The 72,089-nt window shown below is 38.4% G+C and overlaps 1 protein-coding gene and 1 pseudogene across 7 annotated transcripts; one reads left to right on the forward strand and one right to left on the reverse strand.

Moving 5' to 3' along the window:
* Positions 1–3,532: 3,532 nt before the first annotated feature.
* Positions 3,533–36,944, reverse strand: LOC118803390 (NLR family CARD domain-containing protein 3-like). Of its 7 annotated transcripts, XM_036563885.1 has the most exons (11): positions 36,760–36,944; positions 26,716–26,889; positions 24,835–24,895; positions 23,680–23,796; positions 19,740–19,856; positions 16,146–16,262; positions 12,835–12,951; positions 9,419–9,473; positions 7,521–7,722; positions 4,672–6,430; positions 3,533–3,946 (listed from the first exon to the last, which is right to left on the reverse strand). In XM_036563885.1, the coding sequence occupies exons 1-11, from the start codon at positions 36,770–36,772 to the stop codon at positions 3,811–3,813; spliced, it is 2,868 nt and encodes a 955-aa protein (XP_036419778.1). In that variant the 5' UTR covers positions 36,773–36,944; the 3' UTR covers positions 3,533–3,810. The 7 variants fall into 7 exon arrangements, with proteins under 7 accessions (XP_036419778.1, XP_036419782.1, XP_036419780.1 ...); XM_036563889.1 differs by lacking the exon at positions 12,835–12,951 and having other exon boundaries at positions 3,542–3,946; positions 36,760–36,943; XM_036563887.1 differs by lacking the exon at positions 19,740–19,856 and having other exon boundaries at positions 3,543–3,946; positions 36,760–36,943.
* A 105-nt stretch (positions 36,945–37,049) lies between these two features.
* Positions 37,050–39,376, forward strand: LOC118803391 (annotated as a pseudogene).
* The last annotated feature ends 32,713 nt before the right edge of the window (positions 39,377–72,089 follow it).

A 72,089-nucleotide genomic window follows, 5' to 3' on the forward strand; every position in this document is an offset into this window, starting at 1 on the left:
AGCGCCTGATATTCAGCAGCATGGAGGTCAGTGTAAACATAACGTTACCAGTTCGCCACATTGGTATTTATCAAAGAAGATAAAGTCAGTTAACTTAAACAGTTCTCACTGCCCTAAACTGCCTCATGAGACAGACTGACACAAAATGACTCCGACTCCTCTGACTCCTGATGTAACTGTTACAGCTCCATCATATTCACTAACCTGCCGTTCTCTGAGTTCTGTAAGCAGCTCTGCATGTCTGTCAGAAAGATGTGCTGAGTGGGAGGTGTCGGCTCCTTTGGTCTGGACATGTTTAAAGCCTCTTCTGCAGACCGGTGTTGATGTGTCCATGTTGCCCTGACTGTCAGCTGTGTATGCAAAATAATTCCATATTTCGCTTCGTGCTTTTTCTACAAGCCGAGGACGGTCTGCGAAATCGCTGGTATTAGCAGCCATGCTACGCGTTCTCTTCTGACTCTGAGGTGAGCGCTGGAGGGCTGCGCGCGCACACTGCCCCCTGTGGCACTCGTTGGAAATACCGCTCTTATTTTAAAACACGCTCATTCATTTAGTACCGGTACTAAATAAATGGGGTATTGTACCGTTTTTAATGACGAAGTATCGCGATACTTTTCAAGTATCTGTATACCGTGCAGCACTACTGTGTGTGTCTACCTGCGTAATCCTACACTGATTAATGGAGGAGCTGCTGCAAGCGACACTCAGCAGTGCAGTTTTGTCTAAAACACCATTTTGTTGAGTTTATAAGAGTTTTAAGCTCTTCATGCTCTTATTTAGTTTTTCTCAGGGGCAGCACTGATTGTGCTTCACTGTGTTTGGGTTTATCTCTGTATCCACAGTACAGCTAAACTCATCTCCTGAGTGAACATCATACCGGTATTTACTGTTATAACAGTGTACAGCCCACCCCAGACCACCGTTATATTCCAGGTTATTGAGCGTTTCTCGCGCTAACTAGGGATGTTTTGACTTTACCGCTTACAACCGTGTGCATGTGACGTCACTGGAGCTGAGAGTGCATCTGCCTGAGAGTGCAGGTCTGCAGTCGGACTCTATTGGTCAGCTGTGCTGTGTGTAAAGCCGACTTTAGCTGGCTATGGGAGCTCATCCTCTGTGTTGGAGCATCTGAAGAGGAAACACATCGACTCACTACATAAAACAGCTCATCTGGGTAAGATAGCTGTGCTAGTGGGGTAGTTAGCTAATGTTAATGTTAAAGCCGTCTTATTTCATGTTCTGAGCTGAGCTGAACATCTTCTGTTGTGAAATGCATGTTCTCTGGAACTGTTAAAGGGGTTGGAGTGAAGAAGAAATGATTCACAGCGACCCTGTTTACTTTCAAAATAACGTTTACAGTTTTAAACACTGCATCTCTGTCTAAACGTCGAGGCCACAGATGAGTTCAAATTAGGAGAACATAGGAAAACATTTATAAACAGTTGGAAACAGTTTTCGGTTTTCCTGGAGTTCTCCGCTGTCGTTTGCTGCTACTTGTAAACCGTTTCTGGCGGAAGTTCTCTGAGAACATACAGGGCAGCTGGACGAAACTAAAACAGTGTTTCTTTAATCAAGTAAATAAAAAATAACTTTAAATGTTATATTTTAACAGTGCAGTCTGTGATCTGTGATCTGTGCTCTGCTGTTTTTCTACACTTTGCTTTACTAAATTTTACAGTCACAGATCTTCAGTGAAACGGAGGAAAGTCAGTGTCTCTCCGAGCTCCTGTGAGAGTCTCGCTCTCCTCTGAGAGCAGAAACTCCCCGCTGCAGAGAAGACGCGCTGTGATGGAGCGGATGGGAAAGTGGAGAACGTTTTGAAATCTGAACGATTTTGTGTAAACACTTCATTTCAGTGGTCACCCTTTGTCCAGCTACCCTGTGTGTTCACGGAGAACTACCTCCTTAAACTGTTAGCGAGTGGAGCCAAACGTCCACGGAAAACAGAAAACTGTTCTCAAACGCTCTCTTGTGTTCGGTGAACTTGACCGCACCAGTGGCCTCGGCGTTCAGACACTGATGCAGTGTTTAAAAGTGTGAGCGTTATCTGGAAACTGAACAGGGAGCTGTGAATTATAGTTACTTGCTCCTCTGTTCCAACTCCATTAACGATACCAGAGAACCTGCATTTCTAATAGATAATGTTACAGCTCAGCTCAGAACATGAAGGAGGATGGAGTTTAACATTAGCATTAGCTAACTAGCTCACTAGCACAACTGTCCCAAACCACACACTTCTGTACTTCATACACTACACTAATGAGGACACTTATAATGGTATATGTGCCGTTTTTACACACTATCTAGTGAGCTAGTGTGCGGTTTGGGACGGGGCGTCTTACCGAGATGAATCTTCTTCATCCAGTGAGCCGCCGTGTTTCCTCTTCAGAGGCTCCAACATGGAGGATGAGCTCTCAGTCCAGCTAAGCTCGGCTTTACAAACAGCACAACTGACAACCTTTTATTTCTAAGTTTTGCTCCCACACTTTTGAGGATTTTGTTCTTGAGGCTCCCATCGTGCTGTTGTTAAGTCTCCAGTGAGCGGTGATGTCAAAACGTTTCTAGTGAGCGCGACAAATACGCGTAATGACGTCACCAACTAATCGACTACTAAATTAGCTGCCAACTAATGTGGTCGTCGATTTTAGTCGACTAGGTTGAATAATCGTTGCACTCCTAATCCTCGTCTATCCAAATTGGCAAAAATCTTACATTTTCAGTTTCATCTTCAAATGACTCATTACAAATATCAAGACCACTGATTTTTTAATCAATCAAAATCCAGCACATTTTTCTTTTTTATTAAAACATCAAACAAAATTCATATTAGTGTTGGTGAAACTGCCAACAACCAAGATGCAAAATACAGGGGGGTCCTGGGGGATTCTAGACCCCCCCAGTTGGACCCCAAGAATGTCTCAAAATCAAAATTCAGGTGGTTCACTGACAACAACCTTATGATGTTAAACTGTCTGTTTGGGAAAAACAGAAGCTCAAACACAAATTCAGTAAAAGGTCATTGTTTTGCTGCTTCACTCAGGAAATGATGAGATTCTGTCTTTGATATTCTTAACTAGCTAGTGATGCAGCACTGCTCTGCCTCAGGCAGGCGCTGTTGCAAACTGGTTCACTCAGTTGATCCTTCATAGCCTATTAAATTTAACTATGCCCAGAATACCACTGAACAACTTTATAATGTGCTACAGCCTTTTTACAAATCTAAGAAACTGACCAAGAGACTGATAGAAAGAGTGAATTGTGACTCATTTCTAAAACCAAAGACAGAAGAGAAGATGTGTGAGATCTCAGTGAATGTGTGGAAGAGCAGATTACTAAACTAGAAAAGAGCATTTCCAAAAGAAGAATTATTAAACCAAACATTGTTCCCATTAAAGCTCACATCAATGCCTTTATGGTGAATGAGTTAGCAGCCAGCCAATGTTGGAGTCGCCAGACAACATGCAACCCCCCAAACACCAGGGGTCATTTCATACACTGCCAACAACTATACAATATCATCTTTTAAGGACAATTATTAATCTAAACCCCACACAGCACTAAAAAGTCTGTTTTTATTCTGTACAATTAACACTGAAGAAATACACCATTTAGAGAAATTGTAAATGGAGAAAAACTGCAGGTACAGAATAAAAGACCAGAGATCTTTTTTCAGGATTTGGGCCCCTTAGTTCCAGTGAGGGGTAATAATAATGCTACAAAAACATACAAATTAATTTTAGACAATTCTGTGCTTCTTTATGGCAGCAGTTTGAGCCTCTGTGCACAAAGCAAACTCTATAAAGACCTGCCTTAGTGAGTTTGGTGTGAAGGAACTCCTGTGGCCTGCACAGAGCTCTGAGGAAGTGAGGAAGCCTCTGCTTTGGTTCCTTGGTGAGCAGGAAACGTGTTAAATCCACTCTTCAAAGGCTGTTTTAAAAGCATTAATCTAAAAAGTATAAAATTTAAAAAAATAATATTTTTGAGAGTCACAAGTTTCCTAAATATTTTCAGGTACAGTAGAACAGTTTGTACAGAAAAGTGCTTTAAGATTATAGGAAACATTCAAAAGCCAAACAGTCACACAGTAAAATACCATAACATTTCATCACATTTGGCTGAATGTTTAATACTTTTAAATCAAACCTCTGAAAGGTGGACTTTAACACGTTTCCTGCTCACCAAGGAACCAACGCAGGGTCTTCCTCCCTTCCCCAATCTGCTACAATACTGTACCACCTTCTGCCTCCAATATTCTACCATATTCAATATACCACCTTTCATTCTGTCCTCTCTTCTCTGATTGAGGTTTTAAAATAGTCAATCAAGAAATATTAATAGTGTTATTTCTAAAAACTGAATGTTTTTATTTGGTGGGTATCCAAATCTTAAAACTTTAAAAAGGTAACTGTGTCCTGAATGTTGCCTGTTCAAAATGTAACTTGGACTGAACTCAGACACCTCATTTCTTTCTACTTGAACACTTTTACATCCCAACCCTGCACATTGTAGTGATTTCCTGCACTAACACATCCACTGTAACTCAGTAAGGGCTTGTTAATCAGGACAGGGGTTTTCTGGATTACACTCCACTAAAATCATGGAATTCTTTATGACTAAAATCACTCTTCAAATAAACAGTACAGTAAAATGTGTATTAATGAAAATACTCACTCAGCTTTTCTGGATGCTGTAATGACTGGCAGAAGCCTCAGAAGACATTCCTCTGATGGGTCATATTTGTTCAGGTCAAACTCATCCAGCTCTTCCTCTGAGTTCAACAACACAAACACCAGAGCTGACCACTGAGCAGGAGAGAGGGTGACTCTAGATAGACAGCGATGGTTTCCACTGTTCAGGTATGTCTGGACTTCCTGCACTAGAGAGTGGTCATTCAGTTCATTCAGACAGTGGAACAGATTGATGTATTTCTCTGGAGAGAGATTCTCCCTGAGCTTCTCCTTGATGTACTTAACTGTTTCCTCTCTGCAGTTAGAAGTGCTTCCTGTATGTGTCAGTAGACCTCGTAAGAGAGTCTGATTAGACTCCAGTGAGAGACCCAGAAGGAAACGGAGAAAAAGGTCCAGGTGTCCATTCTCACTCTGTAAAGCTCTGTCCACTGCACTCTTGAGAAAATCAGTCATTGTTGATTTTGAATGTGTTTGTTGTTTCAGCACATTTCTGTTCTGAGAAATAAAGGAGAAAAATGCAAACAAAGCAGCCAGAAACTCCTGAACACTCAGATGGACAAAGCTGAACACCTTCCCCAGGTGCAGCCCCAACTCCTCTCTGAAGATCTGAGTGCAGACTCCTGAGTACACTGACACTTCTCTCACATCAATGCCACACTCTCTCAGGTCTTCCTCATAGAAGATCAGGTTGCCTTTTTCCAGCTGTTGGAAAGCCAGTTTTCCCAGAGCCAGAATAATCTCTCTAGTCTGCCGAGGATCAGTGTCACATTTTCCATGGTACTTTTGGTCTTTGTGTTTGATCTGAAAGATCAGGAAGTGTGTGAACATTTGAGTCAGAGTCTTGGGGATCTCTCCACTCTCTGCTTCACCCAGCATCCTCTCCAGAACAGTGGCTGCAATCCAGCAGAAGACCGGTATGTGGCACATGATGTAGAGGCTTCTTGATGACTTCATATGTGTGATGACTCTGTTGGCCAGACTCTGGTCACTGACCCTCTTCCTGAAGTATTCCTCTTTCTGAGGGTCACTGAATCCTCGTACCTCTGTTACCTGGTCAACACACTCAGGAGGGATCTGATTGGCTGCTGCTGGTCGAGAGGTGATCCAGAGAAGAGCAGAGGGAAGCAGATTCCCTTTGATGAGGTTTGTTAGCAGCACATCCACTGAGGCTGACTGTGTTACATCAGACAAGCTCTCATTGTTCTGGAAATCTAGAGGAAGTCGACTTTCATCCAGACCATCAAAGATGAACAAGACTTTGTACTGATAATAATCTGTTGGTTTTAACTTTTTTATGTCTGTGAAAAAGAGACAAAGAAGATCAACTAGACTGAGTTTTCTACTCTTCACTGAATTCAGCTCCCTAAAAGGAAGTGGAAATATGAAGAGGATGTCCTGATTTGCTTTTCCTTCAGCCCAGTCCAGAATGAACTTCTGCACTGAGACTGTTTTTCCAATTCCAGCAACTCCATTAGTCAGTACAGTTCTGACGGCTGTGTCTTTAAAGAGGTCACTGCAGTTGATGGGTCTCTCCTGGGTTGCTGGTCTCCTGGACGCTGTCTCAATCTGTCTCACCTCATGTTCATTATTGATCTCTCCACTCCCCCCTTCTGTGATGTAGAGCTCTGTGTAGATCTGATTCAGAAGTGTTGAGCCTCCATGATATGAGATTCCTTCATTAATTCTCTGGAATTTTTTTTTCAATGTAGATTTGAACTTTTGATGACAAGCAGGAGCCAGTTCTGAAAAAAGATTATTACAATAAACAATAACAATAAACATGTTATTGTCTGACATCCTTACCACAAACACAATAACACACATTACCCTTCTATCAACACGGAGCACAATATTAAACTGAACTGTGCTCTGTGGTTCTCTTGTCTAGGAATCATCAGCAAAATTAAATAACCACAATTAATTTAGATAATAAAGGATCATCTTTTTGCTCTTTAGTCCTGAACAAATTCCTTCCAGATTGTTTATTTTTAACTGTCCAGAATTTCTATGCTCAGTTTACTTGTTACTGGTAAAAATAATTAACTTTATAATGGAAAAGAAATAATGGAATGAGCTCTGTATCAGGGAAACTGTGTCAGAACAGAGCGTTTATGTACAAAGGGGTGGAATGAGTGATTCTGAGGTTCTAGGCTAAAGACAGGAATGGGGCCCCCTGGTGGCACATTTGTAAACTAGTCGAGGCTCTGGGTGGTCCCGAGTGGCGTAGCCATCTACACTGCACAAAATGATGTCTTGGCAAGTGAAATCATCTTAAATCTGGTCAATATACCTAATTTCAATATCTAATTTTGAGATTGGGGTAAGAATATTATTAGAGTATTTAAAAAGCCCAAATCCTACATTTATCTTGTATTTTATTTTTTTAATTGTTTATCACTTATAATGTTTGTGTGGGCTTTGTTTCTATATACGGACTGTATGGACTGGAGAGTGAATGGTATGTTTTTGAATTTAACAAAATTTGCATAATACATAATACGTCTTTAAAAAGCAAGGATTTTTTTCCATTTTAACTTATTTCTAGACATTTTTACTTGTTATAAGTAATTTTATTAAGTAAAATTTTCTCATTATATTAGCAGATAATTTTACTTGTTTTAAGAAATATGCCTGACACAAATAAAATCATCTGTCAATACAGTGAGATAATTTCACTTAATAAAATTACTAAAATAATAAATAAATAAATTTAACACACACAATATATCTACTTTGTATTTTCATGGGGACCCTAAGCCTCATGCAAAGACCACCACTGTATATACAGGCTTTCCAGAGCTGCTCAGTGTTCCAGTGTGACAGAGTTCTTACTGGTTTGTAGTGTGCTGGCGAGGTCTGTCTGGTTCATGTTCCTCAGGACGTGCAGTGCGATCTGCAGTGTTCCTTCTCTGACACTCTGATCCACCTCATCCTCCACCTCCCTCTCAGAGCATGCTGGGAAATCTGGACTCAGTACCTTCTTGAACCTCTTCAGCTGATTCTTCACCAGAGAGATGACTTTGTGCTCCAGTTCCTGATTGGACATAAACATGAACAGAAAACGACTGACACACCACCATGTCATTGTTCAGTGGTTCTCATATCAGGACCACTGAGAAACTTTAAAACTGGTCTGCAGATATTTTTTATGTAATAAAACACTTGATAAATACAACAAACTGCTCAAAATCACATCAGTGAATCTCATAATCAGGACCACTGAGAAACGTTTAAGCTGGTCTTCAGATATTTACTGATATGCAAATGAACAATGATAAAACATTTAGTGTGGTGTGCACGACAAAACAATCTTCTATTAAATAAAGTGGAGCACTAAATATTACTAAATAAAGTTTAGCTTCATAAGGTTTTGCACACATGAAAAGCACCTGATACCCACTGTGAAATATGGTGTTTCATTGATACTTTGGGGCTGTTTTGCTGCTAGTGGTCCAGGGACTCAATTAAATACCAAGAAATTTTAGTCCAAAATCTGCCTGCCTCTGTTAGAAGGCTGAAACGTGGCCATGGATGGACCTTTCAGCAAGATAATGACCCCAAACACACATCAAAAATCCACCAAGAAATATCAGAGTTTTGCCCTTTCAGTGTCCAGATTTAAACCTAGTTGAAAACTTGTGGTGTGAATTGAAGAGGGCCGTCCACAAGCGAAATCTGAAGAATATTAAGGAACTGAATATGTTCTGCATGAAGGAGTGACCTGAGATCAACAAGTGTTTTCCACCTTTGATCAGCATTACAGAAAACAGCTCAGTGTTGTTACTCTTGCCAGAGAAAGGCAGGGAAAAATAAAAATATTTTACTTGCCCATTTCTTTATGCTCGAAATATCACTCACTGCATGTGTGGTTTATATAATCTATTGATTTTAGCTCATTTTCATGAAGGCTGCCCATGATTCTGGAGTTAATATAGGCTACATGTTGTTAACTGAATATTTCACAGCTATACACTTTATAATCCAATTCCCAATGTTTTTGGGAACATTGGGAATTGTTTTTTATTTTAATTGTTTATTATGGTAAGTAAAGCATAGTAGTATGGGACAATATGTATTTGGAAAAACAGACAAATGGTGCCTAACTGTGTTACATGGTCTCTAATATACATCTATAAGGATGTCAGAATTTTCCCCTTGTGATTTTGAGGAGTACAACTGGCAAATTATCACTTTAAAGACTTTCTTTGATGTCATATGCACAGATGAACAGAATCATTTGTGTCATACTGTGATATCATTTATGTTTATTATAGGGTTTATGAATGAAGGGACATTTATATAAAAGGAGGCCCTGAGTCGATACAGCATTCAACATGTGTGCTGATAAAAGAATTTTAAGCAGGTAGTGCCAATGTAGACATGCTGTTAGATCTTAGGTAGTTACCTGTTAGTAACATTAGTCTCTATAGACTCTTAACCAAATCATGCACACCACTGATTAAAGATGACCAGACAGTATCAATGGGTATCAGTATCAGATGTCAGAAGGAAAAAAGAATGATGTGATGTAACCCTGTAACAAATCTATCCTGAAACAGCACTCAGTCACACTGTGTGATGTGATGTTAGCTGTGTAGTTCTTCCTGTGGGGTAGTGGAGTGTGTGAGTAGTTAATACTACAGGCTGATTGGAGATTAATGTGAGATTCTCAGGAGAAAATATACACATTTTACCCACAATTATCTGCATATACATGTACAAACACACACCTGGAATACGGACTCCAGACGTGTCATGGTGATCTTTGCTCTCTCCTTTTGGGCTCTATGGAAAAGAAAAACAAAATTTAAATCTATATCATATTTATACAGCATGAACCACTAAACAGACCAACAGGTAAACCTACCATGATAAAATACATTAAAGCTGCATGAGTGAAAACTGAAGATATGCGAACCTCTACCAGTTAAACAGGTGAACTACAACATTGGAATGATCTTTAGTCTGTGAATCCACCTCCCATTCCCACCCATCAACACATAGCAAGCTGTAGAACCGACGGTGACCAGTGGAGTTCATCTAGAGTTTGTCAGCATTACTAAACACTGTCATGACTTCAATTTCTAGTGATAAGGTAGACAGTTTATTACCAGTATCTCCTTTCTATTTGGATACAGATGATAAAAGTATGGCTTTATGCTAACGTGGCTGAGAGGAGATCAAAATACTCGATACAGCCAACATGGAGCACATTGACTGTGGTCCTTTTCAAAGCCTTTTCACGTCTGGTTATGTCATTCGTGAGGAATTCGACTGGTCAATTTATACAGGATAAAGTCTCTGTGTAATTTCCCTAAATTACCCCAGATAGCCCAGATCAAAATGGACATAGCCTGGACTTTAACATCCATAAGGTCATAGTTAAACAGATCCAAATAAAAAATGGCAAAAATTAACATCCAGTTAATAGCAGTTAGAACAGCATTATACTAGTAAAATGAGCTCCAACAGGACAGAAATCACTCTACCTTGTGAAAGATACCTTCAGATATTTTATTTTCCTCCTTCTAATTAGCACAGCACAAATAAGCTGTTGATTACAGTCGTATTGTTTTGAACTTCAGAATGAAGGAACTGTGCCAAGTCAAGCTCCATTTTACCAGTTAGCCTCGTCTCCTTTTGCAAAAAAAAATAGTAGCTGATGACTATTACCAGGTTCTGTTAATACATTATCGTGATGTCAATACAAACAGACACTAATAATGATAATTAATTATTATTAATAATAAATAATTTAATTACATGTATTTAATAATTTGCACCAGAATTATTACTTAGCAAACTTGGAAAAACTGAAGACATTGCAGATTCATACTGGATTAAAATTATGGAATATGGACTCCAGACGTGTCATGGAGATCTTTGCTCTCTCCATTTGAACGCTATGGGAAAGATTTATATATATACATATATATATATATATATATATATATATATATACATACACATACACACAGCATGAACCACCAAACAGACCAACAGGTAAAAAAACTGTTTTCCATTAGTGGTCTGGATGTGTGTATAATGGAGATCGTTAGTTAAGGGAGTCACTGCCACCATTTCAGAGAACTATTATTCATATGAAATGTGTGTGGCAGACTAGATGATGGTGTATAGATATAGACTATGGAAATAATCTGTTTTAAGAGCTGATCATTTACTGAAAATGATGAAATTCTTAAGTACTTTCATTGTACCTGTTAGAAATGTTGTCAAAGTAACTAAATATATGAGATGTAATTGGGTTTATTCTGAATGTTATAGGGCTTGTTATGTTTTAAAAGGAGGTGTGGATTGAACAGTTAAGTAATAATCTCAATCTAATTCTCATGTTATGGAAAAGAAAACTCAAATGTTGACATTTAGAGAAAGAAATGACTTGAACTGTATTCAAAAAATCTCACTTTACTGTCAACAGAATAAACTGAAGAACATGTAAACGAGCCTCCGGACGTGGACGATTCTGAATAGATTCATTCAACGTCAAAAATTGATTTTCTAAATATTTAATTTATAAAGTAATGTTGACGGAACGTAAAAGGCGGAACTTGGAAGTGGGTAAGTGCAGCGCCCGGACAGTCTGTGGCGGCACATAACAAAAACATAACTGGATGAGCGAGAAATCCGACCGCCTCTCTCTGCGTTAAAACCAGGTTAGGCCAGGAGTCACAACTCAAATGATAAGAAGAGACATTTTGTCCTTTCAACAAAAATCAAACCACCTTGGGAGCCACAACATTTAATATCCAGTATGTCTCAGTATGTGTTAATGTCCAAGTATAGCTTAAAAATATAAACAAAAATGCGAACTTACTCTACTCTACTTTAAGCTTTAGCTATAGCCGCTTTTCTTCCATCTCCGCCAGAAAACTTTTCCTCAAAAGTTGAATAGTTTCTTGTAAAATGTCTCTCAGCTTTCCGCTGTTTTACGAGGCTGAAGTCGCTTCTTATTCTCCAGCTTCTTGCTGAACTTTCCCGTTCCACCTTAAATTCTGCCTGAGGCGCCGAATGTAAATACGGCACCATTTAAGGTGGAACGGGAAAATTAGAAAGAGAAGCGACTTCATCTTCGCCACTTTGTAGTGTTTGAGAGTCTCTCGTTGCAGATTTAATGTACCAGGAAACTGCGCTGCTTATAAATGCGAATAAGTCCATTCATCTCCCAATGTTCGTCCGTCTTTCTCTTTTCCTTTTTCTTTCGCTACTCGCCAGGCGAAACCTCGTTGCTATGTGACCTGCAGTCTTTCGCTCCCCTCCCCCCCCCATCATGAGACCAAAACCGAAGTTATGAACTCCCTAAAGACTATATAAAGTGCTGCGTGGTCATCCATTACCACTGGACCTTATTTCACCGTAACAGCGCATTTTATCGCAGATGAGTGGCAGCAGCGTCTCATGTGCTCCAAACAGCAGTGAATGAGAGTCTTCCATTTCACTTGCCACATCACTTCCATTTGTTTCATTAATAAAAGATATTGGACGTAAATTCATTATGGATCATTACAAATACTTTGCTTCAAAACTACCAAGTCCTCAGACAGTGAGAAAATAGAAATCATGTAGAGAAAAAAAAGATGCAGCGATAATCGTTTTATAATCGCATCGCAGCCTCTGAAACGTAATCGAATTGAATCATGAGGTGCCTAAAGATTCCCATCCCTACAGTGTATAGTAGAGTGACAGTGTGGCAAGTTAAAAAAATTGTACTTACTTAACGTAGAGTGATACTACTCTATGTTACTAGTACTAGTAATAACTATAGTTGTACATGATTTGTTGCTCAGTAGCTCATAAACAGAATAATTCATCTGTGGTAAAATCATAACTCTGGAGTCATTTGAGAATTCATGTGTAAAAAGTAGGAAAATGATGGTGAATCCATGATAAAGAGTATTAACAGACATAAAGCTCAGCTCTTCTCTTTAATAGAGAATCTACCAGTAGCTCTTATTATAGTGATCTGAGATCGACTGGCTATGCCTCGATCCAGACAGTAGGGGGCGATCACAGGCTTTTCCTTATTCTAGATGAAGCCATATATGGGAAAACTGCACTGGTGTTTACAGTGGTCTTTTACTCCCTCTATTCAGGGGGTAATAAATATTATCCATGATACTGTACTCACCTCAGTTCAGGTGAAGACTCTCCCTGTTTGAAGGTTATGGCTCTACCCATTGACTCATCACTCTTCATAGACACACAGCTGGGCTCAGGAGAGTCTGGTCTCTTACTGTGAAAGTGACTAAAACACATTCAACCATCTGTTAAGAGCTGTAGACTTTAATGCGTCTCCCACCATCACACAATGACTTCATCTCTTATTACACTCAGTAATTTCTCTAAACACTCTTTGGAGAAGGTAAAGTGTTCATTTTAGGCCTTGAAAGTCTTTAAAACTTTACTTTCTTCTTTGGTGCTTTTGACACAGTATTAATCAAAATAAGAGCTCAACCTTCAGAAAATGATATTTTCCCACATCAGGCTGTCAAATTAGATACTATATAAGCCATTTTACCCATTAATGAATGGGTAACAGGGCTGAACACAGAGATCATATTCCCCATTACGCTTATATTAATGCAGTAAAATCACATATAAAGTAAGTTGAAAAATTGTTTTAATCAAAATGTTTTCATTAAATTATTTGTTTTTAATCCATTTTCATTTCATTTTCATTTAAATTCATTAATGGATAAAAACTGGGTAACATGGTTGTGAATTTAGTCTAAAAAAAGGAGCACTCAGGAGTTGTTAGCTTGACAGGGGGCACATGCTGCATGCTAACTACTAATTACCATATAGTTCACATAAATGAAAAAATACATATTTTTTTCTAACAATAATTTTGGTAACAGTGTTGAATAGTCAAGCTTTACTGCAGCCAGATCAGCTTTTTGTGTGTAAATGGAGAAAACAGAATGAAAATACTGACTTGTTTGATGGTCTTTCTGCAGAAAACAAGGAGATGATGCAAATTCCTGTTTATATCATAATAAATGGAACGTCCCATTTTTTAATGTGGGGAACAGGTTTGGGTAACAGGGGTGCGCATAAAATGTGGGACACAGGTTAAAATGACTTTTTGTTAAAATAAAATAATAAAGGAAAAATATAGCCGCAAGCGGCAATGAGCGGGTCCAAGCACGCATAAGCACAAGAAGCTCTCGTGCACTTTGAGCCAAATAGGCCTAATCAGGCCTCATGCAGTTTGGGCCTTACAGGCATAGAGGCTGAAATGAGTTCATCAAAAGGCCTTCATTTGTCATGAACCATTTTACTTTCAACATATGTTTACATTTCTATGGACTGATCTACAAAGGTTTGTAGAACATGCAAAGGATTATCAGCACAGATGTCAAAAATACATGAGCAATGGTAAAATATCTGTCCCAGCTGTGTTTGCAAGGGGTTTTGTTTCTCCATGTTTAAGGCTTTGATAATCAGGCCATAATGAGACCCAGTGCACTCATAAGGGGCCCTTTTGGCACAAAGGAGCTCACTGAAAGTGGTTTAGAATTGGTCAAAAGGTCTCCATATGTTATGATAATTGATCAGGGAACTTGATCAAAGCTGTTCACTGAGTTATGTTCAGTTTGACCTTTTGACCTTAGTATAATAAGCTGTAATTGTTGAAGGAATAATTCAAAATACTACACAAGGAGTGAAATATTTGACCTAACATGTAATTACAAAGTTATTCAGGTCAGTGAACTGAATCAAATGGCACCATGTGTTTATCTGTAGACTTTGTAATAACACTGTAATAGCATCTTTAATGATTTTTGGGGTTTTTGACAGCTAAGGCGCCCTCTAAAGGTCATACCTGGACCAAGTTTTGCACACCCTGTCTGAGTCTCAATATATACAAGTACTCAAACTTTTGAGATGATAAAACCAAAGACTGATGAGTTATAGCAAATCAAGCTGGCTATGCCATGGCCGCAGTGATGTATCGATGGAGCAACACCAGGTCGAGTGAAAAAGTCAATATTTTTTTGACAATTATTTACCTAGAGAGGCCACAGAGTATTTCTAGACCAAAGAGTTAACGATTACAAAAAAACTATGCATTTTTATAATAAACATGCAATGGTAAAATTGTTTGGCATACTGTACTACATAAGATTCATACAGAGCTTGGGTCAAAAATAGTAATAATATGTTTATATCATGTAATAATATATGGTTTTTTATGAATAGCGCCCCGCAGTGGCCAAATCTGTTGAAACTGCTTGTTAGAAAGGGGCTACATGTAGACACCATTCAAGTTTCGTCATGATTGGTCAATGTTAAGCCTGTCAAAAGCCTGCTGAATGCTGATTGGCTGATGGCGGTCATAAATTTCAATGAATCAAATTATCCTTCAAGATTCACTTATAGTCTGTCTAGTAGATGCTACATGCCAAGTTTCAGCTCAATCGGATGCACGGATGCTGAGAAACAGTTAATTGGCAATTGCCCCGCCCCCTAATGACGTATGCCCACCAAAATTCATATGCTACCACAGAATCTGGTCCTAAATGTGCATGTCAAGTTTCAATGGTTAAGGCAGAAGCATTCTACACTTATAGAGTTTTAAATGAATTATGAGCTATTTCAGAAGGGTTCATTAGCATATGGCAGCTCAAAAGTTGAATGTGGCAGCTCAAAAGTTGAATGTGGCAGCTCAAAAGTTGAATAGTTTCTTGTAAAATGTCTCTCAGCTTTCCGCTGTTTTACGAGGCTGAAGTCGCTTCTTATTCTCCAGCTTCTTGCTGAACTTTCCCGTTCCACCTTAAATTCTGCCTGAGGCGCCGAATGTAAATACGGCACCATTTAAGGTGGAACGGGAAAATTAGAAAGAGAAGCGACTTCATCTTCGCCACTTTGTAGTGTTTGAGAGTCTCTCGTTGCAGATTTAATGTACCAGGAAACTGCGCTGCTTATAAATGCGAATAAGTCCATTCATCTCCCAATGTTCGTCCGTCTTTCTCTTTTCCTTTTTCTTTCGCTACTCGCCAGGCGAAACCTCGTTGCTATGTGACCTGCAGTCTTTCGCTCCCCATCATGAGACCAAAACCGAAGTTATGAAATGACATGATTTGTTGCTCAGTAGCTCATAAATAGAATAATTCATCTGTGGTAAAATCATAACTCTGGAGTCATTTGAGAATTCATGTGTAAAGAAAGTAGGAAAATGATGGTGAATCCATGATAAAGAGTATTAACAGACATAAAGCTTAGCTCTTCTCTTAAATAGAGAATCTACCAGTAGCTCTTATTATAGTGATCTGAGATCGACTGGCTATGCCTCGATCCAGACAGTAGGGGGCGATCACAGGCTTTTCCTCATTCTAGATAAAGCCATCTATGGGGAAACTGCACTGGTGTTTACAGTGGTCTTTTACTCCCTCTATTCAGGGTGGTAATAAATATTATCCATGATACTGTACTCACCTCAGTTCAGGTGAAGACTCTCCCTGTTTGAAGTATATGCCTCTACCCATTGACTGATCACTCTTCATAGACACACAGCTGGGCTCAGGAGAGTCTGGTCTCTTACTGTGAACCAGACTAAAACACATTCAACCATCTGTTAAGAGCTGTAGTCTTTAATGCGTCTCCCACCATCACACAATGACTTCATCTCTTATTACACTCAGTAATTTCTCTAAACACTCTTTGGAGAAGGTAAAGTGAAAGTTGATACCAAGTGACACACATGTATTACACACTTTCTGAGAACAGAGCTCATTTTAGGCCTTGAATCTCTTTAAAACTTTACTTTCTTCTTTGGTGTTTTTGACACAGTATTAATCAAAATAAGAGCTCAACCTTCAGAAAATGTTATTTTCCCACATCAGGCTGTCAAATTAGATACTATATAAGCCATTTTACCCATTAATGAATGGGTAACAGGGCTGAACACAGAGATCATATTCCCCATTACGCTTATATTAATGCAGTAAAATCACATATAAAGTAAGTTGAAAAATTGTTTTAATCAAAATGTTTTCATTAAATTATTTGTTTTTAATCCATTTTCATTTCATTTTCGTTTAAATTCATTAATGGATAAAAACTGGGTAACATGGTTGTGAATTTAGTCTAAAATAAGCAGCACTCAGGAGTTGTTAGCTTGACAGGGGGCACATGCTGCATGCTAACTACTAATTACCATATAGTTCACATAAATGAAAAAATACATATTTTTTTTCTAACAATAATTTTGGTAACAGTGTTGAATAGTCAAGCTTTACTGCAGCCAGATCAGCTTTTTGTGTGTAAATGGAGAAAACAGAATGAAAATACTGACTTGTTTGATGGTCTTTCTGCAGAAAACAAGGAGATGATGCAAATTCCTGTTTATATCATAATAAATGGAACGTCCCATTTTTTAATGTGGGGAACAGGTTTGGGTAACAGGGGTGCACATAAAATGTGGGACACAGGTTAAAATGACTTTTTGTTAAAATAAAATAATAAAGAAAAAATATAGCCGCAAGCGGCAATGAGCGGGTCCAAGCACGCATAAGCACAAGAAGCTCTCATGCACTTTGAGCCAAATAGGCCTAATCAGGCCTCATGCAGTTTGGGCCTGACAGGCATAGAGGCTGAAATGAGTTCATCAAAAGGCCTTCATTTGTCATGAACCATTTTACTTTCAACATATGTTTACATTTCTATGGACTGATCTACAAAGGTTTGTAGAACATGCAAAGGATTATCAACACAGATGTCAAAAATACATGAGCAATGGTAAAATATCTGTCCCAGCTGTGTTTGCAAGGGGTTTTGTTTCTCCATGTTTAAGGCTTTGATAATCAGGCCATAATGAGACCCAGTGCACTCATAAGGGGCCCTTTTGGCAGAGAGGAGCTCACTGAAAGTGGTTTAGAATTGGTCAAAAGGTCTCCACATGTTATGATAATTGATCAGGGAACTTGATCAAAGCTGTTCACTGAGTTATGTTCAGATTGACCTTTTGACCTTAGTATAATAAGCTGTAATTGTTGAAGGAATAATTCAAAATACTACACAAGGAGTGAAATATTTGACCTAACATGTAATTACAAAGTTATTCAGGTCAGTGAACTGAATCAAATGGCACCATGTGTTTATCTGTAGACTTTGTAATAACACTGTAATAGCATCTTTAATGATTTTTGGGGTTTTTGACAGCTAAGGCGCCCTCTAAAGGTCATACTTGGACCAAGTTTTGCACACCCTGTCTGAGTCTCAATATATACAAGTACTCAAACTTTTGAGATGATACAACCAAAGACTGATGAGTTATAGCAAATCAAGCTGGCTATGCCATGGCCGCAGTGATGTATTGATGGAGCAACACCAGGTCGAGTGAAAAAGTCAATATTTTTTTGACAATTATTTACCTAGAGAGGCCACAGAGTATTTCTAGACCAAAGAGTTAACGATTACAAAAAAACTATGCATTTTTATAATAAACATGCAATGGTAAAATTGTTTGGCATACTGTACTACATAAGATTCATACAGAGCTTGGGTCAAAAATAGTAATAATATGTTTATATCATGTAATAATATATGTTTTTTTATGAATAGCGCCCCCCAGTGGCCAAATCTGTTGAAACTGCTTGTTAGAAAGGGGCTACATGTAGACACCATGCAAGTTTCGTCATGATTGGTCAATGTTAAGCCTGTCAAAAGCCTGCTGAATGCTGATTGGCTGATGGCGGTCATACATTTCAATGAATCAAATTATCCTTCAAGATTCACTTATAGTCTGTCTAGTAGATGCTACATGCCAAGTTTCAGCTCAATCGGATGCACGGATGCTGAGAAACAGTTAATTGGCAATTGCCCCGCCCCCTAATGACGTATGCCCACCAAAATTCATATGCTACCACAGAATCTGGTCCTAAATGTGCACGTCAAGTTTCAATGGTTAAGGCAGAAGCATTCTCCACTTATAGAGTTTTAAATGAATTATGAGCTATTTCAGAAGGGTTCATTAGCATATGGCAGCTCAAAAGTTGAATGTGGCAGCTCAAAAGTTGAATGTGGCAGCTCAAAAGTTGAATGTGGCAGCTCAAAAGTTGAATGTGGCAGCTCAAAAGTTGAATGTGGCAGCTCAAAAGTTGAATGTGGCAGCTCAAAAGTTGAATAGTTTCTTGTAAAATGTCTCTCAGCTTTCCGCTGTTTTACGAGGCTGAAGTCGCTTCTTATTCTCCAGCTTCTTGCTGAACTTTCCCGTTCCACCTTAAATTCTGCCTGAGGCGCCGAATGTAAATACGGCACCATTTAAGGTGGAACGGGAAAATTAGAAAGAGAAGCGACTTCATCTTCGCCACTTTGTAGTGTTTGAGAGTCTCTCGTTGCAGATTTAATGTACCAGGAAACTGCGCTGCTTATAAATGCGAATAAGTCCATTCATCTCCCAATGTTCGTCCGTCTTTCTCTTTTCCTTTTTCTTTCGCTACTCGCCAGGCGAAACCTCGTTGCTATGTGACCTGCAGTCTTTCGCTCCCCATCATGAGACCAAAACCGAAGTTATGAAATCCCTAAAGACTATATAAAGTGCTGCGTGGTCATCCATTACCACTGGACCTTATTTCACCGTAACAGCGCATTTTATCACAGATGAGTGGCAGCAGCGTCTCATGTGCTCCAAACAGCAGTGAATGAGAGTCGTCCATTTCACTTGCCACATCACTTCCATTTGTTTCATTAATAAAAGATATTGGACGTAAATTCATTATGGATCATTACAAATACTTTGCTTCAAAACTACCAAGTCCTCAGACAGTGAGACAATAGAAATCATGTAGAGAAAAAAAAGATGCAGCGATAATCGTTTTATAATCGCATCGCAGCCTCTGAAACGTAATCGAATTGAATCATGAGGTGCCTAAAGATTCCCATCCCTAGAGTGTATAGTAGAGTGACAGTGTGGCAAGTTAAAAAAATGTACTTACTTAACGTAGAGTGATACTACTCTATGTTACTAGTACTAGTAATAACTATAGTGGTACATGATTTAATAAATATTATCCATGATACTGTACTCACCTCAGTTCAGGTGGAGACTCTCCCTGTTTGAAGGCTGTGGGTATGTCCATTGACGCGTCACTCTTCATAGACACACAGCTGGGCTCAGGAGAGTCTGGTCTCTTACTGTGAACCAGACTAAAACACATTCAACCATCTGTTAAGATCTGTAGTCTTTAATGCGTCTCCCTCCATCACACAATGACTTCATCTCTTATTACACTCAGTAATTTCTCTAAACACTCTTTGGAGAAGGTAAAGTGAAAGTTGATACTTTTTCCTTTTACGTTTGACCGACACTCGTCCAAGTGACACACATGTATTACACACTTTCTGAGAACAGAGTTCATTTTAGGCCTTGAATCTCTTTAAAACTTTACTTTCTTCTTTGGTGTTTTTGACACAGTATTAATCAAAGTAAGAGCTCAACCTTCAGAAAATGTTATTTTCCCACATCAGGCTGTCAAATTAGATACTATATAAGCCATTTTACCCATTAATGAATGGGTATCAGGGCTGAACACAGAGATCATATTCCCCATTACGCTTATATTAATGCAGTAAAATCACATATAAAGTAAGTTGAAAAATTGTTTTAATCAAAATGTTTTCATTAAATTATTTGTTTTTAATCCATTTTCATTTCATTTTCATTTAAATTCATTAATGGATAAAAACTGGGTAACATGGTTGTGAATTTAGTCTAAAAAAAGGAGCACTCAGGAGTTGTTAGCTTGACAGGGGGCACATGCTGCATGCTAACTACTAATTACCATATAGTTCACATAAATGAAAAAATACATATTTTTTTTCTAACAATAATTTTGGTAACAGTGTTGAATAGTCAAGCTTTACTGCAGCCAGATCAGCTTTTTGTGTGTAAATGGAGAAAACAGAATGAAAATACTGACTTGTTTGATGGTCTTTCTGCAGAAAACAAGGAGATGATGCAAATTCCTGTTTATATCATAATAAATGGAACGTCCCATTTTTTAACGTGGGGAACAGGTTTGGGTAACAGGGGTGCACATAAAATGTGGGACACAGGTTAAAATGACTTTTTGTTAAAATAAAATAATAAAGAAAAAATATAGCCGCAAGCGGCAATGAGCGGGTCCAAGCACGCATAAGCACAAGAAGCTCTCGTGCACTTTGAGCCAAATAGGCCTAATCAGGCCTCATGCAGTTTGGGCCTTACAGGCATAGAGGCTGAAATGAGTTCATCAAAAGGCCTTCATTTGTCATGAACCATTTTACTTTCAACATATGTTTACATTTCTATGGACTGATCTACAAAGGTTTGTAGAACATGCAAAGGATTATCAACACAGTTGTCAAAAATACATGAGCAATGGTAAAATATCTGTCACAGCTGTGTTTGCAAGGGGTTTTGTTTCTCCATGTTTAAGGCTTTGATAATCAGGCCATAATGAGACCCAGTGCACTCATAAGGGGCCCTTTTGGCACAAAGGAGCTCACTGAAAGTGGTTTAGAATTGGTCAAAAGGTCTCCACATGTTATGATAATTGATCAGGGAACTTGATCAAAGCTGTTCACTGAGTTATGTTCAGATTGACCTTTTGACCTTAGTATAATAGGCTGTAATTGTTGAAGGAATAATTCAAAATACTACACAAGGAGTGAAATATTTGACCTAACATGTAATTACAAAGTTATTCAGATCAGTGAACTGAATCAAATGGCACCATGTGTTTATCTGTAGACTTTGTAATAACACTGAAATAGCATCTTTAATGATTTTTGGGGTTTTTGACAGCTAAGGCGCCCTCTAAAGGTCATACTTGGACCAAGTTTTGCACACCCTGTCTGAGTCTCAATATATACAAGTACTCAAACTTTTGAGATGATACAACCAAAGACTGATGAGTTATAGCAAATCAAGCTGGCTATGCCATGGCCGCAGTGATGTATTGATGGAGCAACACCAGGTCGAGTGAAAAAGTCAATATTTTTTTGATAATTATTTACCTAGAGAGGCCACAGAGTATTTCTAGACCAAATTGGAGAAGTTTGGATCAAAACTCGGAGACTAGTTCGAAAAGCATGGTTTTCAAACAGCTAACGATTACAAAAAAACTATGCATTTTTATAATAAACATGCAATGGTAAAATTGTTTGGCATACTGTACTACATAAGATTCATACAGAGCTTGGGTCAAAAATAGTAATGATATGTTTATATCATGTAATAATATATGGTTTTTTATGAATAGCGCCCCCCAGTGGCCAAATCTGTTGAAACTTCACTGCTTGTTAGAAAGGGGCTACATGTAGACACCATGCAAGTTTCGTCATGATTGGTCAATGTTAAGCCTGTCAAAAGCCTGCTGAATGCTGATTGGCTGATGGCGGTCATACATTTCAATGAATTAAATTATCCTTCAAGATTCACTTATAGTCTGTCTAGTAGATGCTACATGCCAAGTTTCAGCTCAATCAGATGGACGGATGCTGAGAAACAGTTAATTGGCAATTGCCCCGCCCCCTAACGACGTATGCCCACCAAAATTGATATGCTACCACAGAATCTGGTCCTAAATGTGCATGTCAAGTTTCAAAGGTTAAGGCAGAAGCATTCTCCACTTATAGAGTTTTAAATGGATTATGAGCTATTTCAGAAGGGTTCATTAGCATATGGCAGCTCAAAAGCTGAACGTGGCAGCTCAAAAGTTGAATGTGGCAGCTCAAAAGTTGAATGTGGCAGCTCAAAAGTTGAATAGTTTCTTGTAAAATGTCTCTCAGCTTTCCGCTGTTTTACGAGGCTGAAGTCGCTTCTTATTCTCCAGCTTCTTGCTGAACTTTCCCGTTCCACCTTAAATTCTGCCTGAGGCGCCGAATGTAAATACGGCACCATTTAAGGTGGAACGGGAAAATTAGAAAGAGAAGCGACTTCATCTTCGCCACTTTTCAGTGTTTGAGAGTCTCTCGTTGCAGATTTAATGTACCAGGAAACTGCGCTGCTTATAAATGCGAATAAGTCCATTCATCTCCCAATGTTCGTCCGTCTTTCTCTTTTCCTTTTTCTTTCGCTACTCGCCAGGCGAAACCTCGTTGCTATGTGACCTGCAGTCTTTCGCCCAATCATGAGACCAAAACCGAAGTTATGAACTCCCTAAAGACTATATAAAGTGCTGCGTGGTCATCCATTACCACTGGACCTTATTTCACCGTAACAGCGCATTTTATCACAGATGAGTGGCAGCAGCGTCTCATGTGCTCCACACAGCAGTGAATGAGAGTCGTCCATTTCACTTGCCACATCACTTCCATTTGTTTCATTAATAAAAGATATTGGACGTAAATTCATTATGGATCATTACAAATACTTTGCTTTAAAACTACCAAGTCCTCAGACAGTGAGAAAATAGAAATCATGTAGAGAAAAAAAAGATGCAGCGATAATCGTTTTATAATCGCATCGCAGCCTCTGAAACGTAATCGAATCGAATCGTGAGGTGCCTAAAGATTCCCATCCCTAGAGTGTATAGTAGAGTGACAGTGTGGCAAGTTAAAAAAATGTACTTACTTAACGTAGAGTGATACTACTCTATGTTACTAGTACTAGTCATAACTATAGTTGTACATGATTTGTTGCTCAGTAGCTCATAAACAGAATAATTCATCTGTGGTAAAATCATAACTCTGGAGTCATTTGAGAATTCATGTGTAAGAAGTAGGAAAATGATGGTGAATCCATGATAAAGAGTATTAACAGACATAAAGCTTAGCTCTTCTCTTAAATAGAGAATCTACCAGTAGCTCTTATTATAGTGATCTGAGATCGACTGGCTATGCCTCGATCCAGACAGTAGGGGGCGATCACAGGCTTTTCCTCATTCTAGATAAAGCCATCTATGGGGAAACTGCACTGGTGTTTACAGTGGTCTTTTACTCCCTCTATTCAGGGGGTAATAAATATTCTCCATGATACTGTACTCACCTCAGTTCAGGTGAAGACTCTCCCTGTTTGAAGGTTATGGCTCTACCCATTGACTCATCACTCTTCATAGACACACAGCTGGGCTCAGGAGAGTCTGGTCTCTTACTCTGAATCAGACTAAAACACATTCAACCATCTGTTAAGAGCTGTAGTCTTTAATGCGTCTCCCACCATCACACAATGACTTCATCTCTTATTACACTCAGTAATTTCTCTAAACACTCTTTGGAGAAGGTAAAGTGAAAGTTGATACTTCTTCCTTTTACGTCATATTCCCCATTAATCTGATATTAATGCAGTAAAAGCACATATAAAGTAAGTTAATTAAAAATTAATTGAAATTTAAGGTGGAATGGGAAAATTCAAGGAATCTGGTGAATAGGAAGCCAACTTTAGCTTAGTCTAAATCACCATATCAGAAAATGCTACCAGCACTAAAACCACGGGTAAATTTCCCAGTTTGAATTTTCCCCACAGGGATCACAATTGTTTGTTGAGGAACGTTCTTAAACAGTTGGACCTCCACCCGTCCTTGAATCCTTGACAATTTTTGAGATGCGCTGCTGCCATCAAGTTCTAAATGAGTTAATGTTTTTCATGAAATGGTAAAATGTCTCACTTTCAACATCTGATGTGTGCTCCATGTTATATTGTGAATAAAAAATGGGTCTATGAGATTTGAAAATCATTGTATTCTGTTTTTATTTACATTTATTTACATTTTTCACTGCGTCCCAATTTTTTTGAAATTGAGGTTGTACTAAAACTGTAAAGTTCACAAGATAAAATATTAAATAACTCTTCTTTGAACTGTTTTCAATTAAATATGTATAAAACAAATCAGTACTTTTTGTTTTTCTTTTCATTTTACCTACTGTGCCAACGTTTTTTGGAACTGGGTTTGTAATACAGATTAGTGGTGCAGGAAACATGGAGCAGTTTGGTGAAGCAGTTAGCAGTAAGAAGTTAAGCTCAAGGGTAAAATGACAGTAGTCGCTATTATCAGTGAAATATCCTGACCAATTTCTCTGACCACTGAGATACTCTCTGTTTTCTCTATTCTCTATTCACTTTTCTAAGATTCACATCCAGGTGCAGGAGAGTCTCATAGTTTTGGTCAATGTAACAACATTCATGCTTCATGTAAAGTCTCACCTCTCAAGTTTCACTGTGTCATGTTCCCCAAGGAGGCTCATTTTGGAGGTCAACCTTCCTCCTAAAAATGAAAATATTAAACATTACCTTAGAATTATGTTACTTGAATCTTCAGCAGGAGCTACAGAAACACTAAACATATGAGAAAAGACTGTTTGGTTAATGTTTACACAAAGAAACAGTGCAGAATAAATACAGGTGTTACTCATAATAATGCATTTTGTTTTGTAAAACATAACCTATTAAGGTAAAACATAAAAGGAAAAACTTACTAAAAGCATGAGGAAGAACCACTTGTTGATGATACAAAAGCGAATTACTCCACACACAGTAGTCCAATATTCAGAAAGGGTTGTACTACCAGCTGTGCTGATGTGTGTTTCTAAGTGTTAAGTGGTTCCTGAGTTATGAAACCCCCCCAAAAAATGTCTGCTAAATGCATTTAGCCATTCAAGGGAGTTTAAACCAGTTAAAACTGTAGTTTAGAGTAATCAAGTAACTTGAAAACATTTGTGAAATGACTCAGATACATCGTTGGAAATAAACTGTACAGACAAAACTAAAACTAAACATGAAATTATATGAAGAGGTTTGAGTCTTGATCACAGATCACAGACTGATCACAGTTCGCTCCGCTAGTGCAGATTAAAAACTCTCTCTGTGAGTTTTTAATCTGCACTAGCGGAGCAAGGTTTACATGAAGCTACATGCATTTCATGGTTAGATGATTATATAGGACTTCCTAGCTTATCTGTTTGTAACAAAACAGCTTAGAATCTCTGAAAGTCTGTGGAGAGTTTGTTACAGATTAATTAGGTCTGTATTTTAAAAAAGTACTTGATTAAAAGTCAAATTCATGAGAAAATTACTCACTTAATAATGTATTTTTAGTGACAGTCCTACTGCTGTTTAGCTCCATGAACTTCTAGAGACTGTTACATATACAGCCGTCACACTGTATAGATTTATTAATACTGGAACATTTCTATCATTAAAATCATTAGCAACTACAGCAGTTTATCCATTTTTAATTGTCTTTACTGGTTTATATTCCTCTGGTGACCAGACTGATTACTTCACACAGTGATGAACTGACCAAATGAAAGTCTCTGATGATGTATTGTCTGTAAGATGAGGAGTAAATGTATTTTTCTAGATGCATATTTAAGTTTAATAAATAGCCGCCAGTTTATTCTATAAGAACAAAGTAAGAAGACAATAGTACACACAGTGTTTAGCTAAGATTAACTAGCTAGTCAGCTGCCTCCTCAGGCAGAAGCTGAGCTGTGAAAAGCTGAGATCTGGGGAGGTTCTGTGTTTAGCAGCTGATACTAACACAATTTCATTAAGCTCATTTGAAAATGAATGAAGATGACGGTTTGGATAAAGTCTGTTCCTGCTAAAATATGTGCTGCTGACGTCCTCCTCTTTCTGTCTCCACTAACCTGGATGTCTCTGTAGTGTTCTTGCAGCTGGGAGCTGCTCTGGTTTGCTATGTTTTTTGACTGGATTTCTGAACAGAGTCTTTTAAATTTAACCAGACTTTCTTCTGATATGCTCATCATTTATTTTGAGTCTGTGACAGAAAATAAGTACAATTATTTGATTTAATTTTACTCCAAAAAGTACTGTTACAGGGAAAAACGTACTCAAGTACAGTAACGACAATATGTAATTTGTTATTTTCAACTTCTGCTAATGCTGAAACTCACATCACTGATGATAAAATATGATATATTCTGCTGCTCTAGTCTATTGGCCCATGTTTTCTGATCCAGTTATAACCTACTCTGCTTAACACAGATCACTTTTTTTAAAATCACTTTTTAAATTATGAGGCTATTAAGCTTCATCAAATATCTGATGTTGTCATTTACTTACCACCTAAATGTCGATGCTTCAGTCTTCGTCCAAGATCTTCCATCTCATTGTCTGTGTCGGTGTATCCTCTACCCCCATTGGCTGCTCCCAGTTTTTCCATCTTTGCTATAAGTTGTCTCACATTGTTGCCTGATTGACTCTTTCCTGCACCTACAACTTTGAGGTCCTGCTGCCCTGAAAAAAATAAATGAAGATATTCAAACTCAGATTTTCACAACTCATCACAATTTCTTTTGGCAAGTCAATTAGGGCATCCAATTTGTTCACATCAGATTATTATCAGATCATTTTAAAACAATCGACTACAGACAGATTTATTTCAGCTTTAATTCACTACATCAGATTTCCACTGGGTCAAAAGTTTACATACACCAAGTAAAAACAGTCTGGCAGATTCCAGACATTGATGCAGTGACATTCAGAAGCCACTTGTCATAATTAGGAGTTAACTGGGTGAGCATCTGTGGCTGTACCTGTGGGCCTATCTTACCTTGCCTTTAATGCCATGGAAAAATCAAGAGGAGACCTCAGACCAAAACTGTGGACCTCCACAAGTCCAGTTTATTTTTATATGTTTATTTTACCCCCATGCACAGTGAAAAGGATGTTTAGAGAGACAAACATTTCTCTAATGATCACAGCATTTTGGATCACAAAGTCTCCAACAAAATTAAATGAAGCTGCCAACTGTATATCAAAAAACTTTTTGGAAGACGTGCCAGATGAAAGCTGTTCCTCTGATCAGATGATACAAAAAATAGAGCTTTCTGGAAACAAACACTCAAGATGTGTTTGGCGTGAAAAGAGAATGGTTATACAGAAAAGAACCTAATCCCCACTCTTAAGTGTGGTGGGGTATCTGTGATGTTTATGGGCTGTTTAACCTCTTAAGGCCCTATACAATTTATTAGATACATGGCATTTTAAGAGACTTAAATTCTAAAAGCTAAAAGTGGATCGTGGTTGGATCTTCCGGAACACGGCTGCATCCACACAAATGGTTCAACTACCACAGAATCAAGCTTTCATCATGTCCATCCCCGGCACCTGACCTAAACTGCACTGAAAACCTGGGAGGTGTTCTGAAGAGGAGAATTCAAAAGAGAGGACGTAGAACCCCAGAGGATCTGGAGAGATTGTGTGTTGAGCAGTGCTCTCAGATTCCTCGCACTGTGTTCTCCAATCTGAAAAAGCATTAGAACAGTAACTGTGACACCTGTTGTTCTGGAGAAAAATTTATAATTTTTGTCTTTGACAAAATTTACTTTAAATAAAGTCCTAAACAGGTCAGTGCGCATTCTTACTTTAATTAAAGGTTAGGTGTCTTTCATATTTTCAGCATGAGGCAATTAATCACAAAGACCTCATTTGTGAAAAGGGGCTGGATATTACAGCAAGACAATGATCCAAGACATACATCAAAATCAACCTTGAATTACTTCAAGAAATAAAAGTTTTTTTGTTTTTTTTTTCAATTTTTACCCGGTTTTCTCCCCAATTTAGTGGTCTCCAATTCCACCCGCTAGTTAGGACTCCCCCAATCACACGGTACTATCAACGCTAGGAGGGTGAAGGCTAACACAGGCTTCCTCCGAGACCTGTGAAGCTCCACCGCTTCTTTTCGAGCTGCCGCTCACACAACGTCACTGGACAGCCGAACGCGCTCGGAGGAAAGCGCCAACCGCCAGATCTGCTGCGTCAGCTAACGGACGCCTGCGCTGACTAGCATCGCGCTGAGTGAGTGATGGGGGGTGAGGGGGGCCATCCTACCCACCCAGAGAGAGCGAGGCCAATTGGGCTCTCTCGGACTCCCAGCTACGGATGGCTGTAGCATCACCAGGAATCGAACTCGTGATCTCCTGATGATAGGGCCAACGTTATGATAGGGTTTCTGATTAAGTTTACATACAAAGACTATAGATTATTTCTGAACTAGAAGTGTTCTGTAAAGACAAATGGAAAATATCCTAAATCACAAAGAGCAGAAAGACTGTTAGCTGGCTAAAAGAAATATTTGGAGGCTGTGATTTCAGCCAAAGGGGGTGTTACTATATATCAGAGGTGGTCACGTCCCAAGTCAGGACAGTTGAGTCTCAAATCAAGTCCTGATTCGGTACAGGCAAGTCTCAATTTGTGTCCCAACTCAGTACGTCAAGTGCTTAGTCCTTAACTTCGAGTTCTAAACAGGCCAGTGTGTATTCTTCAATAAATGTACTGAACTTTCAACACTGAACAACTGAAAACCAAAATTTATGGTAATATAGCCCATTTAATGACAGCATGTTAGTAGTGAATATTATGATTTTTTGTTTTTATCCTTCCAAAACTATTAATAAATGTTTACATGGATAACAGACACTAATGGTGAACACAAAGAGTGCAAAGAGTGAAATTGCGTTTCTCTCAGACCCCATGGTGTAGCGATAACATTAAATACACAGCAAACAGGAAAAGTGTGTCAAACTTTTGAATTTAACAATAAAAAACTTCATAGTTGGTGATGGTAGTTTTTGATTTGTGGGGCTCTGGGAGCAAGGGGGGTCTGGATTCATGAGGGGAGCATATTAGAGGTGCCAGTCTGCAGCTGCTGCACCATTTAAGGTGGAATGAAAAATTGAAATATGAGGCTAATGAATGAAAAGCCAAATTCATCTTCACTTGTGTTCTAAAATAAAATAAGCCAAGTAAGAGCACAGTAACAGATACAGTGCTGTAAAAAAGTATTTGCCCTCACCTGATTTCTTCTTTTTTGCTAATTTGTCATTTAAATGTTTCAAAACATTCAACTGATTTTAATATAAGACAAAGACAACGCGAGTAACACAAAATGCAGCTTTTAAATGATCATTCCATTTATTGAAGATGGGGATTTATTCAAAATCTGTATCACCCATGTGAAAAAGTAATTGCCCCCTAAACCCAATAACTGGTTGTGCCACGCTTGGCAGTAACAACTGCAATCAAACGATTGCGATAACTTGTGATGAGTCTTTTACATCATTGTAGAGGAATTCTGGCCAACTCTTCTTTGCAGAATTGTTCTAATTTGACTACATTGGAGGGTTTTTGAGCATGAACTGACCATTTAAGTTTTGAGATGGGATTCAGGTCAGCTCTTTGACTCGGCTACTCCAAAACCTTAATTTTATTTCTTTTGAGCCATTCAGAGCTGGACTTGCTTGTCTGTGTCAGATCATTGTCCTGCTGCAAAACACAACTGTGCTTGAACTTTAGGTCACAAACTTGACTGACATCCTCTATCAGGATTTATGGTTCCATCAGTTATGACGAGTCGTCCAGATCCTGCAGAAGCAAAGCAGCCCCAGGCCATCACACCACCACCAAAATGTTTTACTGTCAGTATGATTTTCTTATGGTGGAATGCAGTGTTAGCCTTACGCCAGATGTAATGGGACCTATGTCTTTCAAAAAGTTCCACCTTTGACTCATCAGTCCTCAGAATATTACATTAATATAAATTATTTTAATATATATGATTCATTCACCTTAACTGAGGCAAGTTAGGCCTGCAATTTAAATGTTTGTCTGGGCTCTTTTGTGACCTCCTGGATGAGTCGTCAATGTGGTCTTGGTTAAAATTTTGGCAGGCCGGCCACTCCTGGGTAGGTTCACCACTGTTCCAAGTTTTCTGGATTTGTGGATAATGGATCTCACTGTGGTTTGCTGGAGTCCCAGAGCCTTAGCAGTGGCTTTGTAACCCTTTCCAGACTGGTAGACTTCAATGACTTTCGCATCTGTATTTGAATCTCTTTAGAACACAGCATCATGTGCTGCTTTTCGAGACTTTCTAGCCTGCTTCACATTGCCAGACAGATTCTTTTTAAGTGAAGTTTAGATTCAACAGGACTGGCAGTAATCATGCCAGGGTGTGGCTAGTGAAACTGAACCCAATAGTCAATTGAATTTGGTTAACTAATTGATTTATTAGCCATGGGGGCAATTACTTTTTCACATAGGTCCAGGTAGGGCTAAACAGCATTTTTTTCTTCAATAAATGAATTTTGTGTTTGCATTTTGTGTTTACTTGGCTATCTTTATATCCAATATTAAAAGTAGTTTGATGATCTGAAATTGGGAAGGGGCAAATACTTTTTTCACAGCACTGTCTTTAGTGTACAGATGAAACGGCTACTGGTTTCATGGTAAACCAAGGTACATACTTCTTTTCAAATTAATTGAAATTTTGTCATTACTACTAAAGGAGAAAGTCTGAGAGCTGAGACTGATCACAGAATGTTCTGCTAGTACATTAATTACACATCTTTCTGTTTCATATCTGAGGCACACAGTTTTACTGCCTATTAGCTTAGCTCACATTAGCTAAATTAACTACCTAGCTAGCATGCAATCATAACAGAACATCAGCAGCAGCTTTAGGTTTAATAAAGCACTAACATGTGCTTATAATTCTGAAACAACACCGTAAAACAGACATTGTACAAGAAGACTGTACCTGCTTAGCTCAGACTAGTAAGCATAATCAGCTAACTGCGTGCCTACATTAATGTTGCAGTCTGAATAAAACCCTGAATCGGAATTAAAAGTCTTACATTAGTGGCTTGGGGGTCTCTCATGAGTCTGATTCACTCATCATACATCAGGAGATACAGCGAGTTACAATTAAAATAGGAACAGAATTATCATGAACTCCTAGTTCATTAATAATGAGTTACCATTGTTTCATTTTGTATTGCTCCTGATCATCATCAGCTCCTAATTAAAAACAGCAACACCCTAATCTTTGTGTAACAGACAGTAATTACATAATCACTTGGCAATATGTAGAACCAAGTGAATGTGAAGGCAGGACACATACACATTCAGATATTTCCGTGAGTCCTCTCTTCAACTTTTATACCCTGTTTGGGGACGATTGCTTCAAATGATGTTTCTGTAATGTACTTTGCATTTGGCTGTCTGGGAGCCATTTTGCCACCTGAAGCTCAATAAATGAAGAGGGCTTTTTCCTTCTTTCAAAAAGAACTCAACGGCTGAAGTCTTTTATTCAACTTTCTTTTATTTTTGACTGAACTTTATTTTATTTTGTGTTTATGATGAAAACAAGCAATGAGATTTATTAAAGAACTGAAATATAGTTATAGAACAGATTAGTTTAATTTTCCATATGTTGGGGCTCTGACCAAGCAGGTATCGCACTTAGTCCCGACAATACTTTCTACACTTAAAGAATATAGAATAATCTCAGTTATTAATCTCAGTGTTACTGAGCTCTGCTAAGGGCTAAGTGGACTGATAAATCAATGTGATGATCAGTTATTAACCTTAGTATTACTGAGCTCTGCTAAAGCCTGAGTAGACTGATAAATCAACGTGATCAGTTATTAATCTCAGTGTTACTGAGCTCTGCTAAAGCCTGAGTAGACTGATAAATCAACGTGATCAGTTATTAATCTCAGTGTTACTGAGCTCTGCTAAAGCCTGAGTAGACTGATAAATCAATGTGATGATCAGTTATTAATCTCAGTGTTACTGAGCTCTGCTAAAGCCTGAGTAGACTGATAAATCAATGTGATCAGTTATTAATCTCAGTGTTACTAATTTTTTTTTGAGGGATGACTGAACTGAACAGTCTTCTTAGTGGTAGACATGTTCACAAATCAATTGTACTTGTGTATGTGTTAACTAAGAATCACATAGATACACACTTTATAGTCAAATTTGCAAAATTTTGTAAATGGGTATGGTGAACTGTTTGCTTAGTCCATGAGACAGCAGTGGGGTTATGGGTGCAGCAGTGGAATCACTGGAGCAGCACTGGGATCATGGGAGCCACAGTGGGATTATAGGTGCAGCAGTGGGATCATGGAAGCAGCAGCGGGATTATAGGTGCAGCTGTGAAATCATGGAAGCAGCAGTGGGATTATGGGAGGAGCAGCAGGCTGAAGCAGGCAATGAGAGCTAAAATACTATTGAGAATTTTCTAACTTCATTTTAATAAGGGATATAAAATATTAACGGAAGAATTACACAGAGAAAATGACCAACTGTGAAATCAAAATTAGTAACTGTACAGTATCTCACAAAAGTGAGTACACCCCTCACATTTCTGCAAATATTTTTCACAGTGAACATGTCCGAATTGTGCCCAATTGTGTCATTGTCCCTCCCTGGTGTCATGTGACTCGTTAGAGTTACAAGGTTCCAGGTGTGAATGGGGAGCAGTGCTGTTAAATTTGGTGTTTTGGGTACAATTCACTCATACTGGCCACCGGATATTCAACATGGCACCTCATGGCAAAGAACTCTTTGAGGATGTGAGAAATAGAATTGTTGCTCTCCACAAAGATGGCCTGGGCTATAAGAAGATTGCTAACACCCTGAAACTGAGCTATAGCACAGTGGCCAAGGTCATACAGCGGTTTTCCAGGACAGGTTCCACTCGGAACAGGCCTCGCCAGGGTCGACCAAAGAAGTTGAGTCCACGTGTTCAGCGTCATATCCAGAGGTTGACTTCAAAACATAGACGTGTGAGTGCTGCCAGCATTGCTGCAGAGGTTGAAGAAGAGGGAGGTCAGCCTGTCAGTGCTCAGACCATTCACCGCACAATGCATCAACTCGGTCTGCATGGCCGTTATCCCAGAAGCTGACGCACAAGAAAGCCCGCAAATAGTTTGCTGAAGACAAGCAGTCCAAGAATATGGATTACTGGAACCATGTCCTGTGGTCTGACGAGACCGAGATGAACTTGTTTGGCTCAGATGGTGTCCAGCATGTGTGGTGGCGCCCTGGTGAGGAGTACCAAGACAACTCTCTCTTGCTTACGGTCAAGCCTGGTGCTGGAAGCATCAAGGTCTGGAGCTGCATGAGTGCTGCTGGGAGATGCGGTTCATTGAGGGAGACATGAATTCCAACATGTACTGTGACATTCTGAAGCAGAACATGATCCCCTCCCTTCGGAAACTGCGCCACATGGCAGTTTTCCAACTTGATAATGACCCCAAACACACCTCCAAGATGACAACTGCCTTGCTGAAGGTAAAGGTGATGGACTGGCCAAGTATGTCTCCAGACCTAAACCCAATTGAGCACCTGAGGGGCATCCTCAAGTGGAAGGAGGAGGAGCACAAGGTGTCTAACATCCACCAGCTCCATGAAGTCATCATGGAGGAATGGAAGAGGATTTTAGTAGCAACCTGTGCAGCTCTGGTGAATTCCATGCCCGAGAGGGTTAAGGCAGTGCTAGATAATAATGGTGGTCACACAAAATATTGACACTTTGAGCACAATTTGGACATGTTCACTGTGAGGTGAACTCACTTGTGTTGCCAGCTATTAAGACATTAATGGCTGTGTGTTGAGTTATTTTCAGAGGACAGTAAATCTATACTGCTATACAAGCTGTACACTGACTAAGTTATATCCAAGTTTCATTTCTATGGTGTTTTCCCATGAAAAGATATAATAAAATATTTGCAGAAATGTGAGGGGTGTACTCACTTTTGTGAGATACTGTGCCTTCTCTAATGTTGAATTATTCTTTTTTTCTGTCAAAACCTTACGCGGCTGAACATAAACAGTTTTTCATAGGGGTATGCCATATGGCAAAAATAGTACAGTAGTAATATATCACAATACTTCAAGACATTTTCACAACATATTACTAAACATACATATTACTAAAAACAACTTTCAGTTTTTCTGAGATTTGATGAGTTGTAACAGACAAAATAGAACCTGTAGTGCCACATATAAATATACAATAATAAAAAATAAATCTATAACTACAATAACTTTCAATGTTTTACAAATTACAGTGCACTAAACCCAATTAAACAGAACTAAATATCCTCACTTTATAATGAAACGTGTAGTTAGTCAATTCTCTCTAAGTACGACATCCTTGATATGCTCAGAAAAGCATAGGGTGACATAACTTATCATGATAATGATGAAATATCACCACATTGCCCACCCTGAGTTTTTCAGATTTTTATCTGGGTTGGGTAAGTCTGTTCATATTTTGTTTGTTTATAGTGACGTTGGGTTTTCTGCAGTGAACCCAAAACCCCAAAAAATCAAAGTAATCTCTGAAAGACTTGATCAGTAAGATCAACCAATAAGAATAAACACAAGAGCAGGACGTGGCTTTGGTGAGAAGGATCTACTTCTTGGGATTTTGAAAAAATGCATATTTTATACTTTTCAAGCATGGCTGGCTGTAATGTATGACAACACCCCACACATTTCTGGTTTACATCATATTAGAAGTTGTGCCAAAAGACACAGTCTGCAGAATTTACCACGTTCAGTAAAGCAGAATGATTATTAAACAGAGATTCAGTAGCTACATGGTCCAAACTTCCATTTACAGAAACACTTACAAAACTGAAAAAATAATAAATTAGTCAATCCTGAAATAACAAAATAGTTAGTAGACTAAAACTTAAATCTTATTCTAGTAAGAACACTGATCAGTCAACCAGAGGGTATCAGAGGGAGTAGCTCTGGCTTTAAAACAAAATGTTAATTTAATTTAAATATTCATCATTCATTTATTTAATTTATTATTCTTAAAATAATGTAAATCTTGTGCTATTCATCTAAAATAACAAACCTAATTCCAAAAACGTGAGGACAGCAGATAAAATGCAATTAAAACTAAGCTGTTATTTATAAAACACTGACGTATTTGAAAAAAAAATAAACAGTACAAAGGAAAGATGTTTTCCTTTATCGATTTCATTTCTTGTTTATGAAACTAATGCCTGCAATGTGTTCCAAAAAGACAGGACAGTCATGCATGGATATAACAGAACCACTTGGCCTGTGTCCCACTGAAAACATGTCTTATTAAGCTGAAAATGTGTCAGTGAAGGCCTGTTTGGTTGCACAGCTGAAGACTTCAGTGTAACAGAAGAAAGACAAAAAATTACATTTCAAACTGGATCAGTTTGTGTCTTCAGTCTCCAAACGTTTATTAAGTGCTTTTTAAAGGAAAGATGATGTCACACAGGGGTAAACATGCTACTGTGACAAATTTTAGGAGCTCACTGCAGGCATTAAATCTGGAATGATCATATATTTACAAAAAACAACGATGTTCATAAGATAAAATTTAAAGTATATTTTTGTATCATTTTCAATGTAATACACTGCTCTCTGTTTTTATAGGTATTTCACATATTTCCACACATATACTCTGCAATGCTTATTGTATCTCATCTTTAATTATTTTTTTAAATAAAGTAAAATTAATTTTTTTTTTAAATCAGAAAACAGGTTTTTGTAGATTCGGGTGGGCTTTCCCCCCAGTCTATGTAGATTCTCTGTTGCCCAAGTAGGATTAACCCGATTAACCCACACTAACCAACATGAAAGTTCAACAACACATGGTCAAACCATCGGGAAAGAGCCCTGGTCCGGTCCAATGCCCAAGTAATCCAGCCTACTTCATCATAACACTGGCTGTGTTTACATGCAAAGATTTTCGCCAATCTGACTGAATACATTACGATTACAGATTAAGACTGAGGTGTTTATGCTCACTATACTCAACAATCTCATTACAAGAAATCTGATCCAAATTACACATATGCGTGGAGAACCACTCAGTGTAGATTTTACCATGTGAACAAGCATCACGAGTTCAGTCAGAGTGAGATGAGCAACAGTGAGCAGTGCTTTTGTTTTTAATTACTTTAAAATGATGTCAGACTCAGGAAAACATCCTTCACATGTCCTTATTAAAGAAGACCGAGAGGAAGACGTCGTGTTCTGAGACACATAAGACGGACGTCCGTCCCACTGCCGTCTTCAGACCAGTTTCTGCTCCGCCATGTTGAACGTTATAAACTTTCACTATGACGTGACGCACAGATCAGAACGGACTTAAACTTTCCGATTGGGAATGTAATCAGATACAGGCTTTTACACAGATATTCTTCTTCTATTTAACAGATTATTTACAGGATTACACACATTATTCAATCGGATAGAAATTGTTTTCCGAATGACTAGACTGTTCTGACATGTATGTAAACGTGGGTACTGAAGGCTACTTACTGTCCGCCTCCATTTCTGTAGACTGCAGGGTTAAACCTGTAGATGGCGGTTCTATTCTGATGGACTCGTTCTCGTAGTTTCTCTCAGGAGAATCAGTCACGCGTTAAAACCACTTCATTACTAAGTACATGTAAAACAAACGTGTAGCTACATGAAGAAGGATCTCTGAGGAAGCCTCGACACACAGACTGCCAGACCAACCTGCTGAGACAGAGTCTGTACACAGACAAAAACGGAACTAAGAGAAAAGCGGAAACAGCCGCCATTACACAACTTCCTGTTCACCCGAAATGGCTGCAAACAGTGAAAACAGAGACTGAGTGATTTACAGATTTGTGTTCTTTACTCAGCCTTTATATCAACACACAGTTTCAGAACTTTACTTAGTCCATTAGATAAACACAGGAGAGCAGCCCAGCTTTACACCAGATCCACCAGATCCACCAGCAGCCCAGCTTTACACCAGATCCACCAGCAGCCCAGCTTTACACCAGATCCACCAGCAGCCCAGCTTTACACCAGATCCACCAGCAGCCCAGCTTTACACCAGATCCACCAGCAGCCCAGACTTACACCAGATCCACCAGCAGCCCAGCTTTACACCAGATCCACCAGCAGCTCAGCTTTACACCAGATCCACCAGCAGCCCAGACTTACACCAGATCCACCAGCAGCCCAGCTTTACACCAGATCCACCAGCAGCCCAGCTTTACACCAGATCCACCAGCAGCCCAGACTTACACCAGATCCACCAGCAGCCCAGACTTACACCAGATCCACCAGCAGCCCAGATTTACACCAGATCCACCAGCAGCCCAGCTTTACACCAGATCCACCAGCAGCCCAGCTTTACACCAGATCCACCAGCAGCCAAGCTGTACTTTCAATTTCAAATCTGTTCTTATTTACAACAAATTAAAACTTGAAGTTCACACTTTACAGATAAAGTAACCTGAACAACATTAACTTATGTTTTATCATCGTTTCCTTTGAGTTACTGTAATTTTGTAAGTCTATTGTTATGATGTCAAGTTTGTAACAGTAGAAGAACCTTTTCTGGTGTGATTTAAAAACCATTTTCAAAAAGTTTCTATATAGAACCACAAACAACACGTTCTCCATTAGTCTGAAGAGCCACTTCACCATGAAAAAAACACTGAGGCACGGTTCTCAACAGATTCACTGCTTTTACTAAAGAACCATCTTTTTAAGTGTGTATTGCTTTGTTTTCTTGCTGCAGCACATACAGCTGAGAAAGAGCAGGAGAGACCAGCAGCAGACATGAAGGTCCTAAATCTAAGTTTCCAGCTGGACAAATAAAGAAACATAACAAAAAATAACTGAATAATTAAAAACTAAAAATAATATTTGAGATGAATCCAAATCCAAAAGCTGTTTCTGGGACAGATATTAGTGAATATATCTGTGTATTCACTGTCAGACCTTTCAGTTGCTGTTGGAGGAGCCGTCACTAAGATGCAGCACACTAATATGAAGCCATAGCTAATATGCTCTGTGAGCTCCACTGGACCAAGTACAGTCCAAATGAAGTGACCTCTACAGTTCTGAGCATAAACAGACTTGATGTAGCAAAACACAAATCCAAAAGCCCCACATGACACCGTCTTATATTCCCCAACATCATAACCATCATACACACATATAGACCCACTGTTATATGGAAAAGTGTAGAAATAATACAATTATTATAAATAAAATCATTTCTGTTTGTATAATATTAATAAAATGTGATGATCTGGATTAAAGAAAGGTCCTAAATTAGTGTCCTTCCTTTACATCTCTGTGCTTTCTTTCTTAAGTCTCTGAACTAAGGATAGTGCTGGTGGGGAAGACTGGTGTGGGGAAGACTCTACTGGAAACACCATCTTGGGCCAGGAGGTCTTCCACGTGTCCAGTTCTGCCCAGTCAGTGACCAAAGACTGTATAAAGGCCAGAGCAGAGGCTGATGGCTGTAAAGTGTCTGTGGTCGACACTCCTGGTTTATTTGACACTGACCTGACAGAAACAGCAGTGATTAACAGACTGGTTGAATGTATCACTCTGTCCTGTCCTGGACCACACGTCTTCCTCCTGGTGCTCTCAGTGGGTCGCTTCACTCAGGAGGATCGACAGACGGTGAAGAGACTGCAGTGGATCTTTGGTGATGAGGCGCCTAAATACACCATCGTTCTCTTCACTGAGGTGGACCGACTGGAAAACCAGACCATAGAGGAATATTTGGCTACAGCAGGAAATGAGCTGAGTCAGGTGGTGGAGACGTGTGGTGGACGCTATCACTTCTTTATCAACGAGAACATGGCAGACCGCACTCAGGTCACTGCACTGATGGATAAGATCTTCAGTTTGCTGTCAGAAAATGATGGTGGCTACTCACCAACGAGATGTATGAAAGTGTGGAGAGAGCGATTTAGGAGAGAGAGGAAGAGCTGAGAAGAGAGATGAAGGAACTGGTTGAGGCCAAAGACAAAGAGATAGTCCAGCTGAAGTGGGAGCTCAGAGAAAGAGCAGAGAGAGATGTGAAGGAGAAGAAACTTCCACAGTTCAGAAAAGCTGCAGAGCAGTGTAAACAGCAGTGATAGTGACTCTCACTCACTCTCTCCTCTCCTCTCTCTATCCTGTCCTCCTCATTCATCCCTATATGTGTATCCAGTGATCTCACCTCTTCAGTTTGTTCTGCACACTGTAGGATCATGGATGCAGTTTTATGCTTGTGTATGAATAATTTATACGCAGAAATTCTGCATAAGGATGGATGGCTTTTTAATATTGTTCACTTTGTCTAACTGCACAGATGTTCATACAGTAATATGCTTTTATATGAGAACTTCTGAAGTTATAGTAATTATGATATATTTGGGGGTCTATAAACAGAAATCCCCCGTCTTTGTGTTTGTACTTTAAAGCTCAGCTACAAAAATCATTTCTGCTGAATTTGTTAAATCCTTTATTTTATTGTTTTGGTCAGGAAATTTCTAAAAAGGGCATAATTGAGTCTCTAAACCTCAACACTCGTTTAGAATAAGAAGATCTGTGAATGTGTTGCTTTAGCCTTCTCGCTAAGCTCCTGTTAGCCTCTAGTGCTAATGAGGACAGTGGATCAAAAGCAGCTTAAGCTGATGGCTCCACACCCAGAAACACAGATTAGAGTCTTTACTGTCTAAACTGATGTCAGTGAAGCTTCACTGAGCTGGACTGAGTCTGTGTTGTGGGTAAAGCTGTATCATGCTAGGCTACTGCAGTCGAGCTGCACCAGCAGCATTTATTTATTTCAGCAACATCTCATTGCAAAAGGCTGAACATCTCAAACACATTAGCTCCGTTAGCGCAGGCCTGTTCTGTAGCTGTGAGCAAGTCGGCTCTCAGAAATGAGAGCAGCACATCTGAACTCTGGCCTTGTGTGATGGCCCCGCCCCATTCTGAGTGAAAGCAGCCTCTCTAATTTGACTGGTGATCAATACAAACTCTGAGCTCTTTGACAGTTTAATGATAAAATAAGAACCTCCTGCTGATTTAGAGCTATTAGGAGCCCAAATTCTGCGGCCAGTCGGGCAGATGATTCTCTCGCGTCGCTGCCGGAGCTGAAATCCAGAGAAACATGAAGGAAATCTGGGCTGATGAGTGTCCTTTCAGTCTGACTCCATCAGAGTGGACGAGCTGCAGTCCGTGTAGTGAGCTGGCTGTTAGTGAACTGAACCCTTTAATGAGCTTAAACTGATTCTTGCTCTGAGTGGAGGCCATGAAATCTGCAAACAACACATTACAGTACTGGGTGATGTTTGTGGATCAGTTTAAAGACACTTCTTTGATTTAGTTTGTAGTGAAGTGTTTTTGAAGTGAAGTCCAAACCTCTAATTTACTGATCCACTCCAAAAAGATCAATCAGAAGGAGGAGAGATAAAGTCTCTCTGAAAGAGAGAAAGTCTGTCTGATGGGGTTTTTGACGGTGTAGAAAACTGAGATGAAATGTGGTGAACAGTGATTCTTAATGTTCATATAAACAAAACTCAGAGTTTAATGTTGTTTAGTGAACCAGAAACAATTTACTAACAGACCAATCACAGCTCAGCACTTATAAGTGGGAAAAGCTTTTATAACCTTGTTTTTTATGAATCTGTTCTTTTAATGTACTTTATATTATTTATGTTTTGGTTATTATGTATTTATTTATTCGATCATGTAAAAATAATTAGATTTATGCTTTATTTTTATTTTAAAATAATAAAAATAATAATTATTATAATTATAATCATAATAAATAAAATTATTTACATTACTTATAATAACTATTAGAGTAATTATTCTTGTAATTGTAAAATAAATTAAATCGTAATAATAATTTGTTATTTCTTTGTTATTTAATTAATTAATTAATTTATTTATTTATTTGTTTATTTATTTATTTATGTATTCATTTACATATATGTATTTATTAAATAACAAAAGAATGTTATATGATTAATGCTTTATTTTCTTTGTATAATAATAATAATAATAATAATAATAATAATTCATCATAAAATAATTAGACTACATTATTTATTATTGTTATTATTGTTATTATTATTATAAAATAAACAAATGATTCAATAATAATAATTAAAATAATAAAACTTTCATTGTTGTATTCTATGATGTGGACATAATAAAAATAATAATGTTATCATAATAATAATAAAAAATGAACTTATTTACTTTATTTATAATATTTATTATAATAATTATTCTTGTAATTGTAAAATAAATAAATGATTACATAATAATGATTCAATATATTTCTTCATCATTATTATAAGAATGTAATATGATTCATGCTTTATTTTCTTCGTATGATAATAATAATAATAATAATAATAAAGTCATCTTAAAATAATTTGACTGATTTACATTATATGTATTATCTAGAACACCTGTCTGGAACCATCTGCACTCGTTATGTTTCTCCAATTGTTCATTCAAGTCTTTCCTTTAATTTGTCACCTGACTGTACACTGTAAAACATTACAGCCCCATTAAGTTTTGTTAACTTATCGTTTCTCTTTGATTCCAAATGTCATGACAAGTCTTGGATATTGAACTCAACTTTGTAAGTTTTCCAAAAAATTAAACTCAACATCTTAACTACCTGTGAGTTTTGTCAGGGTTGCATATGTTCATTTAACTTATGTCTGTAAGTTATACATTAAAAAGGGGGGAGGGGGGGATGATGCCCAGGAAGTACTGAGAAATACAGAGAAGTTGGCGCCTTTTTTGAGTTAGACAGAACAAATGGTATAAGATGGAGATACAGTGAAGCATGGTACTAAGCAGATTTCCACAGAGGACAAACCATAATATTCCACCTGAAATATGGATACTTTGTGTAAAACAATCGTGAACTATTTCCAGCGGCGAAAGGACACACCTGACTACGACTTCAGTTCGAGGCAGACTGAGTGGTCTTACAGCGCCGAGTAGAGTGGAAGGTTGGAGTACATTAGTTACCTGATTCCCGCTGAAGACCACAAGGAGGCGACGAGGCGAGTGTTTAATCAGTGCTTCTGAATCTGTGTTGATAAAATCTATACTGTAGCCGCTTTTCTGGTGGTGAATAAAGAAAAATTCAGCATATTGATGCTCTACGAATGAGACTACTACCCCGAGCTGCCCTCGCTAATCCCCCGTGTTTGTTAAAGCCTCGAATGTTAGCTAACTTAGCTGACTTTAGCTTAAACCAGTTTAGTACACCACTGGGGTCCACAGCGGATACTTTAGTTGGTGGGTTTTTAGATGATGTCACTTAAAACGTTATTGGAGTGGAACAAACATCGTTTGCGTTTGAATAAAAACGTTCCCACTAGCTAAGTTAGTAGTCAGCTACAGTTAGCTAATGCTAAGTTAGCTGCACAGTCAAGGCTAACGTTAATTCCTCCGTCTTACTCTGTGTTATATAACGAACATAACGATCTGCTGAGTGAATTCGGGCTTTGTGTTTGTTTTTGAGGACGTAGCCGCCATGAAACAGGGAAAATAACGCTTCGTAGTCTCGTTGACTTTATATTAGCTGATTTATCTGGGTTATCTATCGTCACTGCCTCTATTTATTCATGCTGTAGGTCAGTGTATTTGGTAAAGTCTGATGCTGTTGCCTTTCCTGAGCGGTGAAAAGGAAAAGTTCAGCACATTGATGCAGTGCGAATGTGGCTGTTAGCCTGAGTTTTCCTTGCTAATTCACCCTGTTTTTTAAAGCCTCGAATGCTTGCTTAAAATAGCTTAGTACACCACTGAGGCACATGGCGGATACTTTAGCTGGTGGGTGTGTTATTAGATTATAAATGTGTACACCGTTACTGGAGTGGGGGAAAAAAACTATTTTCATTTTGAACAAAAACCTTCACTTGCAAATTAACGTTAGCTAGTAGTTAGCTCTGCTGAGTGTTTCAGGAGTGGTATTTTCTTTTTAGGACGTAACTGAAATGAAAAAATGCCATTTTGTTGATCTCAGTTACTTATTATTCATTTTTACACTGCTGCTCCTTCTGTTTATTCATTCTTTAGCACTCTCTCTCTCTTATGCACGGCTTGTTTTTGGAGGTGAAAAATGTCCTTTTTTGATCCTGCATTAGATGTTATAAAGTGTGTGACAGTCATGTATATTTCATCTTTTAATTCTATTCTTAATGGGGCTGCAAGCAACGATTACCTTTATTTTCATTTATTCTGAAGGTTATGTAATTATTTGATCAAAAGTCAGAAAAAGCTACATTTCAGTTGCAGTTTTGTAAAACCCAGACTGAAGCCCTCAAATTTCTCTTTTTTTCACCAAGATCCAAAAAAACCCAGTTCACTGTTAGATTTAACAAAACAATGTAGTAAATTCTCTCAGTTTGTAAGCAAACATAGGAGTGTATTACATTTTTTTGTTGGAAGTGAATTCATTATTAATATTAAGCATTTTCTGACTTACCTGTTTTGTCCACTAATTTTTCTGATCTAATTCCTGATTTTTTGTGTTGTGATTGGTTTTAGTTGTTCTTTGTAGAGATGGTTAACTTAAATTACGTTTTAGTGGAAAAAACACTTAAAATATCATCCACTCTCTCCCTCTCATTCTATATGTAATAAGACTATGTAGACAGATTTGAAAAATTTGATTCTAAGAAATCTGATTTTAGGAACATGCAATTCATTTGTTTTTGTTTTTTTGTTTTTTCTCTTGACAGATTTCTTCAACCATGTCTCTTTCATGAAGTGGAAATGTAAGTTTTGTGCATTCTCAACTAATGGCCAAGGAAGAATATTACAGCACTACAAAGAGCGTCGGGGGCATTATCGAATGTGTTCAGGCCTCATCTGTATTCACAAAGACTGTTTGAACACTTTTCGAACCCAAGCAGAACTTAAAATGAATTTGAAAGAACATATAAAAGAAGCTTATAAGATTGTAACGAAATGATCCTGTGATTTGTGTGTATTCTCAGAGCCTAGTGACATTAACAAATACTTCACTCATCTGAATACTCATTTGAGAAACAGAGAGGTTGTTAAATGTCCCTTTGCAGGTTGCTCTTTCAGGTCTAGTGTGCTGTCGACTTTTAGAAGTCGCAATCATAAGTTTTCCACCTTAGAAAATTTCCCACCAGAGGTTTTGGCACAGCATACACTTTCAGTACCTGCAATAGAAGAGGATTTTGTTTCAGACGCTGAACATATTCTTGCACCTGATTCTGTATCAGAGGCTGAATCTGGTCTTGGAAATGGAAAGTCCATTAAGCATCAATTGGGAATTCTCCGCATGCAAACACTTTTGTATGTATCAAATTCAGCAGTACAGGAAATAATTGATGAGTTGACATTGGAGAATTTGCTCATCAAAATATAAGGACAGTCGTTGATAAAGTTCTAAAAGACAATGGTTGCATAACTGATGTCTCTGTTGTAGCTTCATGGACTGAACAACTACAAACTTTGAACCCCCTCAAATTGCTCTCAAGGGTGGGGCCTCTTGGCACGGAGCGCAAAAGACAGACATTTTATAGAAAGAACTTTACTCTTATTGAACCAGTTCAGTATGTGTTAAATGCACAAGGAAAAAAAGCTTACTTTTGTTTATGTTCCTATTTTAGATTTGCTCAGTAAACTGTTGGAAAGAAATGAGATACTTAAGACACTAAGGAGATCCAATCAACAAGAAGGTCATTACAGTTCATTTAAAGACGGAAAATCCTTCAAAGAAAACAAAATTCTCTCTGAAGACTTAGGCATAGGTCTTGGACTATATATTGATGATTTTGAACTTTGCAATCCGTTAGGTACTTCAAAGAAGAAGCACAAAGTTTGTGGTATATATTGGGTGATTGCTAATTTACCTATACGTTTTTGATCAACGTTATCATCAATTTATCTAGCTGTTTTGTGCAAAACTGTACACATAAAAGAATACGGTTACAGTAAGGTTCTAGAACCCCTAATTAGGGATCTTGAGCTTCTCGAGAGAGAAGGTGTGTTTGTTCAGAGTTTTGGCTCTAATGTTAAAGGGTCAGTTTTGTATGTATCTGCAGATAACTTGGGTGCACACTCACTTGCCGGATTTCAAGAGTCTTCCAAGGTGGATAAGTTTTGCAGATTTTGTCTGGCAAATCGTGTAGATATTCAGCAGTATGATGTCAGAAGTGGGGTTTTTACTTTGAGAACACCAGAATTGTTTGATGAAGCTGTTAATGTGCTTAAGCAAAGTGATGTGTCTTGTGTTGATGGTGTGAAGAACGACTGTCCTTTAAACAGACTGGCTCACTTTCATGCTGCAAAAGGTTTTCCCCCTGATTTTCTACATGATGTATTAGAAGATTTCTGACCTTAATTGCACCTGTGTACCTGTGGAACTCTGCATATGCCTCTCAGATCTGATTGCTAAGAAGTGTTTTACATTGAATGAACTTAATGGTAGAATAACAACTTTCCCCTTTCAATTCTGTAACAAAAGTAACAGACCTCAGATAATACAAACAAACTCCCAAAAAAGTGGAACTATAGGTGGCAATGGACATGAGAACTGGGCGCTTCTGAGATTTCTTCCGCTGTTGGTTGGCCACCTCATTCCAGAGGGTGAAAAGACTTGGCATATAATTCTCGAATTAAAAGACATTGTTGAGTTGTTATCCAGCCCCTCATTCACAACAGAAACCCTGTGCTACCTACAAGCCAAAATCTTTGACCACAGACAGTTGCTTTTAGAAGTTTTTCCTTGTATTAAACTGCACCCATCATTATCTGGAACATTACCCTATGCTAATTGAAAAATTTGGTCCCCTAATTGAATTTTGGACAATAAGATTTGAGGCTAAACATTCTTTCTTTAATAAAGTGGTTCATGATGCTGGTAACTTTAAAAATATTCTGCACACTTTGGCCACAAGACATCAACTAATGTTGGCATACTATTTGGAGATGCCAAGTGTTTTCAAACCAAGCATCACAACTGGGTGCGTATCTGTTGTATCTGTGGACATCTTGGATGCTGATATCAGTATGGCTATATTGAACAAGTTTAAAGCTCTGGACTCACCTCCACTGCTTACTTAAATTGGACAAAATATTCCAAAGGAATAGTGCTATCTGTTGGGCACACAAGTGGACTACCAGATTTTGGAAGATGGAAGTCCACTTGTGTGCCCAAGATGGAAGAGTGCTTGAGATCTGTTTAGTTGATGGCAGCATATTTTTCATTATTGAAATGTTCACATTGGCTTCGTGGAGCATCTCAGGTGTTACCAGCTCGCCAAAAAAGACCCTGCAGTAACTGTGGTTGTTGATCCTGACCAGCTGAATGACTACATCCCTCTGGCTGCATATCATATTGACTTAAAGCTGCTCATTACTCCGAGGACATTCATGATACAGTAAGGTACAGAAAACACATCACTACTGCCCTAATACAGTCACACAACACATTTACTGCAGACCAGTTGTGATGCTTCACTCATAGTACAGTTTCATTCTATGCTGCTTCTAATGATTCAGCTGCTTTCAGCTTTTGTGTGTGTGTCACCCAGTTACAGCTGTTGGTGCCTCAAAGATGCTCCTCAGAGTTATTGTGTCACCTCAAAAGATAAGGTGTGTCACCCTGGAGTGTGTTCCTAAGTCAGTCAAGGAGCTATGTGAAGCTCTGTGCACGAGTCTGGGCTTGCAAGGAAACTTCATTCTACAGTTTGAAGATCCAGACTTTGGAAACAAGCTCTGCAATTTGACAGATATCAAAGATCTACCAACCGATCGAGCGACGCTTAAAGTTTTGTTCACATTTTCTGATTCAGTTTCTGACTCAACATCAGATACTGCAAGCTTCCCCAAGTAGTTCTTCCTCAGTTGAATGGCCTAATCTTTTTTGTTATTCCTGATTTCTCCCATGATATTGAACTTCAGCTGAGTGCAGCAAATGATGCCTATGCCAAGGATGGAAGACCGATGGTCATCTCCAAGGGCATTATGAGTGAAATACTGGACAAACTAGCTGATATTATATCCAAAATCAATCCCTATCCAAGTAAAGACGATTATGAAAGTGTAGCCACAGCTCTTGTAGAAAAGCACCCTTGTCTCAGAGAGCTGGGTTCTGCCAAAGGATGGTATTGCTGGGTATTCATCTTGAAATTTAAGATGGGCAATTACCGTCAGAGACTGATGGCAGCTGGATGCCCTGAGGTTCTTGTAAATAAGAGAAAAAAGGGACAGGCAAACAGCAAAGCAATCAAGAAGTCAAAGAAGGGAGAGATCCACTTCTTGCCAGATCCACCCAATGGTCAAAGTGCAGTTACATCAGAGGAGAAACGCAAGATCATGCTTCTGGGGGTGCAGAAGCGTGATCCAGACCTGCAGCTCCTGGATGAACTGATGACTGCAACATTCTCTCAGCGAAGAAAGGAAATCATTGGTGATGAGCCACTCATCTCTGTAGTCATGGACAGATGACCTGCATTGTTCAGTGAGAGATGGGTAACCATTGCCAACTCAGACATCCACAGGATGATGGAGAACAAGGAAATTTTGTATATAATAATGTTATTAGATAGCATGTATTCTACATGTCGTAATTATATTTTCATCTGTGCTTGCTACCCCACTGCTCTTTTTATCTCCTCTCTCATTACCCCTTGTCTCTGCTGACTCTGACTCTTATGTCTGTTTCAGATAAATGCAGAGTTCAGTAGAATAGTCACCACAGATCTGATGCAGTCATTCCTGGATGGAATAGATGCCTTGGTGCCAAGTCTCTTAGAGCTGTACAAAGCATCAAGCAGGAGGTTGACTGTTATGAGTGTTATGCAGTGCCTTCATAAGGAGGTATGTATAAAATGAATTTGTCAATGTGTGCTAAAGTAAGGAATCTAGTTTAAGTATTGCATTCACTCACTCTTGTCTATAATGTATGTAGGACACAAATCAGAACAGAATAACAGCTGCCCTGCTTGGTCTTCTGCACTACTTTTCAGAGGATACTTCTGAGATAATCAGGATGTGTGATGTAAGAAAATATATTTCCACACTAAGATAATTATACTGCATTCACTGAATTTTGCATGTCCATTTTTGTTTGTCAGTATCACAGACCCTCTTTCATTAAAAGCTTAATACATCATTCAAACTATACGCTTTTAAAGATGTTTTTTTTTCCATGCTTCTTTAGTAAAGACAGTGGTTCTATATAAAATCATGGATGCTCATATAAGTATATAGCAACAATATAGCAGTTTGCATGCTTAAAGGATTATTTGCATGGTAAAACAACTTTAGATTGATGGAGAATGTTATATTTGGTTCTATACAGAACCCTTTTGAAAATGGTTCTGTGTGGCACCGAAAAGGGTTCTTCTACTGTTACAGGCTTGACATTGTAACAGTAGCAGAACCCTGCTCAGTGCAATATAGAATTCTATTCTATACACTACCATATACAACACATTCTCCGTCAATCTGAAGAATGATTTTATGATGTAAAGTGCCCCTTAAGCATGCAAATGGTTCTTTGAATGTTTATGGTTCTATATAGAACAGTCTTTACTAAAGAACCTTTAAAGAATCATCTTTTTAAAAGCATCATCAGCTCAGATATCTTATAGCATTAGTTAATTAGTATTCTAAAGAGAATTTATGATGATACAGATTGGACCTGTATGTCAACAGTAACATAATTATTTCACAACAAATACAGGACTGAGTATCTGGTGTAATTGGTTATGCCACCACAATTTTCAGCCCCTTTCAGTCACTCTTTTTATTTGTTTTTTTATTTTTTTTTATTTTTTTTCATACTTTGCTCTCCATGCTTGAAGCCTGCCCCTCAACACCTGTGGTGACTTTAATAGAAAAGCAGGATAGACAGAGGGATTGTCATAGATTCAGCATTTGTCTGAGCCAAGATTGTCTGCAATGGGGACAGTTGGCCTCTGAATTTTTACAGGGCAGAGGGGTCGCTGGTCCATCCAATGGGGACCAACATTTTTTCCTTTCTTCTTGCGCTCCAAATTATGAACAATAAGCTTAACACCAAATTGGTGCTGACTAATTTTAACTCTTTCGAAAGTAATTTCAGTGTCCATATCTTGAACAACTGTATAGCATGTTAAGATTACATGCAGTGTAAATTAGGACTAAATCTGTCCATTTGTTTTAGGTTCATGGTGAAACCCTGGATGTCCTCATGAAGGGAATGTGCGTTGGACTTCTGATTGGACATGAAGGTGTCCTGCATGACGCTTTTCCTCATGAAGTTTTCAATGTTGCAGTGGTGGTAGAGGAGACGGTCATTTTTCATGAACTCAGAGATGTGCCCACTGGTTTTGCTATGCTAATGAGCACAATCTACTGCCTTAATCTGGAGTACCCTCGCTAAATGAAATGCTCCTTTGAATTCCTGCAGAGGGTCATCATGAAGATAAAACCCGACCACTGTTCAGCTAGGATACATGGCCTTAGAAACAAACTGCTGAGCTATTCTGTATAGACTGATGAATGCACATCTCAAGTCTTAACTGGGAGGAAACTGTTACTCCGCTGTGTTGAACGTGGCTTACCCAGAGAAATTAATGTATGGACCAAATGTTAAACAATCTACACTTGTGTCCAACTAAACCCAAGCACTGATCAAAAATGTCAGAAACACACACTGTGACTTGTTTTGATAACAAGGTGGTTAATTCATAGGAGTAAAAACAACTTTGTGAAGTCTTTAACATGTTTTCTCTCAGTAATGTTGATCTGCACCGTTCAGCATTGCTTTTGCAGAGCAACTCTGTTTTGACAAAATATTGTTGAAGAAAAAAATTGGCTAGAGTTCAAAATATGACATGGAATTGTTCTTATAACAAGGCCTGATGTTGGTCAAGTATTATATTGATATTGATTAGAGGCCAAAACATTACGCATGCTTGTTTTGTTGTTTGTAGAAAGTGTTTATTACATGGGTTATGCTCATATTCATAACATCAGTCAGTGACCAAGTTCAAACCAGAGGGGTCAAAAAGTTATGTTAACTTGTTCATATAGAGTATACATTAAGCTTAAAGTAATTGACAAGCAGTTACGTTTTGCTATTGTACATGCCCTATTCCTCCTTATCCCTCTCTGTCTGTGTTCCCTATGTCCATTATTCTTTCCATCCCACCCACACTCATTTCATCTCTCCATCTGCCTCTTTCTCATCCCGTTTGTTACTTTTTCCATGCCTTTGTCACTCTGTCATCTCCCTTTCTCCCAGTTCAGTAAACCTTTGGAGAAACCTGGATATTATTTTGATAAAATAGATGTTTATGCAGTGTTATTCTTAAAGCTTTGTTAGAACCTGTTTTACTACCAGGAATGCATTCCCAAGTGGCAGTGAGCTTTGTTAATGTTTTGCTGCATTTTCTAAATTTTAACTGCTTTCTTTCATCCCTTCAACTTCCACTTTTCCACTGTCAGTATTAGGTGAGGACACTTTTTAAAAAATGTACCAAGAGGCAGAGTGAAAGCTTGAGTGACATTGTTCTTGTTAAAGTAAATTTTATATTTTTGAACAGAGAAGTTGTAAGTTAATTCACTGTGAAGTTAAAAAAGGCAAATTGGCCAATATTAGTCAATATGATAAATCTTAATAAACTATTTAAAAACATTAGTGTATGTAACTTAAAATGGCAATTGATATGAATATAGCATAAGTTATCTTAACTTGAAAGTGTGAGTTTAAATAGTGAGGAATTGTATTTTTATTTGACAAGATAAAGTGAGTTTTATGAAATTATAATGTAACATAGTAAGTAGGGGTGGGAATCTTTTGGCACCTCACGATTCGATTCGATTACGATTCAGAGGCTGCGATGCGATTATAAAACGATTATCGATGCATCTCGATGCATCTTTTTTCTCTATACAGGATCTCTATCTTCCTACTGTCTGAGGACTTGGTAGTTTAAAAGCAAAGTATTTGTAATGATCCATAATGTAAATGTATTATGGATCATTACAAATACTTTGCTTTAAATATCTAAAATATCTTTTATTAATAAATCAAATGGAGGTGATGTGGCAAGTGAACTAGAAGGCTCTCATTCAGAGACGCTGCTGCCACTTACCTGAGACAAAATCCCCTGTTACCCTGAAATAAGATCCAGTGGTAATGGGTGTCCACGCAGCACGTTACAGCCATCCTTCCCGTTTTCTTTAGTCATTTTATAACTTCGGTTTTGGTCTCGTTGTACAGAGTTTGTGCGGTATTTTCGAAATTCGGCGCCTAAGACAGAATTTAAGGTGGAACGGGAAAATTAGAACGAGAAGCTGGCGAATGAGAAGCGACTTCAGCCTCGTAAAACAGCCGGATGCTGAGACATTTTACAAGAAACTCTTCTAGTTTTGAAGAAAGGTGTTCTGGCGGAGATGGGAGGAAAGCGGCTATAGCTGAAGCTTAAAGCAGAGCGAAGTAAATCTGCGCTCTCGTTTATATTTTTAGCCCATACTACGACATTAACGCATACTGGACATTAAATGTTGCGGTTTCCAAGGTGGTTTGACTTTGTTGAAAGGACAAAATGGCTCTTCTTATCATTTGTGTTGTGACTCCTGACCTGACCTGGCTTTAATGCAGAGGGAGCCGGTCGGATTTCTCACTCATCCATTTGTGTTTTTGTTATGTGCCGCCACAGACTGTCCGGGCGCTGGACTTTCCCACTTCCAAATTCCGCCTTTTGCGTTCCGTCAACATTACATTATAAATTAAATATTTAGAAAATCGATTTTTGACATATGTGAATCGATTCAGAATCGTTCATGTCCGCATCGCGATGCATCTAAGAATCAAGTTTTTCTCTACCCCTAATAGTAAGTTGTTCTAACTCAGGGTATGAAGTTGCAACAACATATGATCATTAGTTAAAAAACTTGTATAACTTTTTGAGTTAAAGCAAAGGTTATTTTCAAGTTGAGTTTACTTATGTTTTTAAGGCAGCAGGTGAACTTATGTTTCTAAGTTGAACTGACGCAAAATGTTTTACAGTGTGTCACTTAAATCTGAAATGAGAAATATGCTTATTTATGTTCAGAGGGGCTCACTGGGGGGGGGCTCTGCAAACTAGAACAAACATACCAGTATAGATTGAGACTCTTTTCAAGCACCTTGAATGTTGAAATATAGTTGAATGTTGAAATAGTGATGTTCTTGTTGGAGGCCTGCAGATGCAGATTCTGTGCAGTCTACACCACCCCTTGGGTTTGAAATGATAACTTCAGGATGTTACCATGTGACAGACTTTTATTATTAAAATGTGGTGAAAAAAATGCATTAAATAATTTAAAGGCATTACATAAAGTTCAAACCAAATACGGAATAACTGAACATGAGGAGGAAAACTACAACCATGTACGCTATCTACATGCGCTTTGGGATGAGGAGAAGCACCTTGTGTCCTGCTAAACAATGTGAGGTCGTCCTCAAATGTCAGGAGTTTGACAGACGTACTATCCAAGGTGCAGCCACTGTTAAACAGGAAAACAACAGACCAAACCTGACGACCAAGACTTGGTTCTATGAGACGTCGTCCTCTGCTCATAAGCCCTGAGTGTGAGAGGCTCCTACCAGTTAATGTGTGGATGGTCATCGGATCCTGTAAGACATAGAATAAGACAGAATGTCAGATATGAACACACTTTTTGCAGCCACAGTCAGACTCAACATGCAAACTTTGTACAAACCATCACAAACACACAAGACAGAACAATGAGACCCACCTCACCAAGCCATTAAACATCTCTCTCTCTCTCTCTCTTTCTCTCTCTCTCTCTCTCTCTCTCTCTCTCTCTCTCTCTCATTTCGCCCTTAAATATTCACAAGAACCAGCAACACTAAAACCACAAAACTCTCTTTCTCTGGTTCTCCTCCTGGTGCAGGAGGAGGCTGGTGAACAAAGGCTGAGCTCCAGATAGATCTCCTCAGAACAAACATGCAGTCAGAACGGTGCTGGCAGTATATCAGTTAGAATTACTGGGCTGATATTAAATCTGTTTAATCTGTCCATCTTCACATCTGAGCACATCACTGACACTTTAACTCCTCAGTCCTTCCAATCTTCAGATCCACCAGTTACAGCTGCTCCCAACAAAAGGTCCCCAAAGGAGTCACTGACATTATGTTACTCTTCAATATATCAAACTCCACCAGCCCACACAGACAGTACTGTGCAAAAGTCAGAGACCACCTTATTTACATAATACCCAGACAAAACAGCTCTTAAGTACTTTATTCATTTTTCAGGAAAATTTTATGAAAAGAATAGATAGAAGATAATGTACTTGCATAAGGAGGGGGAAATTCAATGGAAAATAGGTAAAAATAGGATTAAAAGATTAAATTAAGATAAATATGTAGGTAATCACAGTTTTAATTTTTTTTAAGTCCTGTTTCAGTGTCTTTTTTTCTTCTTTTACTTCTACGCTCCCTCTTAACCCTCCATATTTTAAGCTACGGAAGCTGTTCTCGCCAGGATTGAACAAAGTACAAAACTTCTGTTCCTGAGTAAAAGTAGAAATTCTTACAGTACAAGTATTCAGTTTGTTTTGTACTGGAGTGAAAGTACAAAAGTACTTGTTTTTAAGTTGTGAATTGGAAATCATAATGCACTATATATTCATTTAATTTTTGCAAAAGTAAGTACACTTTTATTATGGTAAAATAAAATTTTTGTTATGTGATGAATTAATATGACCTCAGTGACTAATAAAGTAAACATGAACTAACAAGGGGTAAAGTTCTATTTTGATTTCAGATTGACTTCAAATGTATTTCATCAAATTATCGTAAGTAAAAGTACTGAATTATTGGTTCTCTTTTAATTAATACTTTCTGTTAAGGAAGCCTGTGTGGCTGCAGGAATTAGAGTTAATTGTTCACGTCTGTAGCCACACAGGTCTCTTTACTGGAAAGTACTCATCAGAATTATAGAACTTCTTTAATAACTTGCAGTTCCTTTACTTCTGATACTAAAGTAATTTAGCAAGCACAAATATTGATCTACTACGTTTGGTCAAGTAATATTTTACCAAGAGCATTTCTACTTTTACTCAAGTACAGAAGTTGTGTACTTTGGCTTACAAGCAGAGGCTAGGAAACAAACCCTGTCTGCGTAAACAGGTATTTCTCAGATTTGGAAACAATGTGACTGGATTTGGGAGGCTTGTCTGCTTCTACAAATGCAGTTAGTCAACATAAACATGGCTGTGTCTGTTTGTTATTAAATTTAGTATTTCAAACTTGTATTAAATGTGTCCTCTTTCTACAACCATCCATCTGCTGCTTCTAGTTCTCCACTGTTAAGGACTTACAGCTCTTCCCAGGTACTTTTATTTATAGTAATGTTGCAGTTAGAGATGAAACGGTTACTGGTTTCACGGTAAACCGCAGTAAAATTAATGACGGTTAACAGTACCGTTTGAACTTTAAAATATCGTTAAAACCGCGGTCGATTACCGCGGTGTGAAAAACTCGGAGATTCGGAGAAATTTCAGCCTTCTAAGAATACCAAGTCTGACGTTTGGTCATATTTTGGGTTTTATAAGGATGCAGAAGGAAAGTTACTTGAAGATGACCACCCTGTCTGCAGAACAGGCCGAAAGAAAATGAAAGGGGGCAACACACCCAACCTTACGAGTCATCTTCGCGACCACCACCCGCTACTTGCAAGAATGCAAGGTTAACATTAACGGAGAAGTCTGTGGACTTCGAAATAGGAGAAATGTCATGGTCTGTGTGGTTTAACTTAAAATGAAGCTTTTAGCGTCAAAAAAAAAAAAACAGTCGGTGAATCAACTGTGAATCAAAACTAAAGCTTTTAACACACATTTCTGTGGAGCAGAGTCTCCAAAACGAGCTCTGAGTTAACAGTCACACACTGTTCAATCTGCACAGCTCCCCTTTCTCGTCCTGCTTGCAGTGTTTACTGTCTGAGAGGAGAATAACACGTCTCAAATCACTCAATGTCCCCTACAGAGGGCGCTACTGTTCAAACACGGTCATCATTAACAAGCAGTTGAGCTCTAAATAGGGAATTTGTAGCCTGTTGTTGATGTTGATTATAGATGACTGAGTCGAACATTTCCTGCACTCTTTGGGTGAAGGATTTGCTATTTCATGATCCACGAAGTGCACTACATAGGGAAGATAGTGTGCTTTGAGACGGGACCTCGCGCGAGTAAACGCTGTGCTGCTTTTAGGAAAAGCAGAGTTTCAGAGATTAAACTGTAGGAGTGTTTCTGCCGCAGCTCAGATGCGCGTTCATTTTAAGTTATGTTTTAGTTTAAATGCTTTTAGAGAAGCAGCTCCACAGGTGAAGACACACTGTGTGAGGTCTACACTGTCTGCAGCTCACAGCGCGGTCACGCAGTTCCTCTGTGATTTTGGCTGTTTTTCCTGGTGCGCTGTGTTGATTAGGGGTTCAGCGCCACAACGGCAAAATAATGCTGCAGCTGCAGTTCGGACAGAAATCCCCCGCGTGCAGCACTGCTTAGAAGTAGTAATTCTCCATTAAGACCCACCTCAGAATTGGTCCAGATTTAATTCTCTATGCAGGGAAATCCCTAGTTGTAAATAATAATAATAATAATAATAATAATAATAATAATAATAACACATTTGCTATTCTTTTGTTTGCAGAGTATTACAAGTATTGTAAGTAATACAAAAGTAATACTAAAAATGTATTGACCTTGTTTTTTAATGTTTATGCAAACAGAAAGTGCATATTGCTGCAATTCTATTTGTGTTAATATAAAAGTTGGTGAAATGAGTTTCAGTTTGTGTATCAGTATTTATTTTTTTAATTTATTTTAATTTTCAACACATGTGAATAATATCGCGATAATACCGATAATCGTGATAATTTTGGTCATGATAATCGTGATATGAAATTTTAATATCGTTTCATCTCTAGTTGCAGTGTTGCTCTTTGTAATGTTAGTATATGTTTCTTTACGTATTGCTGTTGTATAAAAGCAATAGGACTTCAAATGTTAAGTGTCATTGTGAAAACCAGCACATTGTTATTCACAGTAACTCTCTTTCTTGTATACTGTTGAATCCACAACCCCTTTTTTCTTGTTTCTTTGCCTGCTGTCTGCTATCTGGTCAGGGTTTTACTCAATTTGCTTACTTTTTTCTTTATTTTAGATGCAGCCATGAAGAATCCACAGTAACAATCACGCTGCAGGTGACAAAGAAATTGACCAGAGACCTCCACGTCTGTTATGGGCCGAGTGTGTTTAACATTATTGGGTAGGGGCCAGATGTTCATTCTCTGTCTACCTCTCTCTCTCTTCCACTTACGTTCTATATATACATTCACTGACCACTTTATGTGCACCTTACTTAAGCCTGTTTGCAAATTACATCACGTCACTGTGTTGCTGTGGCACATACTGGAGGGCAGGAAGTGATTTTCATAGAAGGCACTGTCACAGGTTCTCAAAATGCCTATGGTTTACGTTGTTTATGGTTGCTAAATTAGTTCTGACTGAGAAACTACAAGGAGCTTTTATCAGGTACCAAAGCTTGTTGTTTATTGGGGGAAAGAATGCAAGAAATTGACCAAAAACACCAGCAAAAACATATTTTGCATGGTTCATCTGTGGGAGTGCACAGGCGATAGATTTAAAAGGTGCAAGCGACACGACTTACACTAGAATCAGGGTTAACAGTTAAACAAAAGACGGGTGAACAAACAAGTTGCTTATATCTGCTGCCTCAGTCTTTCAGTTCAGTTGGGGGAAAAAAAAGCTCCTCTTGAAAACATAAGGATCAACATGTGTTGTAATTTTCTCTCATAATATAGTCTGAACTAGCACAGTATGGGCTTGCCTCCATCTTGTTTTCTGCTTTACACTTCCTGCCCTCCATCTGGAATTTGCACGTCATTCAAACCGTGTGACTGTAGAGAGTGTATTAGAGATTGTAGTCCGTCTGTTTCTCTGCATAATTTGTTGACCTTTATCAGACACAGCAGTGCTGCTGGAGCTTTTAAACACTGTCCACTCACTGTCCACTCTATTAGACACTCCTACCTTGTCAGTCCACCTTGTAGATCTAAAGTCAGGAACGATAGCTCATCTACTGCTGCACAGGTTGTGTTGGTCATCCTCTAGTCCTTCATCAGTGGTCACAGGATGCTGGTCACAGGATGCTGTTGGCTGGATATTTTTAGTTGGTGGACTATTCTCAGTCCAGCAGTGACACTGAGGTGTTTAAAAATTCCAGCAGCTGTGTCTGAAAAAAAGAAAAAACTTTTTATATACTGTGTATAACTTTCAAAATTATTATCTCCGGGTATTTGGAAAACACAAACAATAATAAACAAATGTGTTTGAGTAGAAATATAAAGACCTATATTGTCTCGTTACATAAAATTACATAATAAACAGATTTTTGTTTAAATGTCCAACTTCATACTTTGACTTTAATATATTAAGACATGGCCTCCAGTGATGCTGTATAATAATGCTGCACAGCTGTCTTATGTATTTCAAGAGTTTGCAGTTTTCTATTCTGTGTCTGGATTAAAAAAACAAACAAACAAACAGAACAGCACAGTTCATTCAGCACAGAGAGGCGCGAACCGGAAAAAGATCTATGGGAGGACAAACAAAAGACTGGCGGGAGTTTCGGACCAATCAGAGCGTGCGACTCCGCCGCTTGGCCGTTCGGTTTTGAAGCGCGAGCGCTCTCCGCCGTTCCTCCTTTTAAAGCCAAGCGCGACCGTTACAGCCGTTACAGTGAGCGGGTCTCTCAGGTCGCTTCCGCGGGCAGTTTATCGAGTTTGTTTAGCGAGTGTTAAACCTCGACAAGACTCTCTTACACTCCTTACTGAGACAGCGCCGCCTGCCGGGTGACGATTTCAGCTCCCAGAAACGAGGATTTTCAGCTGCGTAGCTGACTAAAGTTAACTGACTGGACCGAGTGGAGTTACGACTGGAGTTACGACTGCAGCGGTCACTCTGCTTTTAAAAGGTGAGTAGTGACCGAATGAGATGAGCAGCCTCACTGACAGTCAGCTGGAGTATTTCTGTATTTCTGGGTTGATCTGCCGAGTGAAGACACCAGCGGTAGGTTAGCGTATAGTTAGCTAGCGGCAAAGCGGCTTGTCTGTTTACGCCTCGCGGCTGCGTCAGATGTCGCTTAGCACCGCTCCAAATTGAAGGCTGCCTCAGAAATAAACCGAAGACTGATCACAGCGCAGCAGGGTCAGCACACTGAACAACAGTGCAGCAGGGTCAGCACTGATCACAGTGCAGCAGGGTCAGCACACTGATCACAGTGCAGCAGGGTCAGCACACTGACCACAGTGCAGCAGGGTCAGCACACTGATCACAGTGCAGCAGGGTCAGCACACTGATCACAGTGCAGCAGGGTCAGCACACTGATCACAGTGCAGCAGGGTCAGCACACTGAACACAGTGCAGCAGGGTCAGCACACTGAACACAGTGCAGCAGGGTCAGCACACTGAACACAGCGCAGCAGGGTCAGCACACTGATCACAGTGCAGCAGGGTCAGCACTGATCACAGTGCAGCAGGGTCAGCACACTGAACACAGTGCAGCAGGGTCAGCACTGATCACAGTGCAGCAGGGTCAGCACTGATCACAGTGCAGCAGGGTCAGCACACTGATCACAGTGCAGCAGGGTCAGCACACTGATCACAGTGCAGCAGGGTCAGCACACTGATCACAGTGCAGCAAGGTCAGCACACTGATCACAGTGCAGCAGGGTCAGCACACTGATCACAGTGCAGCAGGGTCAGCATACTGAACAATACAGCAATGACACTGAACATAGTCCGGCAGTCTGTGTAGTTCATGATCATGTGTTTCTGGTACACTGAAGCATGTAAATGTATTATAGTCGACCCCAAAAATAAAATTATGAATATTGGAAATTAGCATAACAGGTCCCCTTTAAATTCAGCCTGCTTGTGTACGCAGATCCAAAAGTAATTTCAAATTTATTGTCTTAAAATTGATTTTTTAACAGAGGCATTTTCTTCCTATCTCTGACAAAGAAGACCAACACTGAGAAAAAACAGAGGAAGAAGCGATGGGCTGTGAATCCGACAGTTCTCTCACTCATCACGGATTTAACTCTGAAAGATCGGTAACATTAGCAGTGTGATATCAGTAATGTTAGTGTTCAGGCATTACGGCATGGACGTATGCACATTGAGTTATCTGTGTCCTGTTTCCTGTGTCCACATAAAATGTCCACAGCTTGACTCTATTCCAGCTACCAGCACATCTGAGTCTGGTATTAATTGTTTGACAGCTGATCATTATCTGGCTCAGGTATGTTAGGAGTGCTGCTGGGGTTCAGACCTCTGTATTACTCTGTTGGTCAGTTTTTCTTTTTAGTCTATATGAATTTGTCTTAAAATTGTTTCCCATCATTTATAATTGTTCATAGTACTATATTGCTAATAACTTCAGCATAACTTATATACAGAGTAACAGCAGACCTTAAAATCAGATTCATTGTTAATTGAGTATTTATTGCAGTAGGTTTCAAATTTCTACACAAAGTCAGTTAACATGTTTTTCTCCGTCTGTAGAATATATCAAGTGTGATGACGCTATTGTACTGTGCATATACACAGTTGTAAAAACAATAAACAATAACTGTAATCTATATGTTTTGAAAGCTATGTGGGAGCTTTTTCATGGGCTATGCTTTGGATTGCAGAGTAAATTATTTGAATGTAGAAGTATTCTGAATTTTTAACAGATTAACAAGGAAATACAAAACTGTAAAAAAGTGATTTTCCATACCCCTTTAAATTACATTACTGTAATTTATGCATACTTATTATTGTTCTTTGTTCCCCTTCTTCTTATTATTATTTTAAAAGTTGATAAATGATGCCTTCATTAAAAAAATGAAACAACTGTAAAATAGTAATTGTAAAAAAATGTTTTTTTTAACACATTTTTAAAACATTAAGGTTTAATTACTATAAAAATGTATTTAAAAGAACTGAATTAGATTTTAAAATTTTGCACCAACGCTGTATTACAAAATAGTTGCATAAGAGTCTTCCCTCATACTACCACCATGTTGAAGGCATGGCCTGAACTCACAAATAAATTTTCATCATATCACTGATTCCATAAGCTTGTCTAATGCAACAGAAACATTTAAAGGCGAATTCCACATTTTTGTACACTTGATTCTGTCATTGCGATGTAAACAAGGTCATTTAGTGGTTTCATATAAAATGGCTTATTGTACAGAAAGTTACAGACTGGGAACCATGTGCCTATTATTATTATTATTATTATTATTATTATTATTATTACTTTTGTTGTTAAATTTGTTCTGAAATGTATAAATGTAGTATGTACTAATGTATGTACTGCTTGTAGGTTAATAAAATAATATACCATATATATATATATATATATATATATATATTAAAATAAGTGATACCATTATGCATCCTACATAGAACAAAAAAATTTAATAATGAAAAAATGTAATTACTAGAATTTTTGCTATAAATAATGTTACATTTTAAAACTCCCTTAAAAATATTTAAAAGTAAAAGATTTATTTTAAAAAAATGTAGGTAAAATTTTAAAATACGTATTATACATCCCACATCTTGAGACATCTTGGGATGGTATTATTGCCAAGACATCTTAAGATCCGTGTCTATAGACATGTCTTAAAGACTTTTAATTTTACTAGTTTGGTATATAAGCACTTCTAGTGTAGGTAGCCATTATGAACTTAAATCTGCAAATTCAGTCCCAAATATGGTGGCCACCCCAGAAAGAAATCACTTGACTGAAACTCTAGAATTGTACATTGGCCTTAAAGCATTCAAAGTGGGCTGATGGAAGTAAGTAATGTTACTGCTCTAATTCCATAAAAGCATCTTTATCCAGGTTCTACTTACGTGTAAGAACACCCTTGGTTGCCATTGCACTGAATTTCTTTTTGTTGTCGACGCCTTTCCAATTGATGTTTTTAGCCACACTGTCCGAAAAGATGTGTGCAAGGATATTCCATGTAATGTGCTTTAAATCACGTCCACCAAGAGTTGCCAGGACAGGTATCTGTGGGGAACAAATGGCCACACAATTCACATTTAATGGTAAGGGTGCTGTTCCAGTGATCAGGGGCCATATTACAGAAACTTCCTATCTTTTGTCTTAACTTAATATCTGACAAGTCAATGTAAGAATTCTTCAGAAGCAAATCTAATGTTGATTTAGGAATCTTACCTTACAAGTCAAGAAATTAAACTTACACTATCGAAGTGCACAATCAACTGTGATGTCTGTTACCTAGCAACTGACCATACGTGCATAGCTGAAACGTAAATACGTAATCAAAGTAATAAAGCCAGTTAGCCAGGCAGCTAACGTTAGCTACCATTACTGAGGTAAAAAAAAAAGTCAAACAAAACCAAAGCGCAATAAACCGAAAGAATAAAGAATATTGTCACAGCACTTTGTGCTCTACATTTTCAGTTTCATTTCCCAAACATTTGAGCCAAGCACGCTAACATTATTAAACAGATTATAATCATATAAACAGACACACGTTCAGCTCTGTCTCCTCATTATTCACCACCATCGCTGTAATATCATCAACATTAATACACAAAGGAAATAAGAGGGGACAGTGGAGAGCAATAAGTTTCTGTAATACGGCCCCAGAAGATTATGGGTTAAAGTCTCAGTGAAGGTGAGACTGCTACCAAAGGGTACTGTCATTAGCCACGTTTACATGCAGCCTAATAATCCATTAATAATCCAACTAATAGCTCAATCTGAATAGAATACGTCTATGTATACACTTCAATCGGAAGAGTCTAGTCCGATCGAGGCCATTCAGAATACAGTTTCTATCTGACTGAACAAGGTGGGTAATCCTGTAAATAATCTGTTAAATAGAAGGACAACAGCCATGTAAACTCCTGTATCTGATTACATTTCCAGTCTGAAAGTTTAAGTACGTTCTGATCATGTGCGTCGCATCATAGTGAAAGTTTATACCGTTCAACATGGCGGAGCAGAAACTGGTCTGCAGAGGAGACGAAGTTTATGCTCTGATCTTTAAAAGACGGCGGTGGGACGGACGTCCAGCTTATGTGTCTCAGATCACGACGTCTTCCTCTCGGCCTTCTTTAATACGGACATGTGAAGGACGTTTTCCTGAGTCTGACATCATTTTAAAGTAAATAAAAACACAAGCACTGCTCACTGCTGCTCATCTCACTCTGACTGGACTCACGTGATGCTCGCTGTCATGGTAACGTTTATTTTAAGCACTACTCCACGCATGTGCGTCATTTTGGATCGGATTACTTGTAGTGAGAATATAAACAAAGATTTTCCATCAGATCGTTGAATAGAGTGAGCATAAACACCTCAGTCTTAATCTGTGATCGGAATGTAATCGGACTGGCAAAAATCTTTGCATGCAAACACAGCCATTGTCCTGTCCTCCCACCCCTTGAGCAAGGCCAGTAACCTCAAACTGTCTCTCTAATTGGGTAGTGCAGATCACTTTGGACAAAAAGCTCCCACTAAACATGTATATACAAATAGTTACTCCTTGAAAAAAACAAAAAAGACAGCAAATTGCAAAGGAGAATGACTGTATGCATACATATAATTAGCATATCCTTCTTTTTGGAGGCATTAGCCAGGTCATTTAGCCACTTTTCAAAGTTGTCCACTTCATCCATAGTTGACAGAGGGAAGATGATTTCACTGGGCATCTCAGCTGTTGTGTCCGACGTACCACCGACACGTGATGACAGTGTGTTGACCATGGTGCTTATCTGTGTAACCTGATGTTTCACGGTCTCAAGCATGGTCAAAATGTGTAATTCTACAGCTAAAAGACAAAACAATAAACAAAATTTATTATGAATGGTGGGATAATACTGTAAAGTAAAATACTTTCACAAATTGGGAAAGAGTAACCAGAGCGCACAATAAAAAGTAACACTGCACTTACGTGTATAAGGAATGGGCTCTCTCCCTGATGCCATTCTGACAGTTGGTAGAAACATTTGAGAAGCAGAGGTGGGCTCTCTGGCAGACATGCAGGAGGCTAAAGCTAACACAGAGGTGAAGGAGGTTGACTCTGGTGGGAATGAAACATGGGCAGGTCCAGTTAAAATGGTATAAGCAGCTGGTTCTGGTGGAGCGCTATAGGGAGCTGGTCCTAGTGGAGAGGTGTAGGAGTTTGGCCTTGACGAAGAGGTATAGGAGGCTGTTTCCAGTGGAGAGGTGTAAGAGGTTGGCCCTGCTGAAGAGATGCAAGAGTTTGGGCCTGGTGCAGCAGTGTAGGAGGCTGCTCTTGGTGGAGAGTTGTAGGAGGTTTGCTCTGATGGAGAGTTGTAAGAGGTTGGTTCTGATGGAGAGGTGTAGGAAGATGGCTCTGCTGAAGAGGTGTCGGAACTTGGTCCTGATGGAGAGGTGTAGAAGGCTAGCCTTGATGACATGTAGGAGGTTGGTGCTGAAGAAGAAAGCTGGGGTTGAATTGGTGGAGATGCAAAGGGGGAATGCTGAACTGAAGACACTGCAGGTGGCACAGGAGGAGGTGCAGGGCTGAATAATAAAAGGTCAAAAGAAAACGTCTCAGGACAGTGTTTTTCAATGTCTCTGCAGATTTTAAACTCCGACTGGGATATTTCAGAGAAGTGTTTTCCAATCCTGGTCCTGCACAATTTACTGTTATCCTGTGCTAAAATACTCAATTTAGCTTAGTGCTCAAGTGATAATTTACTCTGATTGGATTTGGGCTTTTTAATTAATTGAGCTGTTTCTGAAATGTAAAAGTCATTGTCCACATCTGTATCGCCATAGAAGTGACTGAACACAAAAAATATGGATTTAACTCACACATTCAGCGTAACACTGAACAATATCTTGTTTGTGTGATGCCTCAAGGGCTCAGGAATAAAATATAAACTACACAAACCTTTACATACTAAGAGTAAGAAAAGTAAAACATTATGAGCTAAAGATTAAACATTTATGGCAAAACGAGAAAAGGGAAAAAAGAAGAAAGCAGACATACATTGGCTTAGACATTCGCTTTCCATGCTTCTTTGGTGCCTTCAATTCGTCGTTTGAATCCAGCTCAGATGTTTCACATGTAAGTGACTTTTTAAGTCCTTGTCTTGCTGAAAGATAATCACCTAAGGCAAATGTTTAATCCCAAATTAGAATTCAAATGAAATCAAGGGTACAATTATATAACTTGAGTCTTTTATTACCATATGTCTTCAAAATTCGTGCAGGATGCCTGGACCCGTCTTGCCGTGGCTCTTCTGAAAGTCGAGCTGATTTGTTGATCTTTTCATCATTTGGATAATTTGGCCAAAAAACCTTCCCATCAGAGTACCACAGGGCAGGGATCACAGACACAGATTTCTGTGCATCACTGAATTGCACAACATGAAACATTCTGAGGAAAAAAGGCAACAGGATATTCAGTTAATTAATTCAAATAAATGGACATATGAAGTCAAATATAATTTATTTTAAAGTGAAATTGGTTTTAAAGAACAAATCAAAAGCAACTAAAAAACACAGTTTGCGCAAGTATTCAACCCCTGTGCTGTGGAAGCTCCAAATTTACATAGATGCCCTAATGAGCACAAAATTGGCTTAAAACTGGCCTTTACTGAACGCTTAAAAATTTAACCTTTTCTAGATTAAAGACCCCCTTAATTCAAATGACATTGGTCAGACAATAAATCTGACCATACTGGTTTGTAATAAAAATACTAGATCGAGTCATTTGTAATCCAGACAAATCTGAATACTTTTAAGGGGGTTGAATACTTTTACAAGGCACTGTAAATAAGACAAAAAAGACAAATAGAGCATTTAACTCCTTAGCATAGGTTTATTTTACACAAAGACTTATTATTCAGTAACTACAGGGACTTCAATGGAAACTAATGGAGCTATTCTTAGGTTAAAGAAGTGTGCAATAAAACTTCGGGCCCACCGGCAGGCCCATGGTACGTTAAGGGGTTAATAAGGGAAAGAAAGAATGACGTGAATTAATATTGCTTTATTTGGAAGTGATTGTGAGCAAAAAAGAGAGTGTGGCGAGTGGCTCTCCTGAAGATCATTAATCAGAGAAAGAGATGGGTGTCATGCATGCTTTGAACACTTCAATTCACATGCAAAAGAAATTGTACTTACTTATCCTGACAATGTCAGCATATAGAGATGCAGAAGACGACTTTACACCCTATAACTGAACTTGTCATACACTAAGCTTGCCAAATTTAAAGTATTAACTATGGAGTACCCGTACCATGACCTGTTAAAACTATCTACACACAGCACAGAGCGCATACTGCAAAACCCTGTAAACTACACACACCACAAAATGTCCATCTAGTATTACAGTGTGTGTAGAACTGGCATTGAGACTAAACTGTCCTCATAAGGTAGAGCAATGCATTTTTGTGTGATGGCTGAAACTTGACCAAAGATAGCTTGCTCTGACAGACGTGACATTTTGTATATATTCAGGAAGTCTGAGTTAAATGGATACGTAAAAAAAGAGAGACTTCTCTGAAAAGGTCCTATAAACTACATACAATCCATCAAAACACTCAACATTATTGTCAATCATGCAAATCTGATCTCCAATGCTGAAAACATTGCTCCCTGTCGAGCACTTGATGGCCCACTGCTCAGTGTGCATTTCCCTGTATTGTCCTTTAACTCCTTTAACTGCAAGCTCAGCAGGAACAGGTCCAACAAAGTGGGATTTTTTCAGTATATCTGAAGTGTGATTAACATATTTACGAGTCGTTTGCTCAGACAGCCTGCATAAAATCTGGGCAGGTGGGAATTCAGGTTTTCTCACTAGTTTCTTCAGCTTTTGGAGGTGATTTTCATAAGAGAATGCTGAAATATGATCTAGGCAACCATACTGTTTCACATCATGGGCAAGATGGACCAGTGAATGCACATTGTATACAAGTGCATCTTTACCATATATGTCACCAAAATGGTACACAAAAGCTTGAAGCAACATGTGAGAATACTGCCAGTACAACAATGACAGCTTTGGGCTAACCAAAATGGAAATCCCGGAGAAAAGTAGCATGAAGTTTTGACACAGATTTACTTCAAGAAGTGAGGGCAGAATGACAGGCCCAACATAAAGTAAAAACATTCTAAATTCGGTGGCTTTCCATCGGTCAATATCCCTCAGTGATCTGGGTTTTCTGGCAAACTCCATGCAGATATATTTCCTCAAATCATTCAGACAGTTAGACATTCTGTTAACAGTGTTGGCTGGAAAACGGAATTTCAGCGATCCTCTTAACCAGAGGATTAACAGCTTTCTGACTACCCCCAAACAAACTAGATGCATGTAGTCAAGTGGAAACTGAGACACCATGCCAACACCTGAACCATCAAAAGCACTTGGGCCAAGGTGATGTTCTTCATCACATCTTTGAGCAAATGATAAATCTGTTCTGAGCGTGCAGTTTGTTAAAGGGAATGTCATTCTTTTATTTATGTATTGCCCTTGCTGCACACATTTGTCACACACATTATATCCATCATGAGGCTTAATATTCTTCACAAATGCCCTGGCAAGTGCATCACATATAACAGAATCTAATTTAAGGAACAGCCGTTTGCCATTAAAATCAAAACCTCTCTCCAAATCCTTTAACTCCACAACAAAATCTCTCAAATACTCCTCAGCCGAGTTTGGTTTACTTGAGCCACAGAATAAACCAATAACAACAGGCTCTTTAATTGGAACACTAAGTAAGAGCCCAAAAATGGGCCAAAGCTGGACTCCACTGCTTTTAAACAGTGGTAACCCATCAATGTTTATCTGCAGTTTTAAAGTGAAGCCATCCACAATTGATTCAATGGCCTGAGACAACATATTCTTGATGGAGGACAGAATACCAAAGTAATAATACAGTCCACCACATCTTTTCTGTATGCCGAGATAAGTTTTTGTCTTAAGAAGTGTTCTGGCATCCTTTGGAAGATCAGGGTGGTAAAATCTGAGCAACCCAAGAAGTGCTGTAAGTGCTATCAGGGAAACCCCAAATGTCAATGCCCAATTACGAAGACTGTCGCTAAGGGTGCAAGGCTCTTCTGGCTCCAAGTCAGACTCTTCCTCAGAAACATCTACACCATCACTCAGCTCTAGAGGAATAGCATCATTGTCTACAGCATCTTCCTCAAACACTCCCATAACACTTTCCCTCTCCACTGCAGCTCCTTCTTCCTCAGTGCCCCTATAAACAAGTGTGTCCATAAACACCTCTTCAGATCCTTGATGCCTGGGCTCATCACTAAAACCACAACTGAAATCCTTAAGACCATGGCAAGCATAATTATCACTATTGCTATCTTGTACGTCCTGCAGTCGTCTTTCAACATCTCTGCGTGCTCTCCGTCTGATTGTTGAGTTAGACAGAGTTCTTGTTTCCATGGCTCGTTCAACATCCATGGTATTACTGTTAGAATGGAAAAAGAAATAGACAATGGAGAACGGAGAGAGAAAGTGAAGAGAGAGAGTGATAATCACCATCAACCATTATTTGGGTTATTCTTTTCTGCAAATTGTTTTAAGTCATTTTAAGTTTTGGTTTAATATTATGCTATACCAGCAAGGAAAATATGGTTAGGCTTTCACCAGAAACACAATTAAGTGATGATGTCTAACTTGTGAAGTATAACTTGTATAAAATACAGTAGTTATGCATCAGCTACGTCACAAAGTGTCATCTGCTATAGTGCCATTGTAACAAAAGTTTGTAAAACAGGGAAAACAAAAACAGAAAGACGATTAGCTTTTATTTCATAACCTGACTGCACTCTCTTTTTCATAACCTATCAGTCAACCTTAAACCAGCAACTGTTTACATGCACACCAATTGTTCAATACTAGACTAAGACAGGTAGTCTAATTAAAGGTGCATTCTAATCTTCCCAGAAGTTCCCTGCAAAGTGGACTATGGAGGGTACCCAGCCATCTTATGGGTGATTCCAAACCAGAGGTAGTGCACTTTTGGAGGCAGCAAAGACATCCCTCACGTTAGACATGTTTTTCCCAGAAATACACTTCACTAGATAAAGAGCAGGAAAAAAAGAAAACATATTTAAAAGGCAAGAAACTCATACATGAACAAACTTATGAATAAACAAACTCATACATGAACAAACTTATGAATAAACAAACTCATACATGAATAAACTTATGAATGAACATAATCAGACTATGCTGGTGTGCATGTAAGCAGGACTATAAATGAGCTAGTCTTTTATAAAACTTATTTTAAGAAACTTCTTTCTTACACTAACTATTGTGTTCATGTAAATGCAGTTATTGTTGTTAATCCTGTTATTGGCTAGGTATAGGCAAGATCAATGTTTTTTGTTTTCATCCAAAAACAAGTAAAATCAATGCTAGTATCCCAAAATTACACATTATAGGTTTTCTGGTGCTCATAAAAGGGGGAATTTTGCTGGGCTATGGAATGATATAACAGTAACTCTACAATACCTCTGCTCTTATTCCGGCAGCAGATTTTTACTTGTGTGACTGTTATGCCTGTCACCTATGAGACGTTTCAAGTATTCCTTTACGCAGTTATCTTCACATGCCTCTTGCTGTTTGTATTTAATGAACATGCATTAGAACTCGGGCTGAAATACTGGAGTAACGTTACTTGCTTTGGCATGATTCCCAGACGACATTCCCGCGAGATTGAAGTCAGCTTCCTATTCGAATTTTCCCATTCCACCTTAAATGGTGCAGGAGTTCTGGCGCCTGACGCATTTAAGGTAGAACGGGACATTTCGAACAAGAAGCTGAGTTCAGCTTCATACTTTCTCCTGGGTTTTGTTGATTTTGTACTTTATGCAGCAGTTGTATCGTTTGTTAGCCCCTGTAAACGACAAAGATTTTTTTGAAAACGGAGAAAAAAACTATTTTCAAAAACATTATTCGGATACGTGTGGTCGGGCCCCAAGCTAAAAACTTAAGTGGCTGGGAATACCAGCTATCTAAGCAATGTTCCAACCCTTACTTGTTAGATTTCTTTGTTAAAACAGGCAGAAATACTAAAACTGCTGATTGAACTCTTTCACATTTCTTTGCAGTGCAATATAACTAGCTAGCTAGCTAACCTAGCTAACCAGAGTGCTGCACTATTTGCTGAAATTTACAAGAAATTTCTTAATTAGACGGTCGAGAAATATCTAAACCACGCTCCGTTCTCATCTTCTGCCACATTTTAATTAAGATAATTAAAGAAAATGCTCATTAATCTGGTTTGGGGCAGGCAATTTGGTTTGCTAGCTAGTTAGCTATCTCCGCTAGCATAGCTAGCTAGCTAGCTAGCTAATGTTAACCGTTACTGTTCAGCTTGCTTGACAAATTAAGTGATAATGAAAAAGACTAACATTTGAATATTAGAAGCATCTAATATAGCAGAATAACATCTTAAAATATGTGCAAATATTGTAATACCCTAAATGCTTACCTCTAAATCCTGCAGACAGTAGATGCACACTGGTGCAGCGAAGGCCGTAGAGCGAGTTGGTAGAAAAAAACAGAGGGGTGGGAGATAATTTAAAATTAGGCGGGTCCGTTTCACTGATCCGGCGCATTTGCGTTCTGAATCCACTGACTGGCATTTTAGTGCCATTAAGAGCTACTTGGCCCAAGCTTGGCACAAATCTGCAGTTCAGATGACGGCCAAAGTCATCCGGCCCAAACGTCCTTGCTGTCTGGGTATCTTGAACCATTTCATGCTTAATACAGCGTACAATAGAAGAACCTTTTTTGGAGCTATATAGAATCATTTTTTATATAGAACCTATAGAACCATAAACAACATGTTATCTGTCAATGTGAAGAACCTTTTCACCAGGCAGAGAATCTTCCTGTAGTTCACTAACAATTCTGATCCCAATGTAAACATAAAACAAACTTTGTTGAATGGAAACTTTATTGAAAATGTGTAGTTATTCTTAATTTCATTTGTGGAACATAAAACTGGACCATGAACTGCGTCAGAACTGTGACAAAGATCCTGTGCATCAATTCAGAAAGGATTTCTGCCTTTGAACCATAAGCTGAGTCAGTATTGTACATGATTTTCAACATTTTAATGTAAAGGAGATCAAGGTAATTATTTAACAAGACAAAATCATGTTCGTTTTAGTTTCTGAGACGTCAAATAAGAAAAGAAAAACAGAGTTAAAAGCCGTCTCATGAGCTGTGGCTGTGCTGTTCCACTTCAGAACTGCAGCTAATATAAAACACAAACTATTATAATATAAAACACAAAAGACTGTTACAATTAATGCACAAACAAAGCATTAAAATCTGCTGAAAGACAGAGAGATCTGTGGAAGGAGACAGACATTCTAACATCATGCTCATTACTTATTCTTACTTATTTCAACTTACTGATCTGTTCATAATCACAATGCCACAAGGCCTTTGACGGCTTTTAATTCACATATATATTTAAACCCTTCAAATCTGAAATATGTCCCCATATAATATAAATAATATTGTCCTGTCTGAAATGTAGCCAATAAGGAGTCGACTGATGATTCCAAATCTATTTATTAGTTATTTTTAAATGTTTATTTCAGTGGCCACCGGGTCTAAACAACTGTGAAGTAGTGCTGTTCTTTTAAATGCAAAGGGCTTGAGCTCGTCTCTAATTTTATATACTGTCTCTAATTTTATATACTGTCTCTAATTTTATATTTTCTCCTAAGACCCATGAGATCTCTAAACTCTATTCTGGACTGCTGGGAACTGAAAAGCCTCTCTCTTATTTTGGTCAGTGTTTATCTGTTAAAGGAATAAAGCACAGTCCAAAAAAGGAACTGGGTAGTAAACAGTACAGAATGCAGCTATATAACATAGGAAGCATCACAGAAAAGCTCAGTATTATTACAACTATTACATAAACTATTTATGTTCAAATCAACACAAATACTTGGTTTTGAATGAACATAGTTTGTTTGAGTTAACACAATTCAGTTAAATCAAGACAAGCTATTTATGTTTAATCAACACAAGTACTGTGTGTTGATACAAAGCTACTGAGATTTGATTTAATAAAGAAAATTAAATTATTTGATCATTTTATTCCAACACAATTCAGCCCCCCCCCAACATTATTTATTCACAACTCTAGTAATATTAGTTATTTTATATTTCCATATCAGTGTTTCATCATGATAAAATTTAAATTCCATCCATTTAAAAGTGTTAATCTATAATTAAATATAAAAACGATTAAAAATCAATTAAACTTTCAGCAAGTATTGTCTTGTTTAATACCTTTAAGTTTCTTGATCATTCCTAACATCATCCACTTTTCATTGAAAACAAGAACAAGTTTTGTTAACCTTTTATTGCAGAAATGGAATAAACAGCAGGTGTCCCCATTCTAAACGGACCAACTTACAATGTCACAAAATGTCAAATATTTTCAACAACTAGAAAACATAAAAAGCAAAGCTCTGCAGATAGCAGTGTTTTAACCTAGCACACCACAGGTGCACCTGAAGTGCAGCAGTGTCATTATTATTCACATCACATATGATCAGTAAAATAGTAATATCAAATATGCAGAGAACTGCACAGTAATTACAACTGTGAAACAGCAAACAGAATATCAACAATCAAATAGGCTAAGAACTTCACAGTAATTAAAACATGTCTGTAAAACCAGCCACACTGCTCAGTCCAGGAATGCAGAACTACCCTTCTTTTACA

Source organism: Colossoma macropomum, unplaced genomic scaffold (genome assembly GCF_904425465.1).
Source record: "Colossoma macropomum unplaced genomic scaffold, Colossoma_macropomum, whole genome shotgun sequence".
NCBI lineage: Eukaryota > Metazoa > Chordata > Actinopteri > Characiformes > Serrasalmidae > Colossoma > Colossoma macropomum.

Bases quoted from the DNA above. Each gene is read 5' to 3' on its own strand.
- LOC118803390 (XM_036563885.1), bottom strand. The intron at 23,797-24,834 runs GTGAGACTTTAC...AATGTGTTTTAG, and splicing joins GACACAGTGAAACTTGAGAG to TCTGATTCAGAGTAAGAGAC. The intron at 3,947-4,671 runs GTGAGTATTTTC...TATACTTTTTAG, and splicing joins ACAGCATCCAGAAAAGCTGA to ATTAATGCTTTTAAAACAGC.